The 72,089-nt window shown below is 33.1% G+C and overlaps 1 protein-coding gene and 1 non-coding gene across 2 annotated transcripts; both read right to left on the bottom strand.

Annotated features, from left to right (window-relative positions):
• Positions 1 to 33,983: 33,983 nt before the first annotated feature.
• Positions 33,984 to 41,382, bottom strand: LOC149486779 (putative cytochrome P450 9f2). The gene is made up of 10 exons (XM_089698435.1): positions 41,166 to 41,382; positions 40,498 to 40,661; positions 38,144 to 38,260; positions 37,765 to 37,970; positions 37,064 to 37,199; positions 36,425 to 36,508; positions 35,974 to 36,192; positions 35,392 to 35,489; positions 34,817 to 34,985; positions 33,984 to 34,224 (listed from the first exon to the last, which is right to left on the bottom strand). The coding sequence occupies exons 1-10, from the start codon at positions 41,372 to 41,374 to the stop codon at positions 34,058 to 34,060; spliced, it is 1,569 nt and encodes a 522-aa protein (XP_089554561.1). The 5' UTR covers positions 41,375 to 41,382; the 3' UTR covers positions 33,984 to 34,057.
• Positions 41,383 to 64,887: 23,505 nt separating this feature from the next.
• Positions 64,888 to 64,959, bottom strand: TRNAA-CGC (transfer RNA alanine (anticodon CGC)). Its single transcript has one exon. It is a non-coding gene; the product is annotated as a tRNA-Ala (tRNA).
• Positions 64,960 to 72,089: the final 7,130 nt, after the last annotated feature.

Here is a 72,089-nt window from a genome sequence, read left to right as displayed (position 1 = left end):
TTCGATCCAACTTGAGAGATAGGATAGTTTAAACATGTAGGTACCACGGGCGAAGCCGGGGCGGACCGCTAGTAGAAATATATAATGAACGTTGCCTACGCCATTCGTAGCTTGATGCTACGAGAAGGTTAATCTTATAAAGAGTAATATTTTTGGATCGAAATTGTAATTGTAGCATTTACTAATTTAATGGTTATTGCTTGGTATTTTATTTTCAAACACCTGTAAAATATTCGAAAAAATAGCTTATATGACACTATATTCTAAGAATAGTAGGGAATATAAATTCTATTCAACTCTCTAATTAAAACTGAAAACATTCAAAGCGAAGTCCATATACCAGGAACTTACATATTTTAGTCATGTTAACCACCCTTTACCAAGAACTGTCGAATTCAATGAAATTCCCGCTTAAGGGTGCTTTCCACCAGAGATGTGCTATGTTAGGTTGCTGCGACATAGCTCAACGCATTAGCATGCTGAAGTGGCAGTGGGCCGGTCATATGTGCCGCAGAATTTACCACTAGGGCACACATGTCCTAGAGTGGAGACCACGGCTCGGCAAACGTAACGTAGGACGCCCTGCTACAAGGGGGAGTGACGACATCCGCAGGGTTGCTGGTCAATACTGGCCTATGTCCAGCAGTGGACAAACATGGTATGATAATGATGATGATGATGATTTTATTTATTTATCAAAAAGGTGCTCACTATAGCTGACAATTTGTACACAATACACAATTTTACATTTATGAAAACAGATGTTTTGGTAAAATGCCAAACAAATTGTATACACACAACATAGTTAAGAAATTTTTTTATTAAAAATTACATTAAAATACGATCGGTGGATATCAAACCTATCCATAGCCACGTACCATAGCATATCTGATGGAAAAGCACCTTAATGTATAGTATGGCATATGCAAGCCCGCATGGCATGGTCAAATTGAGACAGTCATTGTGTAATCAAGGCAATTGTTACTGCAAGTATTGTCCACTCAAAGGGTTAGCTTTAATCCAATATGTATTGTTTCACTTCAGTTTAGTGGAAGGACATAATATATGAGGAGATGTTCGTTTTATTGTTTCGATTTAACGTGCATCTTCAATTTAATTGGTTTCTGATTCTGGTGGTTCAATTGTTTTTAATTATTTTTAGTTCTGCATAAATTTAAGCTAAAATTTGTATTGTAAGGAATACTGAAAATGAATGTTAAAATAAACATTAAAAACTTTTTATGTATCGAATACAAGCATTTGTTTATTTGTAAAACATTATTGCATGCTGAAACGAATGAATTCAATATAATTAGAGCTTTTTATATCAAATTTCTTGGTTCATTTGTTAGGGAGCTACGACGCTACACATACACATACATAAAGATACCCAAAGTTTAACTATTCTATGTTAGATTTGTATACCTAGGTATTAAGCGTCGAGTTAGCTAAATAATTTAACACATAATATATCATCATCACGGCATCATGTGTAGCCTAATCTTCGTAATTAGTAGTATAAGTAGTAGTATTTCTATACTACTACTTATCAGCTATTAGGAGCTACTTATCTGCTAATTAATAGGAGCCTACATACTACTACTTATCCCTCTAGATATGTAGTAGTAGGTAGGCTCCTATTTGTGTCCAAGAAAAAAGCTTTAAAATTGAAATGCATTATTCAATAATAGGCGACTTCTCAATACATAAAACCATATATCAAAATCAAATAAATCTATATATATAAAACTCAAAGGTGACTGGTATAGTGATCTATCAACGCACAGCCCAAACCACTGGACGGATCGGGCAGAAATTTGGCATGCAGGTAGATGTTAGGACTGAGGCGTCCCCTAAGAAAGGATTTTGATCAATTCTACCCCCAAGGGGATAAAATAGGGGATGGAAATTTGTATCATGTTTATTTATCTTTTCCACGCAGGCGAAGCTGCGGGCAACAGCTAGTATAGTTATAAACCCCCTATTAACCCCATCAATCTACAACGCCCTCCAAAAACGATTTAACCAAATAAGAAAATATATACCATCATTTATCATACATATTTCATGCTAACAATATCGAACAAAACATTCTGTCGGTTTCATAAATATATAATTCGGTTTATGTGACATTTAAGTGGGTTTTTATGATAATTTCAAGCTCTGTAAGATAATTTCTCATTCATGGTCCAAATCAAGATTTAGCGGGGCGTCGTAAATCATAGAATTATTTCTTTTCTGCGTTATATTTGATAGTATGTAAATGATGCTGTGATATGAGAGGATTGTCTTAGTTTGCCGAAATTAGTGTTATTTATTATGCTTGGGGGATTAATGTTGTGAAAACAAGCTAAAAATTACTTATTTCTAGTTTTTATTCACTTTTCCATCGAATTTTCCAGATCTAAAATTTTTTTTTTATAAGGTAGTGCTCACATTGATATATTATGTTTATTTTACAAACAAAGATTTATTGCATTTAGCCAAAGTGAGCTTTCTGTTGTTTATTTAAGAAGGTCATAAATAATTATGTTTATGAGATGTCGTGAATTGTGATTAATGTTTCTCTCAATAATACAAAGGACAATAGCAATTTAAGCTAGCTCTATCTACTGAGACAATGCTTACGATAGACATACATACATAATTAAAATCTGTACATATACGTGATATAGGTACATAATGTTTATGTATAGTGTCTTAGGTATGCAAAAAAATATATAATTTGATTAATATAAAAATAGAAGAAAAGCAAGTTATTAAATGCACGATATAGAACCCTAAAACGGCTGAAGAGATATTAATGATTTTTTCGGTTTGTAGAATTTGTCATTGATTGGATTACGATAATTACTATAAAATTTTAGAGCTTATAAAATAAAGCTATCTCGGTGCAATCGAGGCGAGCTTCTGTTACAAATCTATACTAATACCTATTATAAAGCTGAAGAGTTTGTTTGTTTGTTTGAACGCGCTAACGTCAGGAACTACTGACTACTACTATTACCATACTACTAATTGAAAAATTATTTCGGTGTTAGAAAGCCCATTTATCATCACGCTAAGACTAACAGCACCGGAGCACTGCTGGTAAAACCGCAGGGCACAGCTAGTAATGAAATAAACGCTAAGAACCACAGATCACAGAAACTAAAGGGAGATATGGTTAGGGGGTGGGGCCGGTGTCGCAGCAATATGTACAAAAAGAGAACAAACTGTAGCGGTGTTGTATACGTACGTCACTTACAATCTAGTGTGCGAACGAATAGTCGCTCTCATATTTTTGTGTGATGACACGCACACAACGCGAAGTATTGTTTTTATTTTGTTTACTACAGTTGTGTGCGTAAATTTTTTATGAGACACGGTTTCGTACTCAGCGCAAGCGATTGGCATCTCTCTAGATCTTTATGCTAAGAACTCACTCCTTTTTCACCATTCTATAGATTTATCAATCTTTAGAATGGTGAAAAAGTTTAAATAATCAATTCCCACAGCATTTTCTTATAATAAACTTAATCTCATATTCCACATATATCTGATAACATAGTGTTTGCGTAGTGGAGCGACACGTTAATTTCCTCTTGTCTGTTGATATTGCGTGTATCATTGCTTGGATAAATACGGGGTTTCATAATAATTAATGCTAACCGAGTTATAAGGTTGGAGAGGACTCTAGAAGGTTTGAGTAAGGAGTCGAAAGATTTAAAACGTGATTTACCAATAATTTGTAATTGTTTTGTGTTAAATTGGCTTTATAAGTATGCGTTATATTTTTACACTTTTTGATTCTAATAACTATCTGGTTTCTACCAATTCACATGGGCCTAATCTATACTAATATTATAAAGAGGAAAGGTTTGTATGTATGTATGGTTTTCACGCATAAACTACTGGACCGATTTTGATGAAATTTGGCACAGATAATCTTTAGACCCTGAGAAAGGACCTACCTTTAATTGCGAAATATGCACCACGGGCGAAGCCGGGGCGGACCACTAGTATAATTATATATTGGTATATTCGTTGAGTACTTAGGCACTAGGCAGTCTATTACGGTTACAGATTCTATTTTATATACTTACCATATATTATACATATTATAGGTATTATATTACATTTAGGTATATGACCTTTATTTTCGATGAAAATAAGGTGAACAGCATACCGCTTCACTAACACCAGTGAAGCGGTATGCTGTATAACTTCGAAACTACATTAATTTATATTCTTTCACGTCGAAACTATAGCACAAAGATGAATAAGGTTTTGGCGGGACACCCTTGTCACTGAGGGATAAAAAATAATTTACTTCCTATTCTCAGATCTAAGTATATTAACCATAAAATATTAATAAAATCGGTTTAGCTGTTCCGGAGATATTTGTATACAAGCGCTGTGACACAAGAATTTTATAAATTATACAGAAGCCTAAATCAGACCAAACTAGTTATCGACGATCAATAGTTATGTCCCAATAAAACTGGTACATATAGTTTGATTAAACAAGCCAATACATTGTTGGTTCAAAGTCCAAAAAATAACCAACCATACACGACAGGTGTACGAATCTCGCGGGGATCCGTTTATTCGCCTGTCAGTACCAGAATTGGAGAGTTTTTTAAATCACCGGAATATGCTCCAGTGGCCCGATTCTGCATGTCATCCGTTTCTTTACAGATGTCCGAAATCGATTTCGATTTACGGCACTTTCAACTTAGTGTGTTCGAATTTTACAAGCGTTTTACGTTTATTGTTGCGGGCAATAAGGATCAAAATTGCGTGAGCTAATTTTAAATTTGGTGTTTAGTTGACAACTGTATGGACGTAGAATTAGTTTTAGTACAAGTTCGTGGGTTTATACTTTATAGTGACCTTGATGCTTTGTTTATGTTTTTTGAAGTTAGTTAGACAGAGTATTATGTAAAAAAAAACAAATGTGTGCGTGTATTAGTACACACGTAAGAAGTGAAACTTCTTTATGGCCTTATTTTTCAAAAAAATAATTTACTATATCATGCAACTTTACAGAAATACGTCGAATCACGCGTGGTAAGAAAAAGATGGCGCGTAACGGAAAAATGTCACGCGTAACGAAAAAATGTTACACTAAATTTTTTTTCCAACCCCGATAAAGAAGTTTCACTTCAAAAACTTGAGCGATGTCAAGGGACATCCGGATGGAACGAAGTGTTAAGTTATAGAGAGATAGACAGAGAACCACGCGCACGCCGCACGGCTCACAACTCTAGCAAAAAGTGTCGTGACAACTTTTCGTAAGAATTTTTTTCCGTCTAGCCCCCTTTCACAACGCGCGATAAGGAACTTCGTTCCAATATAATACCCGGCTTACATTGTTCCAGACCAGTGATCAATTCTATAAAATGTATTTCTTCCAGTTACGGGCATTAATAACTCATTATAATAATAATCGTATTCATAGAATAATACAGGGTGTCCCACTGTTGGTATACTAAGCTCAATGGAGGTTATAGTTTTGCATACGCTGAGTACGTAAAAAATGCTTATAAAATTCCAGACGCATTTTTTTATCAAATAGATGAATTCTTAAAACTCTATGTGTACACCCATAACAAGCAACCCGCCCAACTTTGCCACCAGCACGTGAGCTATCGTTTAAGATTATGTTTTCATAGACAAAATGCTCACATTAGAGAAGCGGTATATACCGGCTGCATGAAGCTAGAGAAGAAAACATGGATTTTCAGGAAAAATTTAGCAAAAAATTTTTGACGTAATTTTGTTGTTTCAGTATTTTTTACGTGATCAGTGTATGCAAAACTACAAGGCCCTTCGCGCTTAGTATACCAATAGTGGGACACCCTGTAGAATAATTTGTATTCGCACTATTGTGATATTTACAAAACATCGGATTTAGTAAAACAGTGACTTTAGTGTTTATTTAAAACACAATTGAGTCATTGTAAATTTTAATTTGTTTACTTTTAATGAACACTCGCTATTTATTTTTAGTTTATTTGTAGCATGTATATTTTATTTGTATGCATTTACTTTACATCTGACCGCCTCCTTGGTACAGTGGTTGACGCATGAGCATAGAACCGAGGGGTCCTGGGTTCGATTCCCGGTGGAGACGAAGAAAAAAAAATGTCTCGGTCTGGCAGGACACAGAAGGCTGATCACCTACTTGTCCCTAAAGAAAATCGATCAGTGAAACAGATGTATGGATAATGCATCTGCCCCTTACCCCACTAGGGGATACGGGACTTCACTTATTTACTTTATACATTTCCTAATACTAGGAAAATTATACATTTCCCAGGATATCTATTCATTAAATAGTTTTTTTAAACAATATTTTATACATTTCCTAAATAGTATCGGAATTGTACACATTTCCTAGGATTTTTATACAATTCCTTGATTTCATACATTTCCGGTAACATATACATAAAATATCTTTAATGTTTTATAAATATTATAATTTGTAATTACAATAACGTTCACTAAGTGTGATAAATCAAAATTATGAGATAGAATTGCTCACGTTTTCCTCTTGAACCTCAAGTGCCTCTCAAGGGTCTGAAATCGTCTATAACGGCATAAAAATGACAAATGTAATCTTTACTTTCTCATCACCAAATGATTGTAAATCAAATAAAAAGCATAAAGATACGACTCTTATGATTTCACTAGCATATGCCCGCAGCTTCGTCGTATAATCATACATACTTTCATCCTCTATTTTATCCCCTCAGCGGTAAAATTTATCCAAATCCTTTCTTACCGGCTGCCTACATCATAGTGGCTATTTGCATGCTAAATTTCAACACGATCGGTCGATTAGTTTGGGCTGTGCGTTGAAAGATTAGTCAGATAGTCACCTTTGCATTTTATATAATATCATTAAGGTCAATTTTTAGGGAGTCGAATATGCTTCGGCATGAATTGAGCCACGTTCACACGTTCCAGGGAAGTAAGTACACTTGCACAAAAAATCTGCATGTAATATAGTAGCAGGTATGTTAATTCTACTATGGTTCGTACCTTTAATGAACGGAATAATTGTATTAGGTACTAGCTTTCCACCCGCGGCTTCGCATTTTAAAAGAAAAATCCGCATAGTTCCCGTTCCCGTGGGATTTCCGGGATAAAACCTATCCTATCTGTTAATCCAAGTTACCCATTATATTATGTGTGCTAAATTTCATTGTTATCGGTCGGGTAGTTTATGCGTGAAAACCATACATACACACATACATAATTTCAAACCTTTCCTCTTTATAATATAAGTATAGATAGTATAGATGAACGAACTAACTAAACACTGACGGATAGAAACTTTCATAATATTATTATGTATGAATTTAATAATATGAGAGATCGTCTATCCGTATAATTATGATTACACCTGGATACATCGCTAATTTCTCTAAAATTTGGATATACTTACTTTATAATAACTGATGATTGGCATGAAATCCTGTGCTTGGTAATTTAGATAATTATACCCGTGCAATTTATATTATTATCTACCTTATTAGTGAATACTCTTGCTGTGATGTATTGCATAGAGTTATAAGCTCTATGTGTACATATTTTTGGGCTTGAAATGCTATGCGTGAAGTGCTTGGAAATAATGTAACCGGAATGATAGGAACAGGTATTATTAGTGTTATATTTAGCTTAAACAAACACCTATAATGAGAGGTTATAAGTGCTTTCCTTGACGGGGTACTACAGTGTGAGCGCTGCAGGAGGTAATATGATACAGTTTAGATTTTCTAATTGAAATGAAATGAAATGAAATGAAATTAAATTAAATTAAATGAAATGAAATGAAATGAAATGAAATTGAGGAGTTGAGGAAACAATATAAATTATAGAAATATGGATGTATAATAATTAATTTCGTATATTTTATTTTCTTAACTGTATAAAATATTATCCTATATACAAATGCGATGTTAAATATATTTAGTAAAAGGTGAATAAGGCCTCTATGTAACCGATAAATGTTGAGACTTTTCCTTCGAGAAAATTTTCAATACCGAAGTCAGGAAGTTGGTGGTACTATATTGAGCCATATCTCTGAGAGTCGAGACGAAATTTTACCAGATTTGTTAGAGAATGTGTCTCTACATAGTAGAGTTTCTTTGTAGTTGGCTTCATTGGACTAAAAAGTACTATAAGTTGTCACTGCTTACTAAGATTTTTATTTTTAAAACGATTTTGTATTTTTTCTTGCATGATTCTTAAAATTATAAAAAAAAATGGTTGTCTGTAAAGTCGGTTTACTGACGATAGTTGAACGTGACACCGATTGTGCTTCTTTGTCGCTCGTTCCGCGCTCTCGCTTGCACTTCAAGCCTTACATGGAACGCCTCAGAGCGAGGTAACACCGCATGAGTCATGTTTTTTCGTGCGTGCAGCCGGCTCTATCGAATTATAAAGACGTTGTCACGTCAAAAATGTAGAAGATACTATCAATAAAAAAAATGTTACAACTAGCAACGTTTCTAAAGAGTAGTTATTTAGATGAACAATATTTATTATTAATGAAATTTTATTTGTCCATTTTATGTTTTACAATAATTAATGTACGACGCGGGCGTCCCAAACTTAGTGAAATACTTGTGTCTTGGGACCCTGAGTTGCGCTTCTTGATTATAAAGGTACATATGTTATGGACAGTAGGAAGTTAACAAGTAGGTAAAAAAAGAAATTTGATATTATATTTAAAAAAAAAGACGTGTGGCACTCGGGGACTGCCGCGGTAAAGCTCTTGCATAGCATGCCTTCAAGCCACACCTCCGAGCCCGTCGGAGTGGGGAGCGTGAGGTTTTTTCGTTACGGAATTTCTCGATTCGGTCCCCGCGCTCAGGGCCCGCGATAGAAGTTATGCAATAGCTTAAAATCATTGTTAGATCCTAAAAGTAAAATAATATAAAATGTTATAAATGTTAATAACTATCGATTTAATTGACGTTAAAATCTTTATCAAACAGTAAAATTGTCTCATTCCAACATCACACATCACACCTTTGAGGTTAAAACACAAACGTAAAACTTTTCCGAACAATTTTATCAAAAACAAGCGCATGTTACGTATTTGTGGACATAACAATCGTTATCCCAAACACGGGGTTTTGAAGTGGACGGACGAGTCTACATAGATTTTGTTTTATTGAGCGCACATTTGTTGAGGAAACGTTGGACATTTGACGGATTGAAATTGATTTTTAAGCTATTGCATAGCTTCTATCGCGGGCCTTGAGCGCGGGGACCGAATCGAGAAATTCCGTAACGAAAAAACCTCACGCTCCCCACTCCGACGGACACGGAGGTGTGGCTTGAAGGCATAGCATGCAATAGCTTTACCGCTGTGTTTACTGTGTAGAATTACAATGCAATATAATATTAACTAGCTGTGTCCCGCGGTTTTACCACATTGTTTCGTTCATTTTGGTCTTAGATGATACAGTCTATTTACGCATTTCTCAATACATATGGTATGTCGAAATTTAACCCACAGCTCAAGAACTGCGGGTTAAATTTTAAAATTACCGTGTTCAACCAAACCATCAAACTGTTCAGCTTTATAATATTAGTAGAGATTATTAACTAGCTTTTCGCCCGCGGCTTCGCCCGCTTTGTCTAAAACATAATAAATTATATACTAAAACCTTCCTCTTGAATCACTATATCTATTTAAAAAAACCGCATCAAAATCCGTTGCGTAGTTTTAAAGATTTAAGCATACAAAGGGACATAGGGACAGAGAAAGCGACTTTGTTTTATACTATGTAGTGATAAGTAAGTACAGGTACGTAATCCTGTGTAAGTATTCATTTAGTTAATTTGTATATCAATCATTTTATCAATCAAAATACATTTAAACTAGTTATAGCACTACTAACTAATTATAATAATTTATTACCCTCTAGGCTCTACCTACTAATTAGTTTATTTTTTGTACTTCTTGCAAAGAAAATTTGAAGCACCTTAGATACAAAAATCACCTCTACCCCATTGCAATACGAACTATAAATCAAGGAAATTAACAATGGCGGACGTTTCCGACAAAGGACTACGCGACCACGTGACGAGAACAGATGGACCAGAGTTGCCAGTCGATCAATCACACCGAATTAGCTAGTTTTATTGTTGGCAACACCTGGGGGGAACTTTTGATTCTTTTATGCGAAGGTTCTTGTTTGGAGGGTTTCTTCGGGATCAAGCTTCAAGTGGAAAATGTGTTATAGATGAACCGCATAGATTTACTTATGTATAGAATTTCCATAGTACTTAATATATAAAGCTGAAGACTGTTTGTAATGTTAAATCTCTAATTTCGGGAATCGTTCGAACTGTTAAATTATTTTTACGTTGAATAATCGATTTATTGATTTATATTAAAATTAAATAAAACGCAAAGCATCACTGTACAAAATTTCCTCTAAATCTGTCAAGTGGTTGATATTTCAAGAAGAGACAGACGGACAGACAGATTTACTATCACATTTATAATATTAGAATTTATATTTATTAAAATGAATGATATTCCTTCACATTTTAAGTTTAATTGGATGTTAACTTTGCAGAGCCAAAATTGCATGCGTAATTACTCTAAACGTTCGATTCATATCAGTTACGTCAATTAATATTTGACTCTGTGAACCATGATTAAAATCAGTAATTACAACAAATTAACGTAATTTAATTATAATTGTCTGTTAATCTATACTTAATATTATAAAGCTGAAGAGTTTGTTTGTTTGTTTGAACGCGCTAATCTCAGGAACTACTGGTCCGATTTGAAAAATTCTTCCGGTGTTGGATAGCCCATTTATCGAGGAAGGTTATAGGCTATATATCATCACGCTAAGACTAATAGAAGCGGAGCCACGCGGGCGAAACCGCGTTTTTAATTAGATGATTAACTTTGTAGCAACACAGTTTTTGAATCGCGAAAAAACTTTTAATTACTATAACTCACTCAGGTATGAAGCTTCAAACAAATTATCAGTGTTTTTAAGAAGGTATTATATTCAATATTCTTCGGTATTCATCCTTTAAAAGATGTAGTCTGGAAGAAATCGCTGATAAGCGATAAGGTCACCTTTCATGCTTTACGTCCAATCTTTATAACAACAAAATTTATGTATTTTAACGTTAAAAATGGTGTATTAAATACATAAATAAATAAATAGATAAATAAATAAAAGGTAACACCAAATACTATACAAAAGCGGTCTTATCACGAATGCCAGTTTATTCTTCACGCTTTCAATAGCAAAACATCGCAAATTCTAGTTCGAAGTAACACACGGACTTAGTCTAAATGTGTTGAGTCAGCTATATTTCCTAATTAACATAAAACAAATGGCCACTGTGCTGTTTCGAAATTCTGTTGCAACAGCGGTTCCAGTTAAATTATATTCAGGAACTAAATTTGTCCCGCGGCTTTGTTTGAGAGTAATCTTAATGTTGTGATATGAGTATACGTTATTGAGTGTGGTTAAATTTTAAATTCTATTTTTTTAAGTATGTAGTTATATAATTAGTTCCATTTAAGAATAATTCTGTATACTTCTAAATAACAAAATAATTAGTGTATATTTAAATCATCGCCACATACCTATCTTCTGTAAATAAAATAAAAACACCTAAATACTAGTAAGCATCATATTTATGACATTAAAATTGTACAAAGATGTAATTAGAGATTATGGATCTTCTGTTACAATCATCAGGGTCATCAAGATGACCACAAAATAAATCAGGTCGAAAATAAGTATAATTGGTTATTTAGTTGATAGACTATCGACCCTTGTAGTCTCCTTGAATGACCACGCTCACTATTTATAGCGTTAGAAACGTCTGAATAAATCGCGTTTGAAATCCGCCAAAAAATAAAACAAGTAAATATACTATCCATTCATACCCATCTTATCACTTATCAGTATTGATTTTTAACAGATTAGTCAGTATCAAATCGAAATATTTCCCTCATTCAACTTTTGACTACGTTAGGTACAAAATTGTTTCCCTTTTCAAAGACTGCATTTATGCTACCCTGATAACGAGCTTGCTATTGACACGGAATTATACAATGGGCCTGTCAGAATAATGATTATCGACACAAAGTGACAGCTTCGGATCGACTTCAAATTGCCATTGATTATCCGAAATATTGCGCCATTGTCAGGTATAACCCCATTGGAAAGGGACAAATACAATTGCCCCTTAAATGTGGTTTTACGGACCTTTATCAGTTACAATTAAAGTTTAGGTCGGAGTTATTGCTCTTGGTCGGGTTATAGGAAATGCCTTGGTTGGACAGAAATTTAGTAAGAATTTAATTTCGCTTTTTGACGTGTTCAAATTCGGTGAAATTTATGCCAATTGATCTGTATCTGAAATGTAAAGGAACTATTTTTCATGCTCATATAAATATGATAAATAATATTTATTACTATTTACTTTAAAAATAAAATTTTGAGCATAGAAACTGTTATATTATTATATGCCTAGAATCATATGCTTAGTGTCGTCGATACGCCTATTTCTTTGACAATGTGTTTCATATCGTGACAAGAGCTGATTCTATTTGAAACATCATTTTAAGGCTAAAATTGTACTATTATCAGCTCCCACTAAAACAAACATCCAAATATTTCATTCACACAAAGAACAATCGAGAACAATATGCCCCTACTCCCATAGCACTACGTCACAGAATTCATTTCCATTACAAAGTTGCGTTCAGTATCGAGCGACATCGTAACTGCGAATAATCCACTATTTCAATTGAAATGAAACAATCAGAACATTAAAGCAATAACTGTCACACACACTTGTTGTATTAATATGCGAGGAACGTATTGGTCCGGGTGGCTGGTTCCGACAATGTGTCGGGTTGGGCCATGTTGGGCCAGCGGCTTGGAAGCATCTTAGTTTAGTATTACAAATGCGAAAGTTTGGAAGATTGTATGTACATGTTGCTTTTTCAACGAAAACCACTGCCCAGATTTTGATCGGTTATTGAGGATACTTCGCTAGCTTACGTACCCAATAATATATTCCTATAGCTTATGTATCATTCTGGTTTACTTGCTTTTAGCTAGGACTTCGTGTTCCAGTTAACCCGCGGCACTTAGTTATATTAGTTGAATCTTAAATATTATTCTCATTTATTTATACATTAAAACACTAGTCTTTTGAACCATGTGATAAAAATATGTCAATGAAATGTGACCTGCTTTCCTTCAAGTTATGCATTGCTATCGTATTTTATAATTTACTAGCGGTCCGCCCCGGCTTCGCCCGTGGTACATGTTTACGTTTTCTCTACATAAGAACCATCCTCGTACTTCAAGGAATATAATAAAAAAAGAATTATCGAAATCGGTTCAGCCGTTCTCGAGTTATGCGCTTACCAACACATTTTGCGATTCATTTTTATATATAAGAGATATGCAAATGAAAGAATTCATGAATGATTCTTGTTATAAATAGTTGTACTGTTCGATTTTTCTAATCAAAATAATATGGAAAGCCCTTATGGTAGTAAAATACTTTAGTTTCATATCAATTTTTTTTCATTGATAACTGAAAAAATTCCACCTTGAAAACTGTTAACGTTTTATTTAATGAAATATACCTGATTACAATTTAGAAAATTGTATTTACGATAAAAAAATTATACTTTAAGAAATAAATTATAATTTTATAATTTTAGGTCCTGATTTCCCAAAGTCTGCCATCCTGAAAAATCTTGGGCCACTGATTGGGCCAGCATCCGCCAACAAAGGTAATTTCGTCTAATACATTGTCAGTTCCCGGAGATGAAGAAACCCCAATGGGAAATGAAAGCCGCTTAAACAAACCTTATGTTATTACATTTTATTGGAACTTTCAAAATAAAACATTACTAAGACCTTTGTATAAAATAATTCAAGCTAATGTTCAAATGAAATAAACTAGACAATGTTTATTGGAAATATTTATTTGTTGGTATAAACCACTTGGTACTTAAATCAAGTATTATGTTTTTGAATAGAAATAAAGAAAGATATTAAAGTTTAGGTTTCTTTTTAACTGTGTTCTTGTTTATATTTCTTGAACTATTCGATATTTAGTTAAAAGTTTTTGGAATCGAGTTTGTTTAGATACAGAAATTGTTTGAATAAAAATATATTGCCCAAAGTCACCCGTGACTTTCTTTTGCAACTTAATTCTAAGAAAAGGCGTCATAATATTATATTTTTTGAACATTAGGTATGATATAATAGATCTGTTACATGTCTTGTATAAAAATAACAAAAGAGAATTTATTTAAGAAATATCTCCATATATGTCTTGTAAAATAAAAAATAAAATTGAATCATCTCTCCCCATTTATTATTATATAGAAAATCGCACTTAACATAAAACACCTAAGACATTATTAAACCGCAGCATAAAGGTGTCATCAGACGGGCCATAAACCGTGGCGAAGTACAGCCACGATTACTGTAATGGACGCCTCATTCGTATGGAAATGCCTTAACGAGCGACGATTTCATTGGCATTGATTTATTGGTTTTTATGGGACTGTAAAACATGGTTTTGTTATGTTCTAGCTGTAGTATTGGTTAAAGAAAATGTTATTCTGTTTATTTTTTTGCTAATCTCCCCATAGTAATATATTTCGTGACTCGTGACGAGTATATCAATCAGCTATGGGAGAAGATTTAATCTTTTTTGGGAACCAAGCAATGAAAATATCTTAATCACCTTGCTTAGAATGAAAAATGTTGGTAGGTATATCTATGTATAGATATCTGACTGGTAGACAATTATGAAACTTTAATAATTTAAATAATTAACTACTACAATAAATTGATGTCAGTTCTATTTAGTTTTATTAAAAAGTGCGGTGCAGGATATTATCTATTTACCTGTACAGTTTGTTACAAATACTGTATAAATCTAAGGTTTTTTGGAAACTTGGAGAAGATTATATAGAGCAGACTATTATTTGTAGTGAAAAAAATATATATTCGACGTAATTTTTAGGGGAAATGGCTCTTGCATTGTAACGTAAAATACGCGTGTGAACCAACAGGGCAAAGGTTGTTAGCTTGAAAATCTAAATGATATAAGGATGCTTTTCCACCAATAATGTGCGAGGACGTGTAGCAAGAAATGTTTTTGTATGTAACCAATGACTATTATACTAGTAGACGCGGCATACGCCAACATCATTGCACTAAAAAACAGCGTAATTAATACATACCTACTTACCACCAGCGTAATTAATTAATACATACTAACGCATTATCATCAATACAGTTGTTCTTTCTTTCACTCTCATGCACGAGAGTGAAAGAAAGAACAACTGTATTGATACATGTCTCACTCATGTACTTCGTAATAACAACTGCCGATCAAAATATAAAAAGAACGTCCAGCCACGACGCTGAATGGTGCGTGACTAAGTGAAACTCGGGCACTTAGCTGAGTTTTTTCTTGCCAAAATAGAGAGCGGGTATCGTATCTAGCTTTTTTATATATCATAGTATATAACGAATAGTATCGCAGTAGTAGGAAAAATGACAGTTCAACATTTATTCAAACACGAAACACTAATAATAGAAGCTATGATCTGCAGAATACAATCAAAACTTTAGTTTCGTGTTCTGTTTTACATCGATGCTAAGCTATTACATTATTGTTCTATATGTTACGCAGTAAATAGGATTAAAGTATATTTTGTATACGAACAGAGTTGTAGCCAACGTCCAGCGAGTAACGACATAACTGGCAAAATGTAGCGAGCGATTTGCGCAGTTATTGCTGGAGATTAAGAATGATTTTCGCTTGTGGTGTGTTGGTGAATCGATCCAGGGTAAATGGTAAACGTGTCCCTTCACCACATTCGTTCGGCACGTAGAGCACAGTATCCCATTGCAACGCTTGCAGTTATAAAATTAAAGGTAAGGATACACTGGGGCTTTTGACCGCTTTCGTAATTGGTATTCGGTATGGTGTAGTAGTTAGGGGACGATATTTTTAAAATTGTGTATGATATACTCAATGACGCTGTAATTCTGCAAGCCTACGTGTTCCCCAATTTTAAATATTTTTTTTTTTCAGAAACGTAGTCTATATTCTATAATAAAGCAAATTTATGATAGAAGTACGCACTGTTTTCAAAGATCGTTTATAAATTAAATGGTATCTTAACTATTTTATTCACACGACTATAGATTTTTTATTTGTAAAATAGCTACGTGTTGTCGGTGTTGCTATTGCAAAGGAAACAGCTTTAATTATATCCAATATTTCTGAATACACATGAAGTATTGCCTCTTTGACTAGCTCAATAAGTCATCAATTAATAAATAAATAAAAAATAGGCCGATATATCAGTGTGCGACGAGCTTTACGCACTTACCGTTACGGTAATGTACTCCGCTGCCAGACATTCGCACGATTCCCGAATAGGTAGAAACAGAAACGTAAATATATTAAGAAAAAAATATTCATATGTAATGTTACTACTAGTAACATTACATATGAATATAACTTTCTTGTGCTTATTATATAGAGCATATATAAATAGGTTCGATTGAGCCTAATGTGTTCTGCCAGAACTTTATTTGTGTTCAGACGTAAATGGTGGGTTCTGACGCTTGCGTTCAAAGTGATATTCAACGAGCACAAGCACGGGCATAAGCATGTAAACACGTTGTTTGTGCATGCGCACGTGTTTGTTTGTTTGTACCGAAAGCGCACGGGATGCTTGCCGGGCTACTTGCCGGGCTGCTTACCGTACCATTACTATACAAAGGAGACTGTCAAAACGTTTATAAGGTACTAGCGGTCCGCCCCGGCTTCGCCCGTGATACATATTTCGCAATAAAAGGTAGCCTATGTTCTTTCTCAGGGTCTAAAGATTATCGGTGCCAAATTTCATCAAAATCGGTCCAGTAGTTTATGCGTGAAAACCATACATATATACATACACACAAACCTTTCCTCTTTATAATATTAGTATAGATAAGTAGGTTAGTGATTGAGCCTAATGTTTTCTGCCGAACTTTATTTGTGTTCAGACGTTTACTGTACAAGACTGTCAAAATTACTGGTTAGGGAGCCAGGTGCAAATTTGGTTAACTATTTCCTCTCAAGAGATAATTCGTCAGACGCATGAGAGTATAGTATTATAAAGCCTCGTGAACGTCAGCTGGCGCTCGGTTGGGGGGGTGAGCGGTTGTAGCCTCCCACGCACATAGGAAAAAAAATACATTCATTCATTCATTTCCTCTCAGCTAAAAATTTGTCAAATTGTAGCTAACCCAATATCTCAACGAAAAAAAATAGTCAGCTGGTTACAACATGGTGTATTATACGTCAGCTGGTGTCTCGAACATGAAAGTTAAATTTAAAGAAAAATTTATTTTCCGTTATTTCCTCTCAAACAAAAATTTACCTGATGATAGCTTATATGTAACTGTGGATAAATATATATGTCAGCTGGCTGTATCTTGGTGGAAAAACCGTCAGCTGATACGGGAGGCTACAACCGCTCTTCCCCCCAACCGAGCTCCAGCTGACGTTCACGAGGCTTCATAATACTATACTTTGATGCATTTTACTAATTACCGCTTGAGAGGAACTTGGTCATAAAATCTGCTGCTGGCTCCCGGACCATACCTTTTTATTCCTTACAACCAACTTACAACATTGTATAGCAATTTATCACACCGAATACCAAAAACATCTGCATTTTAAATTAAAAATTTCCATACAACATTAGTTGTTCACGTTTCATAGTTTGCATTCAATAATTACGTCGCACGTCGATATCAGATAATGAACGTACATGAATATTCCATTCCCTTCCACAAAGGAAATCTCGACTCGTGACAAATATTCGAGAAAGTACAATTTTAATGAAGTTCTACACGTCCCAACTTGTTATTAACTTGGGTTTTTGAAGTCATGAAATATGAGGGCAAGTTATAACCGTAGTTGCGAAGTGTAATGTGTTAAATTACGTAATGGCTTTCATGGCGGAGTTGCGAGATTTTTTAAAGTTTACTTTAGATTTTTGGTTTTGGTGGATATGAATATGGAAATGTTTGGTCGTTTATTGGGTAATTGTTGTTATAATTTTCTAGCTGTGCCTCGCGGTTTTACCCACATTGTTCCGCTTCTATTGGTCGTAGCGTGATGATATGTAGCCTTATAGCCTTCTATCTAATACCGAAAGAATTTTTCAAATCGGATCATTAGTTCTTGAGATTAGCGCGTTCAAACAAACAAACTCTTCAGCTTTATAATATTAGTATTAGTATAGATACATTCAAGTACGCGTGTGAAATGATTTTTGCCTAATTGAAATTTACTAAAATTATAAAAAATCACTTAAGCCGAGTTAAATATTTGGATTTGGCATGAAAATATCCCGTCTATTTTATTTGTCAACTAATATAACTAATGCACGAAGTCAATAAACCACAAAACCTGAAAAAACACCGGGCTCGCAGATCTGCATAGTAGTTTTTTCCCAATTGAAAAATCCTAAAAGTCACCAGTGTTTTATGAGCTATTCTGGGCAAAGGAATTGCCCCTCGCGATGAACTATTTAGATGAGGTTCGCGGGACGAGGCAGCTCAAGCATAACTGGCGTTTTCTATTGAAACGGGTGCCGCGTACAAACACCGTGCTTTCCGGTGTTACAAAACTTTCCGCTTTTCATGTTAGCCTGGTACTTCAAAGATAGGTTGGCAGGCGCGGAAACGAGATTTCGCTTGATCTTTTCAAAGGATTGTGTTAAGTACAAAATATGTTTCAAGTTCGGTTTTCTATGCTTACGCATTAACATGTACGTGTACATCAAATACAACTCAAATGATGTAGAATTTGTTTGCCGTAAAGTTACTTTGTTAGAGTTTCGTATCGGGTTTACTTACTGCGCAAAGCAGTACTTTTCCAACAATCAGTTATAGGGTCATTGCGCCTGTTCGCGTCCACATGCCTATTCGCGTCCATTTTGCGGATATCTTTTAGAAAATTCACGAAAATAAGTATACTTTAAGTAAAATTGTAATAAGAAAAAGTTCCGATAATACCTCAATGTATAAGAGACATGCACACATATCCAAAACATGCCTGCGCACCGCCTATCCTATTTAAAAAAAATATTTAATTAAAAAGGCTATTAAATGAGAAAGCTAAAACGCGCGGGATTTTGAGAAAAAAATAGTGCGTAGCGTCGCGTTTGACGGTAAGTATCGTATTGTTAAATGTGAATTTTTGAATATGTAACTGTTTCTTTACTTTGCTAACAAAACATGGAATAGTATGGATTATAAATCAGCTAATTTATTTTACAATTAATAGCTAAAATAAGGTGGACGCGAATTACTACACCGAATTTGTACAACTTCCATTTTGCGTCCATGGTGGGCGCAAACTATACCTATAGTGCATAACAATAGAACATATTGCGTCCACATTGTTTTTCATTACGTAGCAATGAATTGTTTGTTAAAATATGTAATTTAAAATAGACTGTAAATTTTTGACTAAGACTACAAGTTGATAATTAAAATTTTCATTCAAATTAGCTAATTTTTATGCTATTTTTTCATTTTAAAATGGGTATTCTAAGAATGAGACTAATATCTTTGAGAATGAGAGTCAATAAGTCTGTGGTTAAGAAAATAATATATACAAAAAAGAAATTTAATTCATAACAAACTAAAAAATAGGGTAGGTAGGTAATCTTAATAGAACTGATTATTATTTATTTACATAACGTAACTTTGTTTTTTGTTAATTTTTAGTTCTATTATTGATGAGAAGATAAATATAAAAATGTTTTTCCAGTTTCCTTACAGTGAATTATATTAATAATATGTTGATTTTAGGGTTCCGAACCTCAAAAGGAAAAACCGGAATCCTTGTAGATCACATATCATACATCAGTATCACTTTGATATCCTTCCGTCTGTATGTCCGTCTGCCGGTCTGTCTTTCTGTCAAGACCCTTTTTCTCAGTTACGCGTGGAGGTATAAAGCTGAAATTTATATTGAATACTCAAGTCTACGGTCCCTTGAAGCAGTGAAAAAATCAAACTTATAAGCCAAAGCAATCAAAAGATACAGCCGTTTATGCTGCAAATTTTCGCAAATTTCTACATTCGCAAGGTAATCAAAACCTACAGGGTACTTTACGTGAACACAGAAACTTGAAGTTTGATACGAAGCAACTTCTTATAGCACAAATAAGGGAAACATTGAAAAAATAATCATTTACAGTTAAAACATATGAAAAAAAAACCAGGTTAATACGGAACCCTCGGTGTGCGAGTCCCATTCGCATTTGGCCAGTTTTTATTAAATAACTATATTCGTAAATAAACAATTTATTAAAATCTAATTTTTATTTGCATTTATCTGATAAAATATCACCCAATACACTCTTAATTCCTTTTCTAAGCTGGTGGACGCGAACTGGTCCGCGGGTGGACGCAAACTGGAATTTTTGGACGCGAACTGGGTAAAACGCCTAATTCTGCTATTTGTCTAGATAAATAAAAACCACATGATATTTCCAACACAATTGAAAGTAAATCTTAAAATAGACTATGTAATGAACACGTTACATAAATTTTGAGTTGAAATTTGTTCTGGAACATTTTTATTTTCTCCTTCAATCTTTCCAACTGCACTAAGTGGACGCGAACAGGCGCAATTACCCTAATTCAAATTAATTAATGTCTAATAAAGGAGCAGAATAATGAAGTAATGTTTTTGCTTAATACGTTTTGGATTATTTTTTTTTTTTCACACATGCAGTGCTTACAACTCCAAAGTTGTTTTGGAGTGAGAATATATCAAAAGAAAAATGAAGTTATAACTTATAATTACTCATTACATTGACTCATTTGACATACTATTAAAGATGGATCAATGTAGAAATTGGTGCGTTAAATTCATGGATAATTCAGCACACATCTCTGCAGCAGATATTAATATAATTTGGAAAATCCAAAAGTGCACGCCTCATAATTTTTTTTAAATAATTATTTATTAATTATTATTTTTGTTTATTTAATAACAATTAAACCACATCGAATCAGACCCTGAAAAATGAAAGGGTTCTATTCCTGAGCATACTCAAGCGTAAGAGAAAAAAAAAGACTCGATTAGTAAAGTATTTCGGTCGCTATCGTGTTAACAAGAAAAAGGATCCGCACATACAGACACACGGACGTCCAAGACAGAACTTTTTTAAACTGTTTTTTAACTAGTTTAAATAACAAAAATGACATCAAAAATATCATGAACGTTAAAAATAGTGTTTTTTCTTAATATGTGTGTGTATGTATTATCTTACAAGTGCAATGTATGATACATAAAGACATTTTAAGTTTGAAAAATCAGATGTTTTGCGCGAAGTGACAGTAGTACCCACCTCAACGCTTCGCTTATGAGGCGTGCAATATTATTAATCCATGAGTTAGGACTTAGGTCACTTGGTATTACACCCTTTACGTTAAGATCAAGGCTTAGTAGGTAACAAAAGTAATTTTTCTTCAATAACTGTAATATTGACATTACAAATAGGTAGTTTAATCCTACTAATATTATAAATGCGAAAGTTTGTGAGGATGTGTATGTGTGTGTTTGTTACTCTTTCACGCGAATACTACAGAACCGATTACAATAAAATTTAGCACACAATAAACATATAGAAAGTAACTTGAATTAACACATAGCATAGGTTTAATCCCAGAAATCCAACGGGAACTGTGCAGGTTTTTCTTTGAAAACGCGGGCGAAGCCGCGGCCGGAAAGCTAGTTATATATTTATTTGTAAAGATGACGTACAATTAAAGCTCTTTTTACATTGTCTACAACATTACAAAAGAACGTAATGAAACTTTCTTCTAAAATTTTGTGTTTCATCTATACAAATATTATAAAGAGGAAAGGTTTGATTTTTTGTTTGTTTGTTTGTTTGTATGAATTGAATAGGCTCCGAAACTACTTGGCAGATTTGAAAAATTCTTTCACTGTTGGAAAGCTACATCATTTCTGAGTGACATAGGCTAGCTTTTATCCCGGAAATCCCACGGGAACGGGAACTATGCGGGTTTTTTTTTGAAAACGCGGGCGAAGCCGCAGGCGGAAAGCTAGTCATATTATAAATCTTATAGACGAAAAGATTAAAGATTTGAATAAACGGTAAACAAAATAAGGAACAATAGTCGTGAGAGTGACAAGTACAGGCAAAATATTACAATGAATTTTCACAACAATGGAAAGGCTCTTTTATGAAATGACGCTAATTTTAATAATGTCGACTTTCATAAACGCATTGAATGTGAAACATTTGTTTATGAAGCCGTGGATGTTAATAACGTATATTACAACTTAGTTTTGTGACGCGGCTTTGCGCGGGTTAAAATAGATATTCTGTAACATTTCCTAAAATTGTCACATTGTATGCTCAAACATTACGTGATCAGTTTGAAAGTGGCAGATAGTTAAACAGTTTTATTTATATAGCATGGATTAATTATAGTATAGAGGCGAACATTTTCATAAAGTTCGTTCCCCTCCATGGGATATTGGTTAAGGGTAGATATAGATATTCGAATCCAACGACAAGTAACTAAAAAAAATGGACTATGACCTACATCATTCACATCACATCATATAAAATAAAATGTTCATAACCTAATACTATTTAAATATCTCTATTGGAGCTCAAATTCTGTATATAACATTTAATCCGGCATTCAATTTATATTATATTTTTAAATGTATCTGACAGTTTCAAACGTTACATCACACAATACCACGAACTGTACAAACAGCCCTTTACAATTATTAAATCGTCGGTAATAGACAAAGTTATATTCCCTTTCAGAACAGCAGTTAAAATCCCTCGCTAAATTATTTATGCTCATTGCAACACCGGAATTTTAATTCCATAAACATTAAATTCCAATGACGCTTTTGTCAAAAGTCAAGTCGCCTGAACGAATTGTATAGCCTCAAGACTAACAAACAAGGAAGCGAGTTAAATAAATGAAATTCATGAACAATGCCGTCGAAATGAGTTCTGATTTATTTAATTGTATCTCGGAGGGCCGGGACGGGGATAAATTGATCGTAGGTACGGCCGTATTCTGTTAAGGCTTTTATTGAAAAATTAATATTCATGATACTTTGACGGTATTAAAGTTTCGAGTAGTTTAGGGTCTAATAAATTTGAATTTATGTTAACCTTTAAAATAATTTTCGTTGTTAAATAACGTTTGACTGCGATAAAATAAAATTTTGTAAGATAGCAACGATTTTTATTTTTAATCTGCACGGCTTGAAGATTTCTTATCTACGTGTTATTTAAAATTCGAACACAGTACTCTCAATAAATTTACCAGCCAGTCGTATTGCCATTCTAAATTCAAAACCCGGTTGGCGCTATATATTTTGACAAGACTTATTGCACAGATAAAAAAAAATTGCACGCAATAAAAATACAGAAGAAATATAATAAGGACGGGTCGCCTGTTGTCTCGTAATAGCAAGAAGCCGTTCAGATTCGAATCTGTGGACTTTAAGATATCCCATTTATTGTGAGATTGCGAGCGGCGATACAACTTTTATATTTTGCAGACTGTAAATTGCAACCGACGCTATTCGGCTTGCTTTGACGTGTTTTATTGTTCCGATTTCGCTTTGACAAATGTAAATCCTCTTTAGTGGAGACTAGGTATAAATGCGGATTTGCACGTATAAAACAATGATTGCTTACTATGCAATTCTTGGTGTAGTGCTACAGCAAAATGAGAAGAGCTAAGGAATGGTTCTTTTAAAGTTCTTATATAAATGAATGTTTTCACCAGGGTTGTGTTTCATCACTTTTTTCGGAACTTAATCTTAACGAGGGAAAAGTGTAAAATTTAAATTATCAACAATTGCTGTATTTTCTTTAATTCCGTTTCGTTGCATTTAATTTATTAAAGAAGGCGTGTTTTTTTTTTTTATTAAAGGCGCAATAATTTAAGAATTAAAGATTTATATGTCCTTATTCTCAACTGTACAATATACCTATTCATAGTTACAAATAAAACATTATTTTTATTAACGAATTTGTATCTAATAAATTTTATGTAGTATGTAACTAGCGGCCCGTCACGGCTTCGCTTGTGGTAGGTACATACGATTGAATATATAAAATATATACTTAGCCAATAGCCGCCTTCCTCCATAAATGGGCTAGACAGCCAACACTGAAAGAATTTTTCAAATCGGCCCAGTAGTTCCTCAGATTAGTGTGTTCAAACAAACAAACTCTTCAGCTTTATAATATTAGTATAGTTAGATATGTGGTTAAAAATAATTTGAGTAATATCGCAATAAAGCCTACCGCGTAATACTCTCCATAAAGTTTTGTTTAATGAACACTTAGCTAACGTATACCTTATAATATTTTACACATAAAATTATATACGAATTTTATTGGAGCGTAAAAATGATATTTTTATTGATTAAGGAATTCGTGGTAGCTTATTGTTGTATAATATGATTCAATGGTGCTTATAAGGTCTTATAAGGTCCTCGTAAAAACGAGGAATTTAAAATGGTTCTTAAGAGAAGTGTAGTTGAATAGATATTCGAGTTTTAAGTTTGAATATGAAAAGGGTGATGAACTTTATAAGTGGCAAGCTATTAAAATTAAAGCGCGCTCAAATTTTAATTTCAGTAGATGTTAATATGTATCTATCTTTTTTTTAATAATATAAATATATCATATAATAGCATTGGCTGTTTCGATTAATAGTGTTGTATTATGATAATATAGACTTAGACTATCCGGAAGTTTCCATCGTCATAAATTAAAAAAAATGTGTTGCTAAGCAACGTACTCTTCTAACTCGAATTCATAAAATATATCTTCCTTCATTTTCCAATTTAATTCAAGTCTTATAAAACATCCTTTTTCCTAATTTATTTCACCTAACCTTTTATAGCAAACTGTCGCCATATTTCGCTCACATCACAGCCACAGATTATTAAAGACGCAACAACGCGTCGACAGACTGAATTTATGACCTGTGGTCTTTGGTGTCTTCGTGTTGAGTTCTTACGTATTTCGGTTATTTACAGTTTAAATGTTTGTGTTTTGTTTTTAGTTGTTAAAGAGGCTTTATAGGAGGTTTTTTTTTATTTGTGGAGAATATAATATTACTAGCTTACCGCCCGCGGCTTCGCCCGCTTTCTCTAAAACGATTTGAGATTTAAACTATCCTATCTCTCAAGTTGGATCGAACTGCACATAGTGTGCGAATTTTATTATAATCGGTTAAGTGGTTTAGGAGTCCATTGAGGAGAAACATTGTGACACGAGATTTAAGAGATTTTTGTCAATTATTGATATTAAGATGTTTGTCATTATCTCAAGTTTAAAATTAATTCAACGTCGTAATTTTTCGATAAAATTCATGATACAGCTCGTTATTACAGTTTGGATAATCAATAAAGATCATGTAATATAATAATATTTATTTTCCTTTTTCAACACGAAATCAATTATTATTTTTGTACAAAAATATCTAACATAAGAAACGAAAACCTTCCGAGAAATATAACTAACTGTATATTTTACTCTCTAATAAAAACAAATGTAGTCAATTACTCCAAATATTCCATTAAACATTATTAAATAGAAAACATGATGCAGTATTTACCTGTTTAGCAGAATATAGTGAACAATAGATAAAACGTCAAATACAAAGACGACGTGAACTAAGCGGCTTTTCAGAGGCGGTTAAATTTTGCTTTTTCTCAAAATAGGATGAAAGGTTGCCAAATGTAGGTAATTTAATGCTGTTACATAGAGATATGAAGAGTGGGAATAAACGCTACGTTTGGAAAGGAAAGTTATCACTTTTATTCTAGTTTTATTGACTTTGTTTGTAGGAAATGTGATAATCAATTTTAAAGTTTAAATATGAAAGAGGATAATTATTATTCACATTATTTCTTCACGTAATACAAAATACATGTACTTTGTAAAAAGTCATTATTCAGAAAGTTACTTTAAAATTGACAAAATACATATTATGTTGTTTTCAATCGTAAAACTTAAGCTTCAACATATTTTTTTATTAACATTATATATTTTAAATCTCCGTTTATTCATTTTTATCAGGAAGAATTACGGCGAATGTCTTGAAAAGCTTCTATGCACATACTATGATAATAGTGATTTCCTACTATAAATATGATATAAATATTATTTTATTTAACCATTGTAACATGCATTGTTTTATTTTTTTCCTTATTTCCATTGCAACCAATACTGAACATCATAAGGTTTAAGAAATTTTAGGTAAGGTAAGAAAAATAATAACTGGCGTTTTCCCGTCGAATAAGAGAACGTATGTTTCCACTTCATGGTTGATGAATGGGCTATTTATTTTGCGGTAGTGTTAGTTCTTGAGCTGTTTACAATTCAATGCCGAAAATGTTGCCATACCGAATTACATTTTCCTTAATCATATTTTCTTAAATCGTGCAGCATGGCAATGATTTACAGTTCATTGCTCGGTGAAATTTATATTGCCAGTATGAAAAATTGCGGCTACGTCCGTATTTTAGTGGGTTAATTGGAGTTTTATTGCCAGTTTTGTATGAAATTTTTGCAATAAAATTAGCATTTTAGGTGTGCGATGTATCTGTTGATTAGTTGTTGTTTTGTTGCTTTTTGATGGAATTAATGTCAAATAGGTTTTTGGGTCATATTTTAATGTGGGTAATATAACTTTCAAACGTGATTTTTTTATTTGCATTTGCATGAATCTACGCGTATTCCATACGGTATAGAAATAGATAATAACTATAAATAATAACTAGCGGTCCGCCCCGGCTTCGCCCGTGGTACATGTTTACGTTTTCTCTACATAAGAACCATCCTCGTACTTCAAGGAATATAATAAAAAAAGAATTATCGAAATCGGTTCAGCCGTTCTCGAGTTATGCGCTTACCAACACATTTTGCGATTCATTTATATATATATATACTAGCGGTCCGCCCCGGCTTCGCCCGTGGTTACGTATTTACGTTTTCTCTACATAAAAACCATCCTCGTACTTCAAGGAATATAATAAAAAAAGAATTATCGAAATCGGTTCAGCCGTTCTCGAGTTATGCGCTTACCAACACATTTTGCGATTCATTTTTATATTATAGACTAGCGGTCCGCCCCGGCTTCGCCCGTGGTACATGTTTAGGTTTTCTCTACATAAGAACCATCCTCGTACTTCAAGGAATATAATGAAAAAAGAATTATCGAAATCGGTTCAGCCGTTCTCGAGTTATGCGCTTACCAACACATTTTGCGATTCATTTTTATATATAAGAGATATATAAATATACATATATATATATATATATATTTATATATAAGATATATAAATATACATATATATATATATATATATATATATATATATATATATTTCTGATTGTAATTACAATAGAATAAGCATTAGAACAAGCAAAATTTCGCAACCTTTATGGTATAAAGCAGTTTGTACAAAAAGAATACAATTATTTGTAAATAGCAGGAAAAATAAAAGGCGAAGTAAATTGTTTATTTCGCTAATACCTCCCGTGGGAGTTGGGACTCATTCTTAAATGTTACTTTCTCCAATCGGGAACCATTCGAGACGTTTGCCGGTTTGTTTATCTGTACCTCTGGACTGAAATTGACGACCTCGGTATGGTGAGACGGGGGTTGTAAGTTCGATGACCGCTTTGGAAGATTGTGTTATAAGTTAATGTGGAAATTTTAAATTCTAATCTTACCTACCTGTATATGACTTACAATTCTTGTAATATATTTGTGTATAATTAGTGTTATTTTAACATTAATCCATCAGTCCCCGGAATCGGCATTGTTGGATATTATTCGAAAATGCTTTATATTCCGTAGAAATAATGTATTGGAAACTTAACGGATAATGACGTCATCGACATTATCATAATATTAACTTACTACTTTAATAACTCAGGCCCCGGAATCACAGACACAATAGAATATCTATTGTGTCGTGGACTGATCGGGCTGTTCGGGGCTCAATGGGTTAATACAAGTACTTTTAACATCAAATAAATGAGTACCTACTAAATTGTTTATCAATTTCGTATTAAATAATTTCAATCATAAAATTTTCGTATATTAGCGCCAATAGTCCTATTTAATACCTCGAAAACTTAATATTACACTCACGCCCATAAAGCTATACTGAAACTCGTGGAGTATTTCAGTTTAATTAAATTTTAACATTCATGGCATGTAAATTTATTATAAAATAGTTTATAGTCCTGTCTACTTTTGTAATATTTATGAGAAGCAAGCTTACAGTTGGGTCGTCCATCTTGAATTTGCAATGACGTTTCGTGTTTTCGCACCATATGACTTTTTAAGCTATTGCATAGCTTCTATCGCGGGCCTTGAGCGCGGGGACCGAATCCAGAAATTCCGTAACGAAAAAACCTCACGCTCCCCACTGCGACGGGCACGGAGGTGTGGCTTGAAGGCATAGCATGTAATAGCTTTACCGCGGCAGTCCCCGAGTGCCACACGTATTTTCTAGAAGTTATAAGATTCCTGTTTTCCTTGAAATGCGTTTACATCGACTTTACTGAGCCATTTTCTTCAAGTAAGTTCAAAGTCCAAACTTTTTTATTCGTGTAAAGTTTTACAATTCCTTATGAATAATATATTATTTTAATTATCGCTGGTGAGGAAAATTGCGAATGTTTAAACTTTAAGCCCATGATTCATGAAATAAGCTATTCCTAAAATATAATTTTAATAACGTCATTATTATAAAGTATGAAAAAGAAAACAATATCATATTATTCAATCAATATGAAGTAAAGGAGCTGGATGGTCAAATGATGGTAATCACCGCCTCTAGGAATAAGCATAATTTTCATGATTTGAAATATATTAAAGCCTAGCGCGTCACACACGGTGAAGATACTATAATATTTTATCTTAAGATACTGTTATATTTTATATCACAGTATCTTAACGCATCCGGTATCAGCGTTCGGACCATCATTTTTCTTTTTGTCATTGCGTACTAAGACCCCTGTAGAACCGCCATCCTACAAATGACGCGAAATTTTGTGGGTCATTTGTAACAGGATGGCGGTTCTACAGGGGTCTTAGTACACAATGACAAAAAGAAAAATGATGGTCCGAACGCTGATACCGGATGCGTTAAGATACTGTGATATAAAATATAACAGTATCTTAAGATAAAATATTATAGTATCTTCACCGTGTGTGACGCGCTAGTACATTGATAATATTGTATCTAAATTCACTAATGGTAATAATTGTCTCTACTTTATTGAATCTCTATCTGAACACAAAAATCTATATATAAAACTATATTCCGCCCGCGGCTTCACCCGCGTGGTGTTTTTTCGCAATAAAGGTAGCCTATGTTCTTTCTCAGGGTCTAAAGATTGTCTGTGCCAAATTTCTTCAAAATCGGTTGAGAGGTGAGCAGGAAAGCGTAACAGACAGACAGACAGACAGACAAACAGAGTTACTTCCGCATTTATAATATTATATATAGTAGGGATTTTTATCAATATAATAAAACTTTGCTAGTAATCTATTAGGCTATTTAAAAAATAATTGAATAACGAAAGTTAATACACTTCATACTTTGAAATACCTTCAAAATTATAATGGATCTTCCTTAATGTATACAGAATGAATGACCTCGACACTCTTTATTAATTAATGGATAATTTTAAACTTTCCCTTTGAATATTTCACATTAAAAGTAGAAGACTTTATTAATTATCCAATGTCGAATAATGATGTAGAGTTTCACAGAATTACTCCGAAAATGTTCACTTTCAAATAATTTTAAATATTTAATAACGGCCAGTTTAAACAATTGCACGCCTCATAAGCGAAGCGTTGAGGTGGGTACTACTGTCACTTCGCGCAAAACATCTGATTTTTCAAACTTAAAATGTCTTTATGTATCATACATTGCACTTGTAAGATAATACATACACACACATATTAAGAAAAAACACTATTTTTAACGTTCATGATATTTTTGATGTCATTTTTGTTATTTAAACTAGTTAAAAAACAGTTTAAAAAAGTTCTGTCTTGGACGTCCGTGTGTCTGTATGTGCGGATCCTTTTTCTTGTTAACACGATAGCGACCGAAATACTTTACTAATCGAGTCTTTTTTTTTCTCTTACGCTTGAGTATGCTCAGGAATAGAACCCTTTCATTTTTCAGGGTCTGATTCGATGTGGTTTAATTGTTATTAAATAAACAAAAATAATAATTAATAAATATTTATTAAAAAAAAATTATGAGGCGTGCACTTTTGGATTTTCCAAATTTTTAACATTGCCATGGTTTATAATATGATAGGCTAATTTGAGATGAAAATATTAACCGACTTCGAATAGGAATATGCCTTTCTTTTATGATTATTAGATTTTTAATGAAGTCAGTATATTTTGTCATATTTTCTATACAAAAAGATGAATGTTTCAAATGCGATAGAAATTTAGTTATAATCTATTCAGTAACTTTGTTTAAAATGAAAATGTTGCCATTTTGACTTACATAAATTGGATGACATCCAAGTAAATTACATAGATTATTTTTCCGACCCAAATATCGACCAATAGAATTGCACCATTCAACGTCACGTGGTACAACCTACATGGTATTATACTGATAATTTTTTGAAAATTTTCTCTGGTCGTTGAAACGTCAAACTGACAGGTTCAATTCAATTGTGAAATTATTGGCCGACATTTGGGACGGAAAAATAATCTCCCGAATACCACATGAGCTTCAAAATTATCTGGCATTTCCCTCAAGGTTCCCTGCAAACAAATAAAGTCGTCAAGTTTTTCAGGAAAAATCACTCGCGCTTCGCGCTCGTGATTTTTTAACCTTGACTCCTTCATTTGTTTGCAACGAACCTATCGGAAAATACCCGACAATTTTGAAGCTCTTGTGGTATTATAAGTGAGCATTTGTTATTAGCCTACATTTTCTTCAAATCTAAAAATAAAACAGCTTTCAAAATCTGTTTAAATTACCTACTCTTAAGGAAATGCTAAGAGTTTGTTCATAATAATATTTACGTGTTTTTTACGACTTATTATTATAACTTACTAGTGGTCCGCCCCGGCTTCGCCCGTGGTACATATTTCGCAATAAAATGTAGCCTATGTCCTTTCTCGGGTATCAAAATATCTCCATACCAAATTTCATGCAAATTGGTTCAGTAGTTTAGGCGTGATTGAGTAACAGACAGACAGACAGAGTTACTTTCGCATTTATAATATTAATATAGTATGGATTATATAGTCACTAGTGGTCCCGGCTTTGTCCGTGGTAAATGTGGAACATCCGTGGTGCACAGTCTATTCAGCACTCAGGCATCACATACAAAGCCTACGTCGAAATCTATACTACTTATAAAGCTTAAGAGTTAGTTTGTTTGTTTGTTTGAACGCGCTTATCTGAGGAGCTACTGGTCCGATTTGAAAAATTCTCTCGGTGCTAGATAGCCCATTTATCATGGAAGGTTAAAGGCTATCATCACCCCAAGACCAACAGGAACGGAGCAATGCGGGTGAAACCGCGGGGCACAGCTAGTAATTAATAAATAGGTCCACTAGAGCCTGCTTGTTTGAACCAGCAAACAACATACTCTACATTACATCATTAAAAATTACCTACATAGCAAGTTCAAATATCGATAAGTATACCCACCCACACACGAAAAGAAATTAACACATAATTATATTTTCTTCATGCACATACCTACATTAGTTTTAATCGCCTTAAAACCCAATTAAACTTGCTTATGAGTCGCGTCACGCGTGACTTCAGTCACTAGAAACATAATTGAGCAAACAGCGTTTTGCTCTCAGATTACTTCGGTAGATAATGAAGCGTGGCAGAGGTAATGTAAGGGCTTGTGTACACTATCTTCTTGTTACAAAACATGTTTTTATGTTATGTATAGGAAGGCTAACGAGCAAACATAGGAAATTGCGTCTCCGATAAGGGTGCTTTTCCACCAATGTGCGAGGAATGTGTTTGTTAAGAACCAATAGTATTGCTTCAAACACTAAACGCCTCAAACTTCAAACTAAATGAAGCGATATGATTGGTTCTTTGCAAACACATTCCTCGCTACACATCCTCGTACATTATTGGTGGTAAAGCAACCTAACAGAGGGTAAGGCCTGATGGAAAATGTAAAATCCTTTAAACCCTACGAATATTATACAAATAATGTTTAAGTTGTAAGGATGGATCTGTATGAGATGATGTTGGTATGTATGTTTGTGTTGATGTTAACTCTTTCAGGTGGAAACTAAAATGATTGGTAGTTATATAGCTTATGTACCAGAATAAAACATAAGCTACAGAAACACCTACTTCTAATGCTTTTAATGAGGCCTTTTATAGCAACAATAGTGTGTGATCTAATCGTATAAATGGTAGTGCGTTCGTGTAATTGTGAAAATTGAACTATGTAACTAACCTAACTTCATAATAAAAATATACACACACTACACTACTTGATTTCTTTTCTTTAAATTTACATATCTCTTAGAAATTAAGCTTTTTAAAATATGTCTACAATGCCTTCACTAGGGATTGTGTATAAATCACGTGACTGTGAGGCTCCAAAGGGAGGTTTGAACACAAAATATCACGGGAAGTGAGATAACTCGAGTACTTATTTTGTCATTGAACCAGATTCCTTATCCGAATAGCGGTGCGATCATGTTTGAGCTATATAAATAGCTGATACACGCAATGTGTGAGGAAGTGAGTTTTTAAGCTATTGCATAGCTTCTATTGCGGGCCTTGAGCGCGGGGACCGAATCCAGAAATTTAGTAACGAAAAACCTCACGCTCCCCACTCCGACGTGCGCGTAGGTGTGGCTTGAAGGCATACCATGCAATAGCTTTACCGCGGCAGTCCCCGAGTGCCTCACGTCTTTTTTTTTTAGTGGAAGAAACTATGACACATGATTTAAAGTTTTAACTCAACTGTGCTCCGATTTACAGTTCATAATCGCGGAATAAAAACATCAATCGATTGATTAATTTACCCTTTGGAGTAAAAAAAAAGACGTGTGGCACTCGGGGACTGCCGCGGTAAAGCTATTGCATATCATAGCATCGCTGTGCCGGGGGTGTTAGATTTTTTCGTTACGGAATATCTGGATTCGGTCCCCGCGCTCAAGGCCCGCGATAGAAGCTATGCAATAGCTTAACAAATAAAATAAAATTGTATTGTTTTTATCCATTTCACTACAAAGATTCATTCATTTTATACTAAATGATGATATGCACAAGCCTTTATAATTAGGTAAAGTGTATTTCACAGTAACTGTTAATTTTATTAATATGTCAGCTTATATTTGGCTCTGTCTTATTATAATTAGGAGTCTATAGCAAGGAAATTAACCTAATAATAATTTCTAGAGTAATACTAAATATAGAAAATTAACCATTGATATTGATGTTTAATGTATAAAACGGGAGAAAACTTCATTTTATCTATATATAAAAATGATACCCGTTTCGCGTTGTCAGGGCATCACGCGTGAACGGCTGAACCGATTTCGATAATTCTTTTTTATTATATTCCTTAAAGTACGAGGATGGTTCTTATGTAGAGAAAAATATTTACCACGGACGAAGCCAGGGCGGACCGCTAGTTAGATATAATCACGGAGTAGAGCATCATTCTTGTCATATCAGACCAAATATAACTTTCTTTTTGTATTAAAGGCAAAAACACAATAATAAAAAAATGTGAATACCTACACCAACTATATGAGGTTTTTATGTGATAAACACATAAATTGAATAAAAATGCATTCAAATAATACACATTTTAATATAACACATACAGAAATACAACACATAGGAAATGAAGTAAAAAATAATAGATTTATTTTCTTGCTTCAAATTTCACCCAGCTCTGACCTTTGGCCATAATTTTAACATCCTCTGTAGCAAGTTCTATGGGGTCCGCTGTTTTTGGGCATTTATTTATTTCGAAGTTTAACACCAAGTAATATAGAAGCACCTTCAATTCCATCATGGCAAATCGAAAACCTGTGAATATAATATAAGATATCCCATACTGTATACTACACACATTAAAACTCTCAAAAGGGCCTCTGCGTGTCGGATCCGTATCCCCACGTAAGCCTTCCAAAAGACCGGGTACCGTCCTTCTAGTGGTACCCGAGTATTATGGTGATAAGTAATATTAATAACATATTTATTTGGTCAAAATATCAGATTCTAGATATACATACGGAATAACACAGGTAGTAGCAAAGTACACAGTCTTTTGGCAAGATTACGACAAGACAAGTATTACACAAAGTTCCAAAATGTGTTGAAAAAATATGCTCCCAACTATTTAAATTTAATTAAAATAAGTAAGTGAAGTCCCGTGTCCCCAAGTGGCTAAGGGGCAGATGCATTATCCATATCTGTTTCACTGATCGATTTTCTTTAGGGTTGTGTAGGTGATCAGCCTTCTGTGTCTGGGCAGACCAAGACATTTTTTTTTCTTCGTCTCCACCGGGAATCAAACCCAGGACCCCTCGGTTCCACGCTCACGCGTCAACCACTATACCAAGGAGGCGGTCAAACAAATAAATAATTAAATCTAATTAAAATTAGGGTATTTATTTACCAATACAGACTCTCGGTCCAATTCCAAAAGGCAGGTAAGTGAAAGGTTTTATATTCTGTTTGTTTTCATCTGAGAATCTCTCTGGATCGAAAACTTCTGGATTTGGGAAGAATTTGGGATCCATGTGGAGTGAATTCACTGGACAATACAGGATATCTCCGGGTTTTACCTATCAAACAATAAAAATATCATTATTCTTAGTTTTATTACAAAAACGTTTGGTTCTAAAGATTAGTCTACATGGTCATAAATATATCTTTATACATTAATTCAATCTAAAAAGATTGATACATCTATACTTATAAAGCTGAAGAGTTTGTTTGTTTGTTTGAACGCGCTAATCCCAAGAACTACTGGTCCGATTTTAAAATTCCTTCGGTGTTGGATAGCCCATTTATCGAAAAGGCTATAGGCACATCATCATGCTAAGACCAATAGAAGCGGAGCCACGCGGGTGAAACCGCGGGGCGCAGCTAGTTACATATAATTCAATAATTTAAAAGTAACGGTTAATCAGTAATTTACGTGACTTTTTGAAATTAAAATGATTTTAAACTTTGTAAAATAAAACGTACCTCACAAGGCTTTCCTCCCTCTCTCGGTGGAGGTAATTCATAAGCTTTTGTACAAACACGATCCAATGCTATTGCAACTGCCCACTTCCTTAAAGATTCTATAAGCAACAAAGTTAATTTTGTTAGGTAATTATAAGGAATACGAATATTTTAAAAATGAATGACCAAATATATTCTCCTGCTATGTGAGTTGAACCAATTTTACCAACGATACTATTTGTAGTATCGTTGTATCGTAATATTTTGAAGTGAAGAATGCATCATAAATGTACATGACAATTATTTTCTGAAGTCATCAGTGTCCATTAAACATTTTTGAACCTAGGCAAATTTGTTTCTAATAAAGCGTACAGAGGTGCAGAATTCTATAACGGAATAAATAAATCTATATAGGTAAATATAGTTGGTAAATTCTATCCAGTTTAATAATACCATAAGCTTTAATCGCAACCCACATCATTAAATTGAAATGTAAACAGAAAGAATAGTGTAAATAGCATTACTGGAACCCGTCACAAATAAAAGGGAATTCAAACAATTTTAAAGCTTAAATTCCATTTTTACATTCCATATTTTCATTACCATTCAACACGCAGTCCAAATACTTGAGCTGGCTAATTTTCTCGTAGACCAAACTTCCATTTTTCTCTTGGTAAGTTCTGATCTCCTGGTACAATTTCTCTTGAATTTCTTTGTTTAATGCCAATTCGTGTACGAGCAAAGAAAGAGTGGATGCTGAGCTTTCAAAGGCAGCGATGAAGAAAATAAATACTTGGCTCACTAATTCGTTCTGTGACCAGACTGAAAAATAAAAACAACTTGTATGTATTAAGGGAAGGGACTGGCACTCTTAGCTCAGGCTATGCCTAGCAAGAGAGCCTCCATATTCAATATTGTACAATCAAAAAAATAAATGAAATAAATTTTTATTATTTTTTTTTAACTTGGTTAGAATTCAGGTAATCATAATTTGCATATCTACATCGAAGGTCATTTTCATCAATCAATCATTCAAAGCATATTAATTACTTACCTCTTGTACTTGCTTTAGGTTTAAAGTCATACTCTGGTACTTCAGCAACGTCTTGATTCGGTTCATCTTCCAATTTGAGCTTACCTGTCAAGGTTGTATGATTATTATTACTATTCACTTCTATATTAACAAATGGATAATATGATTTTTTGTCGGTCTATTTTAAGGTAGTAGTAATTTTAAATTTTAAATTAATAATTTTATAATTTTAAATTTTAAGTTAAAGTTGAATACGGTAAAATTACCAGTGGCGTTCTAACTACGTAATATATTGTATAGAAACTTGATGACACCGAATTTCTTCAGATATAATATGGAAGAGGAGACGAAATTCGATCGCTGTGATTTAATAAATAAATAAATATCGTTACAAAAATTGAAACTCTTGATGCAACACCTAAAAATTAAATCATTATCGTCATTGTCTTTCCACCGGGAAAGATGCGGTTTTATGCCAACAATTTATCAGAATGAAATATAAGTTTCTGAAAAACATTAAACGAAGCGAAACCATTCTCTAAAGATCCTTCGTTAGTATTGAATAGCATGTGCTAAAAAACTTTCAAACTTAAAAGTAACAATGATCTTACAGCAATGCAGAAGACGTAACTCCAAAAGAAATATATTTATATTTCATACCTTTGGAAGCTTCCATCAATAGTTGTATCATATCGGGTCGCTCTATATTATTTTTTTCTCTGTGCTCCATAGTGCTGAATACAATGTTCTTGAAAAACGATGTTGTTTCACGAGGGAATATCGCCAATTTTAATTTCTAAAAACAAATCATATATTTTACTTAAAGTTGCGTTACTTGATCGTTTGAATTTGAATTTAAAACTTAAAAGTAAATATTTAGATGAAGATAAGGATTAGGGTGAAAATGTAAGCGAACCTAAAAATGATATCACTGACCAAGTAACAACGTATCAGTCATTGAGTTACTATGTACTACGTACTAGAGAGGCCATCGCTACTACACTTTTTCTAACACGAGTTAGAGTCAATCGTCTCAAACAATTTTTTTTGTTACATTGATTGGTTTTAATTGATAAGTTTATTCATAATTTTTAATAAGATAAACAATATTTATTTGTTACATTGATTGGGTTTAATTTATAAGTAATAATAGGCAAAATATTTGCAAATTGTATGACTCACTAGCCGCCCCGCGCCGCCGCGCTTGTTGCACAGATTTTGTTCGTGGTGTCCTCTCTATAATAATACCTCAATGGTATCAGTTGGAATTTTTTTGTAAAGATGGGCCACTTAACGGTAATATGAACCTTTATTATCTTCTCATACCTAACTGAATGTGAACCTTTATTATCTTCTCATACCTTCGCATAATGTGGGAAAGTGATAGTGAAGATGAAGAGGATACGGCTGATGAAAGTAAAGCTGAACATCTGCTGGCCCAAAGTGTAGAACTTATTGGTCTTATCCTTGAGTGAGTTCACTTGCAGACCAAATGCTGTTGAAGCGATGACGTCATTCGTGTATCTTCTTATCAGATCATCAATGTTTATGTCTTCGTCGATATGATCTGTATAAATGAGACATAGAGCGTTAATTTAACTGTGTCGTTTAAAGAGGCTAAGCTGTTAATCGGATGATGTAGCGAGTTGGTTTGCATCTTTATCAAAACTTTGCACTAATTCTTAATGAAAACTTTTAGTCATTAGTTTCACAGAGCACAGCATGTAAGAACTTTCTTACCTTTAATATACTCCACGATATTAGAACTTATTTCTGTCATGAATGGCATCATCAAACGCATCTTGGAACTGGTGAAAGCTGGACTCAACGTGGTACGCATGTCTCGCCACCTATCCCCTGTTTAGAATCATCAATTTTTGAGTCATAATCCATACTAATATTATAAATGCGAAAGTAACTCTGTCTGTCTGTCTGTTACTCAATCACGCCTAAACTACTGAACCAATTTGCATGAAATTTGGTATGGAGATATTTTGATACCCGAGAAAGGACATAGGCTACCTTTTATTGCGAAATAATATGTACCACGGGCAAAGCCGGGGCGGACCTCTAGTTATCAACATTTGAGTTTATAATCAATGTTGTATTTATGTGTAAGATTTCTCCCTCTTACTTGACCTATTTTTTCGAATTGAAATCGAGCAGACTAATAGTCCAGTCTGTGGGGAAATGTAAAAGCCTCTGCTCTACAAAAGGTGGCGTAGAAAATGTTTTGAAGCGATATTGTTTAGGTATGAAAGGTTAATAAAAATCCAAGTTTTCGACCTTGACGGACCCAGGCGCTAGCCGCCATCTTGAATTAAAGGTGCTAAAATTAGGTATATTTTAAATAACTTCTCAATTGTTTACTAAATCACAAAAGTGTCTATGAGGGGTTCAAAGAAGACAAAATTACCTACATTTTTTTCATACATGATTATTCTGTAAGTCTTAAAGGTAAAAAGTTACAAGCGACGGAAATAATAATATTTACAGAAATCATATAATTTTAATTTTGTTTAAAAATTGTGCAGCTATCATTTTTAATTCTTTTTGATGGCCCGGGCTGGTTAATGGTGGCTTCTTCATTAACGTCGCTGAAATTTTCTGTTTCATTGTCTGTATTTTTAGTTTCCAACCATGAAATTTCGTAGTCATCACAGTCTTCGTTATCTATCTGAATCTCTACTGCATTTTCACACAGCTGACCACTACAGAATCCACAAACATTAGAGCATTTTAATCCAGCTTTTCTGCAACTACATACTTTGCTGCATCTTTTTTTACAGTGGCAAGAAATTACACTTAAAAGCATCTGAGGTGCTGCTTTCTCTGTCGTTGTTATTGGAGTGAACCTATTGGTGTCATATCTCCAGCCCCAGTCTTCTGGATTTTTTTCAATTCCATACCATTTTTGGACTTGGTGGTATGTCCTAAACGCATGATACCATGCAGCGTCCTTTGTTGGCGGCAAAGAAGCAAGTTTAAATTTACTTTTTATTGATAACTTAGGATTCCTTATCCATGTCCCCTCTGTACAAAGTTATTAGAAAGCGTGCTCCAGCGTATTCGATTTCTTCTGGTCATGACGACGAAATTTCATGGTTGGAAACTAAAAATACAGACAATGAAACAGAAAATTTCAGCGACGATAATGAAGAAGCCACCATTATAACCAGCCCGGGCCATCAAAAAGAATAAAAAATGATAGCTGCACAATTTTTAAACAAAATTAAAATTATATGATTTCTGTAAATATTATTATTTCCGTCGCTTATAACTTTTTACCTTTAAGACTTACAAAATAATCATGTATGCAAAAAATGTAGGTAATTTTGTCTTCTTTGAACCCCTCATAGACACTTTTGTGATTCAGTAAACAATTGAGAAGTTATTTAAAATGTACCTAATTTTAGCACCTTTAATTCAAGATGGCGGCTAACGCCTGGGTCCGTCAAGGTCGAAAACTTGGATTTTTATTAACCTTTCATACCTAAACAATATCGCTTCAAAACATTTTCTACGCCACCTTTTGTAGAGCATAAATACCTACAGACTGGATTATAAATAAAAAGCATCAACGGCCTTGAACTAACATTAACAGCATTGAGCCAATTTATTTAATTTGAGACCCGTAGGTATACAAAGAGAAGTGCGTCTAATTTAAAATGTATATTCTTTTGATAGATCAGAGATTTCTACTGTTTAAATGTTTATTAATTAAAAGGTAAATGATAAACATTCAAGGAAACACGTGATTGGTTTTGCTAATGTTAATCTTAAGCAGACATGTTAAGCATAGCCAACTAAGTGCTAATACGTTTTAAAATAGTACCTACCTATATGCCTGAGTCTTCGTACGCGTATAATTATTAAAGTTACAAATAAATTCTTCTAATATGCTCTGTTGTTTTTCATTTTCCAGCTACAATTTTTCAATTTTTCAATGTTTGAAATGTATTACAAATATAGCTATTTGTAATCATATCAAAACAGATATGCCTTTTCGGCATTCCAATTTAACTGTCATAAATTATTAAACCTTATTTATATAAATACTTTATGTACTCTCAATTTTGTAAAGTTCATCTTACCTTTCATACTAAACATGCTATCCCCAAACAAAGGTTCAACCTCGACCGGCACGATATCCTTATGATCCACAAAATGGTCGAAATCTTTGACTGTGACCGCTTTGATGATCTCCGGGTCTCGGAGCATTATAATCGGCTTCGTACCTTCCATGTACCCCACATATCTGATAATGATTGAACAGATTTAACATAATAAACAAAAATAATTCGGTCTGTCGCATTTTAAGATTATCTGACGCTTAGGAAGCATTTATAACTTTAGTCAGGTAAAATAGTAAATATTGGTAAGTCAAAGTCTCGTTATTTTAACATAAACAGAAGAATCTGCCACACCTTGTTACACTACATCTACTGTAATCAATCACCGGCAAAATAAATTTAACAAATAAATCACGCTAGTGACTCTTGGTACAAAATTGTCTTCTACCAAACTTCGATAATTCATGCGTATGAAAAAGTACTTTATATAATACTAGAGGTCCGCCCCGGCTTTGCCCGTGGTACATATTTCGCAATAAAAGGTAGCCTATGTCCTTTCTCGGGTATCAAAATATCTCCATACCAAATTTCATGCAAATTGGTTCAGTAGTTTAGGCGTGATTGTGTAACAGACAGACAGACAGAGTTACTTTCGCATTTATAATATTAGTATGGATTATCTTACTTACTTTTCATCCGGGAACGCTTTATACACAGCATCTATATCTTCGACCATGTGCCTTTTCTTCCACATGCTATTGAAGGCATTACCGAAAACCGGTACTCCCGGGACATATTTGATGCCCCGGTCATGGAAGTAATCTTTTAACTTTTTATTGTTGTAAAACGCATAAGTTACTAGCGCGGTTATAAAAAACACAACTAGTTCAATCAGCATCTTTGAGAGGAGTCAATTACATGATTGGAGTGCTGTGCGTAGTGTGGTGCGGATATATGTCTCAAGGTGTGAGCGGAAGCGGTAATTATAAGTGTAACTATTAATTAATAGCCTAATTTAATGAAATGCTATCTTTAGAAGACTCATCAGTCATTTACTAGCCATTCTATAGCTAGCAATTTAGCTTGTTGCTCAATTAAGCTTTTGTTTTGCTTTCGAACGACTACCTAATTTGATATTTTGAAGTTTTATATAATTTACTCTGAAAAATTTAGTTATATTTTGAGTCATTAAACAAATTTAGTGCAGAATTTTATTATGAAAAATGATGTATATTATCATATTGATAAAAAAACACTCGTTTCGAATGAAAAAAACTATGTCATTTTTGAGAGTCGTTGAAAAACACAATTGCAACTACCAAGGGCGGTATTTTAATCGCTTAAGCTTATAAAATAAACTTAAACTAAAATAACAAGTGACGTTACTCAATCATAAATATCAATATTACGCGATATTCATTTATTTATTATTTATATACGCTGTTGATTTGTTATCTATTCCAGAGCATATTTTTATAACAAATCTGAATAAATATAGTAGAAACAATAATAATATGATGAATGGGATTTGGGAACTGACCTTGAGGTATATTGTTTGTGATAGCTGTAGATAATGCATGATAGTCGCGTTGCTATTTTTCATATTTCAATAATATAATGATGTTAATATAATTAATAACTAGCTTCCCGCTCGCGACTTCGCCCGCTTTGTCTAAAGTCTAAACCTAAAAAATTATATACTAAAACCTTCCTCTTGAATCACTCTATCCATTAAAAAACTTTGACAGACAGAGAAAGCTACTTTGTTTTATACTATGTAGTGATGAATAAAATTTTTGCCAACAAGAGTAATTTTTTATCTCTATTATTATATGTATTTGTAACTTCACTCTTATTAATACATACTATTATTTTTCGAATTATAGATTTGCAGAAAATGCAATTCGTGATTATTTCATCGAGTAAAATTTTTGCCAGGCAAGTAGGTGATCAGCCTTTTAGGCCGAATCAGATCAAAGATTTTCTTAAAGTTTCATCAGAGATCGATTTCACCTTATATCACTACATAGTATAAAACAAAGTCGCTTTCCCTGTCCCTATGTCCCTATGTCCCTTTGTACGCTTAAATCTTTGAAACTACGCAACGGATTTTGATGCGGTTTTTTTTAATAGATAGAGTGATTCAAGAGGAAGGTTTATATGTATAATAAGATCCATTAAGTAGTGGAGAAGTACTTTTATTTTTGAGGTTTCTAATGTGATGTCGTAAAAAATTACATTTATTCCGCTTACATTGCAAACGCAGGCTGAACCCTACGAGTTTTATCAAAATAATGTACTAAGTATTATACACATTGAAAAGGTCTACAGAAAAGTCCGCGATGGTATATGTCTATCTCTTATGGATAACCCACAATAACTTTTTTTTGTCATTTACTTTTTACGACAAATAATGGCTAATTTTCGAAGCGATTTTAACCAATACAGCATTAATCCTTAACCAATTAAATACCATGGATACATTGTTCATTTAATATAGATCTATATGGCCCTTTACACCGTATGATTTAAGTGAATATTTTCGAAGATATTACAGATTTAAAAATTGCAGGACGTAGCGTTTGCGGCCGCCCGGCTATGTATTTTATACCCGTGCGATGCCGGAGGCCGGAGCGGGCCGCTATATTTTTATACCTATACAACGTTCACAATTTTTCTGTAGTGTATTTAGTATCAGCATTGCACCCGTGCGAAGCCGGGGCGGGTCGCTAGTGTATAATAAAGTAGTTGAAGATTTTATTACATAGCACCGGAGATTGAACATGACTTTATCAAGATATCAACTAAAAGTAAAAAAAAACTGTTTATTTTTGAAGGGAAACATCTCTAGCGTTGAGAGTAAAATTTCAAGGTCGCGTCATGGCAATACCGTCACGTCATGTAGTAAGGCGACGATTTTGGTATCTTTTAATCTTGTCAAAGAAGTTCCACTTCTAACACGTGTGCTCGGCACACGCTCTTTTTTGTTATCTGTACCTCTCACTTCTCAGTTCTAAGCTTATGTGTTAAGTACTATTCAAAGGAAGTACTTACCTACGTTCCCCCTTTCTCATACAATAAATATTTCAATAACAAAATACAAAGGGGAGCCTAAAATCCGTCAAACTCATCATTCAATTGAAACATTTGAGTACATACAGTTAAATCATTTATAACCCCTTGACTATTCGACCACAAAGTAACGTTCATTCTAATCGTTAGAATATTGCGAGTACATTGCGCAGTAAGTATGAAAGATAAACATAGCGTTAGGACAAAAGCAGCAATGTACGCTGAATCTTTCATTATGAACACATTTTATCGTGTTACAGGCAACAAAGAACTTATCTACAGTACACACAGCTCTGGGTCCTCCAGGGACAGAGTCACTTATTAAAAGCAATCATATTTTTTGCGTGTTTTCTCTGAAAGCCATTTTTGCACAATTTAAAATAAGATTGTGCTTTTGCACGAATCTTCCTTTGTCTAAATGAAATATGTACTACAATAAAAAATAAGTCGAAGCAACAACAAAAAACAAGCTTTGTAGTATATTTTTAACTCTTTACTCGCTCACTACATAATAACTAGTCTTGACAACATTCATTATTAGGTTCCTTAACCAATTAAATACCTTGAATACATTGTTCATTTAATATAGATCTATATGGCCCTTTACACCGTATGATTTAAGTGAATATTTTCGAAGATATTACAGATTTTAAAATTGCGGGACGTAGCGTTTGCGGCCGCGAGGCTATCTATTTTATACCCGTGCGAAGCCGGAGCGGGCCGCTATGTTTTTATATACAGTAAAAGTTCCTTATTCGCGGGTAATAGGTTCCGTAAATGTGCCGCGAATAGAGAAACCGTGAATAAGGAATGGTAATTTGTATGGGGTTATAGGGGATACGTTCTTAGGTGACGAAATAAAAAAGCAATTACATAAAGAAAACAGTTTAATTTAACCAAACATATTTATTAATTACCATTTAATTAGGTATTATCTTCAGGTTTAGGCAATTGCTTGTCACTTTTTACTCGTTTTTCATTTTTTTTAGTCGACATTATAAATTCGTAGTTGTAGTTCAAGCGTTTACTAAGGATAACGAATGGTTTTTATTTAGGTAAATACATATATGTATGTACCGATGTACCGATTCGATCCGCGAATAAAGAATTTTAGGCCGCGAATACAGGATTTAGGTCGCATTTTTTCCATCCGCGAATAGTGAAACCGCGAATGAAGGAAGCGCGAATAAGGAACTTTTACTGTACAACGTTCACAGTTTTTCTGTAGTGTATTTAGTATCAGCATTGCACCCGTGCGAAGCCGGGGCGGGTCGCTAGTCATATTATAAAGCTGAAGAGTTTTTTGTTTGAACGCGCTAATCTCAGGAACTACACTGCTCACTAAATTGTCTGAATTGAAAAATTCTTTCAGTGTTAGATAGCCCATTTATCGAGGATGGCTATTGGCTATATATCATCACGCTAAGACCAACACAAACGGAGCTAAGCGGGTGAAACTGCGGGGCACAGCTAGTTGATTTAAATTTTTCACATTAAAAATCCATCTTTCGAATGTTTACATCGAATTTGGAACATGAATAAAAGCATTAATTAACAATGCTATTAAATCAAATAAATTTTATCAATACTTGATAAAATATATCCGGGAAAAGCAATAATATAAACTTTCTCACTTAGTGTTCGTATTAAATATTAAATTCCTTGTAAAAAGGCTTCATATTATTGTGCATCTATAGGAATTATTTTATCACTAAAATAATTGTGTCAATATCAAATGAATATTATATTTACCATGCAATTATTATCCAATTTTATTAAATAAAAAGATAAAGTACACAATGTTTCAACTGTTTAATGTTTTTTCATAGTATCTATTAATTATTGATATATTATATTTGGTGATGAATATTTCCCGTTATAAATTAATTGAAAAAATATATGGTCTCAGTCCAGTCTATCCTATTTATAGGAATTGGCAATCAAAACAATTATATTCCGGGAACAGATTTATTACATAGATTACGTAATTGCCTTCGCAAATTTGTTTATCAATAACAACATAAAATAACTTACAGGAAAGCAAAGAAATACTTTTAAAAACGAATTAGTCTTAAAATATTTTCCTTAAGACTTTATTACATTATTTCCAGAAAATTAGTAAGTTCTTAGAATCCGAAGTTCTAATCACAATAAAATTCCAAATACTTCGTAAAACCATGATTTTATACTCGTACATATACAATCTATGAAGCTATGAAGAAAATCTCTCAAAAAAAATTACAAAAGCTATGTAAAAAATCTTTCAGCAAAATGAAAAAAAGCTCTCAACCAAATTATAAAAGCTGAGATAAAGCTCTCAACAAAATTACAAAAGCTGAGAAAAAGTTCTCAACAAAATTATAAGAGCTATGAAAAAAAAGCTCTCAACAAAATTATTAAAGCTTTGAAAAAAATTTCTCAGCAAAATTATAAGTTATGAAGAAAAAGCTCTCAAAATTATAAAAGCTATGAAGAAAAGCTCTCGACAAAAATTACAAAAGCTATGAAAAAAAGCTTTCAGCAAAATTACAAAAGCTATGAAAAAAGCTCTCAACAAAATTATAAAAGCTGAGAAAAAGCTTTCAACAAAATTATAAAAGCTGAGAAAAAGCTCTTAACAAAATTATAAAAGCTATGAAAAAAAGCTCTCAACAAAATTATTAAAGCTTTGAAAAAAAGCTCTCTGCAAAATTATAAAAGTATGAAATGAAATGAAGAAAAAGCTCACAACCAAATTATAAAAGCTGAAAAAAAGCTCTCAACAAAATTATAAAAGCTGAGAAAAAGCTCTCAACAAAATTGTAAAAGCTATGAAAAAAAGCTCTCAACAAAATTTTAAAAGCTGGAAAAAAAGCTCTCAACGAAATTATTAGATACCTATATATCAAAAATGTTGAATTTGTAATAGTAGTAGAAGGTTTTATCAATGGACTTCAAAATAGGAGAAGAGGTTTATTTTTGGTTTAAAACCTCAGAACTTAACAAATTGTTTTCTTCTTTTTGCACTACCCCATTAACTTTATGCATTTGGTTTCCCATCAGGTTGCCTGGTAGAGATTGCTGCTTAGCAATAAGGCCGCCTCTTGTACAAACGCATTTTTGTATTAATGTTATTTTTGTCACAATTATTTATATAGTTTGCGAAATAAAGTGTTATGAATAAATAAATATTAAATAGTTATCATATTATATTTACCACGAAACGTTTTATTAAATACTCACTACAAATTTATTTAATGCCTCATCACATAATATTCTAACATTCCGCTTCGTGTGAAATCTAGAAGGCTATTATCAGCTCTAAATACCTATCGCATTGTTTGATGCTGAAATACATTGCATTTGATACTGCCCTCATGAATTTATTCATGACCGGTCCACAATAGTTACGTTTTAAAACATACATGCAGTTGTCGTATGCTATGTAATGGACGTGTGTGTACTAAGTGCGTATGTTGAATAAGAAATATAGCAAATAATCTACTTTTAAAGGGCCGATTTTTCAATCCATGGTTAAAACTTATCCGCCCAATAAAGTATTATACGATAATATTAAAATGTCACCCGTAAACTGTCAAAAACGGGCAAAGAATACATTTTTAAAATGGTAGTTTAATACGTTATTCGACGGATAAGTATGAACCAAGGATTGAAAAATCAGCCCTAATTCTAGTAGGAAAAATAATCTTTGTCAGATAAAATCCTACAATAATTATAAATGCGGAAGATTGTAATTTTGTTCGTTTGTTACTCCTGCACGCAAAAACTGCTGAACCGATTTTCATGAAATTTGGCACACACATAGAGGGTAACATGGAACACATTTACACCGGGTTTTTCTTTGACTACGCAGGAGAAGCTGTGGGCGAAAAATTAGGCGGTAAAAACTCGATCTGTTGATACGCAGTTTTGTACTTTAATAAAAAAGTCTTGAGTTCGAGTTTGAATTTAAGTAATCATTATTTTATAAGCAAGCAGTAGCTGATACTACACGAAATTACATATTTAAGTAGAAAAATAAACCACATCCCTAAAATACGTAAATCATATATTATATCATATAACTAACTGGAGATGTATAAAACGATATCATTTTTTGTTCTTAACGCGTTAAAATCTATCAAGTTAATACTATAATCTATACTCATATTATAAAGCTGAAGAGTTTGTTTGTTTGAACGCGCTAATCTCAGGAACTACTGGTCCGATTTAAAAATAATTTCGGTGTTAGATAGCCCATTTATTGAGGTATGCTATAGGCTATAATTATGAGTACCACGAGCGAAGCCGGGGCGGACCGCTAGTGGTTTATTTACCTAATTTATAATGTATATACCTATCTCCGAATTTCTTACATAACTTATAATATAAACATTGTATACTATAGATTAACATCCCTCGGAATATAACGTGACTACGTAAATACATTTTATTTCTCTTCGTTGGCTGCGTCACAATATTTTTTCTATCGTAAAACTATCTCTGTCTATTTCGGAAGACAGATTTCATCGGAATAGGGTTACCAATTATATCGGGTAGGGTTGGTGGAAACTGTATAATTATTTTCAGCTAGTAGTATCTAGTAGTTAGTTTCACAGCTTTTTTTCTTAAAGGATTATCGCCAAACTCTTCTGAATAATAAATAAATAAATAAAATAAAAAAACACTTTATTTGCACACACAAAACATAACAAAATCAAACAACAATAATATACACTGGAGCGGTACAAATAGGCGGCCTTATCGCTAAAAAGCGATATCTTCCAGGCAACCTTAGGATATAGGAAAAGTTAGAAGAAAATGAATCTAAAAGTATTGAATAAAAGTATTTTTGTCTTAATAATACACAACGAACAACATTAATAACAAAAGTTAGTAGATTTTAAATATTACCTAGGAATATTGTAAATTTGTGTTTGTGTGTGTAAAGTGTGTGAACCTATTTTCTTCATTTTCTTATAAATATGTTCCACAACCTTTCAACGCGCTCACATTTCCATCCCTTACATATTTCCTCAATTATTAAATAGATAAATAAAACAATCATGTGCCAGCCCTACAGCGGATGACTTCATCAGATGATCGATGTCGTGAGCTCGACATGAGACATGTTTATCTAAGCCTATACAATTATCCATACATGTTCGGTTAGGGTTGTCAAAAGTAATGAAGCGGGAAGAGCTTATTATATAACGATTAACGACGGAAGGGTCAACATTTGATACATTTGTATTTACTAACCCTTTGTGTGTTTTGTTCTTGGTGCTTAAGATTTATTTGCAAGTTCAACATCGATTGCATAGAACGTTGTTTTGTTAATTGTATAACCCTTTAAATTTATTTCGCTAGTTGTATGTACCCTCATAAGAAAATTATACTTACATATCAACCCTGTACAGTAAAGCTGCTTTTATATAACTACAAATTAGTTAATGTTATTGCCAGCTTAAGAAACTAAATAAAAAAATGTGTGCGGGTACTAGTGTACACACGTAAGAAGTGAAACTTCTTTGACCTTATTTTCCAAAAAATAATTTACTATAATATGCAACTTTACAGAAATACTCACGCGTGGTAGTTGTAAAATGTTACTTACACTAAATTTTTTTCCAACCCCGATAAAGAAGTTTCACTTCAAAAATACTTCTCTTCGTATGTAACTTTAATACGTCATAATTTATCAATTTTAAATAACACTCACCTCATTGCTAAATCTATTTCCATAAAACATACTTGCAAAAAACAAATAATTTGGAAAATCCAAAAGTGCACGCCTCATAATTTTATTTTAATAAATATTTATTAATTATTATTTTTGTTTATTTAATAACAATTAAACCACATCGAATCAGACCCTGAAAAATGAAAGGGTTCTATTCCTGAGCATACTCAAGCGTAAGAGAAAAAAAAAGACTCGATTAGTAAAGTATTTCGGTCGCTATCGTGTTAACAAGAAAAAGGATCCGCACATACAGACACACGGACGTCCAAGACAGAACTTTTTTAAACTGTTTTTTAACTAGTTTAAATAACAAAAATGACATCAAAAATATCATGAACGTTAAAAATAGTGTTTTTTCTTAATATGTGTGTGTATGTATTATCTTACAAGTGCAATGTATGATACATAAAGACATTTTAAGTTTGAAAAATCAGATGTTTTGCGCGAAGTGACAGTAGTACCCACCTCAACGCTTCGCTTATGAGGCGTGCAATAACAAAAGATATTCCCAAGCCTGTATGAAAGCAATATAAATTTTAAGGATGAGTGACAGCGAGATATTTTTATTTATATTTACTTACAAAATATACATAACTGCGTCCCATAACACGTTTAATAATGGGAAAATATCACATCACTGTTTTGAAGGTAAATATTGTAGAAAGAACGACTTATATAATGTTTTTTTTATTGTTCAATAAACACATATTATCATACAGAGGGGTTGGAATCAGCTTTGAGGCTGTAAAGGGGCGATTCATCACAACCCCTTGTAGTTTTTCCCCTTTAAAAACAATATACATAACACAAAAAACAGAGTGAAGGAAAATCTCGTCCAAGAAAAAGGAAAAGGAAAAAGTATAATTTTCAGTTTAAAATTTGAAAAAATTTTTTGATCTACGGTCATCCGAATGAAAGGTAAATAGGATCAGGCTAGGAATTTCAAATGTATTGGTAACTGTAAAAAAATTGGTAAGGACAAAGACATACTTTTGCAATCTACTAAAATGTGTGAATTTGCAACAAAACATACCTTACAAAAGATTAAAGATCATATAAAATACACAAACAATGTATGCTGAACAATGGTTTCCACAAAATGTTTTCATTATTTAAATTCTCTAGTATAACTATCACAGATATCTATCTATAATCTCATATATCTATAATCTACCTATAATTAAATGCATGTACCAAAAACTCTAGAAAACATTTTATTTTCTATTCATTTTGGCATCAATATTCGAAACTTCTATCAGTAGAATTGTTATCATATCAAATCATCATCATCACTACCTAAGATCACTACATAGTATAAAACAAAGTCGCTTTCTCTGTCCCTATTTCCCTATGTCCCTTTGTATGCTTAAATCTTTAAAACGGAGTTTGATGCGGTTTTTTTTTAATAGATAGAGTGATTCAAGAGGAAGGTTTTAGTATATAATTTATTAGGTTTTAGACAAAGCGGGCGAAGCCGCGGGCGGTAAGCTAGTAATATCTAATAATGACTCAATACCAAGAAACATATGGATAATCCGCCTTCAAAAGTGCTTCTAACACAAAATTTCATTTCTACAACTTAAGATTTCCCTCAATGAATATACCTATTTTGAATAATATGATTGAATTTCTCCGAAAATAACTAGCACCTGTTTATTCGTTAAGGAAAGAAGTGTCAACGACACGTCACAGTTTTCCTTAAATATGTTTCCGTAAGAGCGAGCGCCCACGAGCAACTTAGTTGCCCGGCAACTATTTTGTCTCTGTCGCTGTCTCCTCGCAAAGTTTTGAACGATGCACTCACGAAAGCGACAGCAACGCAACTTTTTCTTTAAAATTTTCTGCATTTATCAACATGGTTTTCGAAGAGACGGTTGTGGTCTGTGCTCTTGTCCCGCATAGTTCCCATTCCCGTGGGATTTCCGGGATAAAACCTATCCTATGTGTTAATCCAAGTTATCCTCTATATGTGTGCTAAATTTCATTGTAATCGGTTCAGTAGTTTATGCGTGAAAACTGAAAAACCTTTTTATAATATTAGTATAGATATGTAATTGTAATTGAAAAAAGTTCAGTAAATGTGCAGTTCCAACAAAACGAAATAACATATTTTTTATGGCGTCGTTACTAGATTACGTTGCTGAATTTTGTTGAACTGTCAATGTTGCCTATTAAAATGGCTCTACTATAGACAGAAAAACTACTAATAATAACAATAACTTCATTAAAAACAATATAATTAATTATTATTAATTTATTACATAGGTTTGAAGTCGGTGCCAAGCACTAAGCACTTAGTAAAGCCCGTGCACCGACATCAAACCTTTGTAGTAAATAACACATCTAGGTAAATAATATGTAGTAATTAATAATATCAAATCTTTTTTATTTTTTACTTTTCCGTCTTTGAGGTCGGTTGTTTTTAACGAAGTTATTTTTATTTAATATTTTTTAGTGTATTTTTCAACACGAATCAAACGAGCCCAAACTCGATAAAGTTGAGTCAATATATTACTAAGTTCCTATGGCCACCTTCCGATTCCATCATCAAATCAGCTCTATGTCATAATAATGTTTCATCGCTATCCAATTTACATACGTATACAAAATTTCAGCTCAATCGGTTACTTGGAAATGAATCAAAGTTACTTGGTACATTTCAATTAAGTCATCGAGATCAGACAAAAATGCTCACAAAATAAAAACTACTGGGCTTATCCGAATAAAATTTATGGGACCAATTCCACACCATTCCGCATCAAACTAAAAAAGAATCACGTAAACCGGTTCAAAAACCTCCGAGTAATCGGTGTACATACATAAAAAAATATACCGGCAGAATTGATAACCTCCTCCTTTTTTTTGAAGTCGGTTAAAAACTACCGAGTACGAGAATAAATACGATGACACAAATACGTACTATCGCTACGCCGGTTACGCGGCAACTGGCCGGCGGCCGCCGACAGGCAACATTTTTGTCGCCGTGCGCGCACTTGCATTGAAACCAATAGATAGGGCGACAGTTGCGTCGCGGGCTTGTCTCCGAACCCGCGGACAAAAAAGTCTCCCGGGAGTTGCGTCGCTACGTACGCGCACTTTCATACTAGCCCATGGCTGGAGAGACAAAATAGTTGCGGAGACAAAATAGTTGCGGAGACAAAGTTGCTCGTGGGCGCTCGCTCTAAGTTGAAGGCCCTTTTCGAATCCATTCTGTTTATTGAACAAAAGAAAATCTGACATTGTTCACATTCTTAAATAATGTTGTTTTGATTGTATTATAATGTAATGCGAAACAAAATACCAAATTATATACTATAACTAGCGGCCCGCCCCGGCTTCGCCCGTGGTACATATGAAAAATAGATGTTGGCCGATTCTCAGACTTACCCGATATGCACAGAAAATTTCATGAGAATCGGTCCACCCGTTTCGGAGGAGTATGCAGACTAACATTGTGACACGAGAATTTTATATATAAGACTAGCGGTCCGCCCCGGCTTCGCCCGTGGTACATATGAAAAATAGATGTTGGCCGATTCTCAGACTTACCCGATATGCACAGAAAATTTCATGAGAATCGGTCCACCCGTTTCGGAGGAGTATGCAGACTAACATTGTGACACGAGAATTTTATATATATACATACTATAATACTTACTATAATTTAGAAAGAATTGACTGAAGTAAACATAAAGACACATAGTTTATTACGATCAACTCATATATAGAATAATGCTAATAATGGGCTGGACAATTTCGTTTACAATTAATATTACGAAAATTAATTTCACGTGCTTTAATTTGTATTAATGCATAATTTAGCACTATTTTTCCTTTCACAATCAGCCTTTACCATAATTGATTTTGATTTATAATTTCTTGATATATAATAAGTACCTACATGTCATAGAATATATTATATTCAACTAGCAAACCGGGCGAACTCCGTTTTGCCACCAGAGACACCTTTTCTTTGCTATAAACCTAACGGAGCCCGAGACCTTTCCAACGAATGCAAAATCGTGGAAAACGGTTCGTGAGTTCTGGAGTTATAGCGTCAGGAAGGAAAACCCGACTTATTTTTATATAGTAGAAGATATACTGTACAAAACATAAGAATATTATAGAAAACAAAACACAACAAAAATAATACATAACGATCTACCGATCGTATATACATATGAGAAAAACAGTTACTCCACTGGCCTCCCACGTAATTGGCGAACTTTGACCCGTCATCAAAAACTCAACACCTCTGAATCTTCAATTTATTGCAGATGACTTAACAATCGTCAAAGCGTCAGTAACCTTGGCACGGTTGGCGTTTTGTTTCACTCACGCTAGTCTTGAATAAGAGAAGACGGTGTTGTCTTTATTTTGCGACACAAGCACGTGGATAATGTAAGGGTGGTTGCAGACGAAGAGTTTTAGTGTTGGGTGTTAATTAATTGACAAGCGTTTTATAATTGGGCTTTATGCAGCTAATTTTATAGCTCATAAGTGCTACTAGTAAGACATATTATATATAAAGGAAGATGAAGAAATTTAATTGACGTAATGTAATACATCGATTTAGACGTGATTATTACTGAAAAAATGCTGTGTATACTAAAAGTATTTCTGGGATTTTTTGATATAGTATTGAACATATATTTTTATATACCAATCATTTAGTGTGTGTAACTACCGTAAAAGCAAATAAAACGGACCTCGGCATTAAAAAAATACAATCACATCTTACTACGTTACAAAAAGCAGAAATAATACCATAAATATGTAAGAAAAATATTTATATGTAACAAATACACAGCTAATCAACCAATGAGTAATAATTTCTTCTTTTTCTTTTCTCTATAAATCAGATTGTACCGTAAACATTTCTCTTAGATTTTCGTGGAAGCCTTTTGAACACGACTTCACGTGAACAACTTTGAAGGTATTAATCGCAATTCCCGGAAGTCATGAAGAATGAAAGCGATACGCAAGAACCAAGAAATCGACGTCATGTGACAAGTGGTCGATTATAGCTCTCACTCTCATGAGCCCTGTGTACTTGCAAATGTATCGAATGGGATTTATTTTTGATGTGAAACATCTATAGGCTCACTTGTAAACCGAATTGTTGACGTGGCGACGCTTGCCATGGCGACGGGTCGCCACGCTATACACATCTATAGGCTCACTTGTAAACCGAACGATGTTTCACATCTGCCAGGCGTCCCATGACGGCTCACATTTTTTTTATGAGCCAAACCGTTATGTAAAAATATAAATCTAGATATATGTATTGTATTTGAATGTTTAATGATGGCTCTACTAATTACAGGTGAGAATAATTATTTTTATATCTTAATTGATATGAACGCTAGAAGCTTAGTAGGTAATTATTAACACGTTTTATGTTAAATGTAAAAAAAATGTGTGCGTGTACTAGTGTATACACGTAAGAAGTGAAACTTCTGACCTTATTTTTAAAAAAATAATTTACTATATGCAACTTTACAGAAATACGTCAATCACGCGTGGTAGGGATAAGAAAAAGAGGGCTCGTAACGGAAAAATGTCACGCGTAACGAAAAAAAGTTACACTAAATTTTTTTCCAACCCCGATAAAGAAGTTTCACTTCATAAATATTAGAATTTTTCTGTGTAATATTATGAGATGATGATTATAACATATAAATTTGGGTTTCTCATAGCGTTTAAAAAATATAACCTTTTCTAACACAACGTTCGTTTGCAATAAGCCTAAAGTCACATGACAATAGCTGACAAACTAGGCTATTCAAACCCTAACAATGTATTCCGAAACAACAAAATTCTTTCTTTTTTAATAACGTCTGCTTACAAATTCGTTACGAATATAGATGAACGTTTTTTTGTAAAATTTGAACTATTTATTACATTCTCGTTCTATATTCTTCTTTTAATTAAAGAAGAAGATAAGATATATTATGATAAGCTCCTTAAAAGAAGCTGATATCTCATTTTATGCTTGTTAGACAGAACGCATGAATGATTTGTATGCAGAAATGTTCGAGCTAAAAGTTAAAACCACAGTTAAAACCATCTCTTCTTATGTCTACATAGTTAGTACTTCTTCTTCATCTTTGTTTATGGCTCCACCCAATAAATTGACAACGTAGTACATTGAGTCTTTTCCTGAATTCTGTCAATATTTTCGAGAAAAAAAACATACGAAGATTAATTATAAAACGAATTAAAATTTAAACGAATACATCCCATTTATTCATATGAGTACATAATACAAATTGCTAATGATACTTGCTTTAAATCATACACACTATACAGTGTGTCCCACTATTGGTATATTAAGCTCAAAGGAGGTTATAGTTTTGCATACGCTGAGTTCGTAAAAAATACTTTTAAAATTCCAGACGCATTTTTTTTTCAAATAGATGAATTCTTAAAACTCTATGTGTACACCCATAACAAGCAACCCGCCCAACTTCGCCACCAGCACGTGAGCTATCGTTTAAGATTATGTTTTCAAAGACAAAATGCTCATATTAGCGAAGCGGTATATATGTCGATTGCGCGAAGCTAGAGAAGAAAACATAGATTTTCAGGAAAAATTTAGCAAAAAATTTTTGACGTAATTTTGTTGTCTTATATACAAGCGACTATACACGACCGCCTGTTGTGCTCAAGTATTTTTTTCGTGATCAGTGTATGCAAAACTACAAGTTCTTTCGCGCTTAGTATACCAATAGTGGGTCAGCCTGTATATACCTAACATAATATCTATTCTCACAACCACAAAAATAGATGAACAACACATAATTGCCAGCTCTATAGTCTATAACGACCATCAAGTCCCATTTAAATCTATCGGTCTAATAATATGTGTGGTATTGTAAATCACAGCGTTAGACTAGTCCATTAGTCAGAGTAGGAATATATTGAAGCAACGATGCAATGCACAGAGCAATTACAAACAGAGATAATTTGTCTTCAAAGGACGGAATCGCACGTTAATTGATACGCAAACAACGTCAAAACTCGTAGGAAATGCGGATTATAGTGTTTGGTTTGATATTTACTTATAAATTAGGCAAAAGCAAAGTTTAGGTATGCTTTCAAGCGCATTTAAGAGATAAATTGAACGCGGTAGTAGCTCAATTTTAAGGAATAAGCCGGGCTTATATCAAATGAGTACACAATAAAAATGTATAAAATATTTATTTTTTTACACTGTGAGTCCGCACTACAAATAATATTATATTTTATAATAGACTTCTATTCCTTAATTGCAAAAATCATCATCATTTTATCATCTACAGTATCTCATAGAAAACTAAAATGTGTGTGTTTCTACTTTTAATTACTCTGACCTGAATTATCTTGCTATAATGAAACGATTATCGCTTCTTCAACATGTTGAACAACATTGTATACAATAAGAATTATTATTCTAATCATTTAATTTTAATGATTTGCGAATTGACGAATGATAAATTATGAATAAATTTAACGGAAATTAATGACTATAAGCAAAAAAAAAAAACAATTTTCAAAAGAAAATATTTTGAGGGAAGCATATGTCCATTTTTTTATCGAGTACTTATTAATTTTGAGAGTATGAAACAAGCGAACATAATATCAATACGAAGGTATTCTACATATTACTTGTATAATACATATTACTTAATGAAAAGAAATCTAAAGAAACTGGAAGGTGCAGATCACAATATTAAATATGTCAAAAACAACAAATTAATATATAGATGACCATTATAATTAAATCTCTCTATCTAATTACTCTATGCATCTAAGTTTCAAAATACAGTTCCAAGCGTCAGTATATTAAGTTATGACACTTGACTTTACTTGATAGTTACTGTTTAGTTAAGCCAATATATTATATAGTGGTTGCTGGTTTATACGAAGTGAACCGAATTTAATCATTAGTTTGACAGTTGAACCCGTATATTGGTCAAATGTTGGATGAAATTCTGTATATCTTAAGTATTTTACAATTTAATATTCTTTTCATTTCTCATTATAGAGGTATCAGGCTATGAAACTGTATGTACCTACACATTAATTAATTTTAGATAATTAAATATTTATACCAAAATTGAGTAACTAAGGTAGGTTCATCAAAAAAATTAAAACTAAAACACGTCTCTTATATCCGTGCTCATATATTTTTTATTTTATTCGGTGTATATTTAATTCAGAATTCATTAATAAATTAAACTTTATTTAGGTATACTAATTTAATATTGGCACACCAAGATGCCCAGATCTTAATAAAAATAAGTGCAGAAATTCGTAGCCTATTTTTTTATCCAAAAAAACAGCAAGTAAATCCGCGGACTGTAAAATAAATATACGCAAATTCATAAATTATTTCAATTTCGTATTGGAAAAAATAATTGCCAGAGCTATGTGAACATTTTTAACGAGGAGTTTTCTAATAATCTTCAAGATTTAACGTCATTTAAGTTAGAAGCTTGACTGGTTTATTCGATTTCATAGGTGATTATCAGACACAGAGTAGTTAGTAACAGAGGCTTTACTTTTTTATTATTTTATCGTTTGTTTATTCATTTTGTATAAAATAAATAATTATTATGCTTTGGCATAAATGACATGGATGAGGAACAAACTAAAAGGTTTCATATAAAATATACTGCACTCTATATTTTAATTTAAAACTATAAAACAATTATATAAGCATTAAATGACATTTATATACTTTTAAAAACGCATATCATAATTCAATATACCAACCAGACCAAAAATATAATAAAAAGTTATATAAAATAATCAACATATCTCGCTCTGTGTTTCATTACTCTGTAACCACCTTGTAATGAGCGTAGAGGGCTCAGTCAAACACTTATCAATTAAAGCTATAGGCCTAACGATTTACAAACATTCATTTATAATTAATTAACATCTCTAAATAGGGGTTTGCACATTCACACATAGTACAGATAGTTTTAACGTTTTTGTAACACCAATTAGGAATAAGGTAGAGAATTTGGATACGCGTAGCGAATAATAAATTATTTTGATGTCCAAAATATCTACCTTTGTTGTAATAGAAAATGTAAAGCTGAGGAGTTTGTTGGTATGAACTCGCTTATCTCAAGAACTTTCTCAGGACAAATTTTACAAACCTTCTTGTTAATTAGGTATTCGCCTTTTTTTTCTGAGGATTCATTTTGAAAATTCTTTCACCATTGTAACTAATTAAAGTGTGAATAAACAGATCTCATCTTACTTATACTTACACCGTTTTTCCTTGACCACCAGGTTGTCTGGAAGTGATCGCTGTCTTAGCGATAAGACCGCCTGTTGTGCTCAACTGTGTCTATTTCTTTTATATATTTACTTTAGTAATTTTTATTTCTTGGTGCACAATAAAGTATTTTTGTTTGTTTGTTTGATCTCAGAATCATATTATTTTCAAATTAATTAAGACACATCTACCAAACTGCAATTAGCCACCACGCTGACACGTTATTTTTCTTATGTTTTTAGAAACTTGTCTCTATAACTATAAAAAAGGCAAAAGAAGAAAGAAATGAAATTATCCTTCCTAAACAATAATAGCATAATAACGTGATATGATAAAAGAAGCAATACATTATTATATTTCCGAGAAACGCGGGAAAACTGACAATGATGATTGACATCTGTCAAATATTGTGAGAATTTCTGCCATCATAAAGCGCGTCACACTCGGTGAAGATACTATAATATAAAAGATCTCTAATATAAAATATTACAGTATCTTAAGGTAACCGGTATCAGCGTTCTGACCATCATTTTTCTTTTTGTCATTGCGTACTAAGACCCCTGTAGAACCGCCATCTTGTTACAAACGACCCGAAACACTGACACAAAATTTCGGGTCATTTGTAACAGGATGGCGATTTTGTGTGCTTTTACTACGTTTATAATATAAACGGTTTTGGTGTGTTTTAGACCGCCTTCTTGGTACAGTGGTTGACGCATGAGCGTAGACCGAGGGGTTCTAGGTTCGATTCCCGGTGGAGACGAAGAAAAAAAAATGACTCAGTCTGGCAGGACACAGAAGGCTGATCACCTACTTGTCCCTTAAGAAAATCGATCAGTGCAGAAACTGATGTATAATGCATTTACCCCTTACCCCAATAGGGGACACGGGACATCACTTTTTTTGGGTGTTTTAAATTATGGAATAGTTAATATATTATTGTACCTACATAGGTTTATAGAACTGAATATAGAGATTAGGTTTAGATATATCTTTTCTTATACCGATACGTAATAAGGAATCCTTCTGTGCCTTGATCTGAAATATTATTATAATTTCGAATTATTAATATCTATTCATTATACATAAATGAAATAAAAAGATGTACTATGTAACCTTTTGTAAATAGTTTCGAAAGTGAATTTTACAATAATTTTGCCATTTTCCAAATCGCTTACACTCGTATCAAAGACACACCTTTAATTTCGGCAGCATTGTTCAGACCCCTTTTTATAATTATTATAAACAAGCTACTATTAAGTAACAATTCATTAATGTCCCTGCATCATTCCAGTAACGATGGGTAAAGAGAATTTGAAAAAAACAATGGCATACTAATTAGTACACTCTTTTTAACGACTTTTAAGAATTATTGTAAGTGAAGAGTGTTTTTGCGTACTCTTCTAAATGTGTATTACTAGATTTCCGCCCGCGGCTTCGCCCGCGTTTTCAAAGGAAAACCCGCATAGTTCCCATTCCCGTGGGATTTCCGGGATAAAAGTTTTTGTTAATCCAAGTTACCCTCTATATGTGTGCTAAATTTCATTGTAATCGGTTCAGTAGTATTTGCGTGAAAGAGTAACAAACGCACACACACACACATCCTCAAATTTCGAATTTATAATATTAGTAGGATTTATTAGATTCCATTTTTATAGATGTGCGCTATAATATTATATCAAATGATTTTCTTGTCTTCGCGCCGCAGCGTATTTCCAAACTATACATAGCCAGAACGCAACCATAGGAAACTGCTCGTGTATACTTTGTAATGCTGTTTTTAAGTTTGTTATTACAATATATACACGAATTTTGCGTACTGATCGTGTATACTTTGTAAAGCGGATGCTTGCTTCTTCTTTCCAAACTATACACGATCAGTACGCAAAATATGTATACCTAACTAAATATAGCTAACACCACTTACGCTTGAGCGAAATAATAAATATATAGGCAATCAAAGACTTGTACAGCTATATCTATCTACTTTTATTCTTCTTGATTGATTCAGTAAAATATGGAATAAAAATATTATTAGGTAAGCTTAGAAAAATAAATAGGTAACAGATATAAGGGTTACCTATGGGTTAGGACTTAGGTTAGGTTCGTGTTTTTTTTAACTACACAAAAATAGGAGCCCCGTGAAGCGGGACTCCGTCGCCTCGCAAGTCGCAACCGTCTTCTTCTGGACTTATTAGATTCTTACATTTTAGCACTATTGTCAATTGTAAGTCGTGCAGTATAGTCGGGAACGAAGACACAAGCATCCTCGATACAAAAAATATACGATCAGTACGCAACATTATATACACAATACACATGCATTTTAATAATAGATTTCAAAACAGCAATACAATAATATAAACGCGAGCAATGGAGAGACGCCGCGCTTACTCCGAAACATACACGATTAGTCCGCATGCGTACTGGCGCTGTATGTTTTGGAGCGCTATTCTTACTTACTTCACTACAAAGTATACGCGAGTATTTGCAAGTATTTGCGTACTGCTGTTGTATAGATTGGAAGAACTTTGTAAAAAAGTTATTTCCAAACTATACGTGATTAGTTTCACACCGTTGCGTACTGGCCTTTTATAGTTTGGAAAGACGCCGCGCCGCATTCTAAAATAATTTAATTTTAGTTACTAAGCGAAATATCAACATTTCATTAAAATCTGGTCAGCCATTTTAGAGTCACCCTTTTTTATAAGTAATCTAATTAATAGGTATTGTTTGTTATTTTTAAATTGTTCAATGACCAATAAAATCTTTTTGCGATATTTTCGAAAATGTGTTTTATTTGTATCTATAAAATATCAATTTATTATAGATTTCTTAATAAAAAAAAATAATATTGCAACTAAAAATATTCTATTTCACACATAAAAAGAGAAACATAGAAACCGACATTCCGTTTTAATCCAGCATATTGGGAACGGGGATGAAATTTTTCAAATGTCACGTTGAGTTAGACAAATATCAGCAAAGCTCTATTATCGTATAGGAGCTACCAACGTTGACAAGTGAGCATTTTAGTATAGTTGGTTCTTTGATATACTGTTCCTCTTGCTATTTCGGTTAGAGTCCGGGCTGTCTGGTTGGTCGCAGTGGTTGCGTTTTTTAGTGCGCATCTCATCTGCACAGGATAATTTCCTTAATTTAAAGTCATTTTTTAACGCGTAATTTTTAATATTTTACCTTTAGATAGATCCATTAGACATAATTTTTTTATTGCAAGACGTTTTTTTCGTTGTTAAATAGGTGCCAGACGCAATTTTTTATTTCGTTTTTATAAAAAATTCAAATTATTTTAGAATGTCTGTAAATTTCATATTATGTTCTTCAAACATAATATAATCTAAAATTAATTAGCCAGACGCTAATTCGATTGTTAAGTATTAAATAATGTGTATAAATAAAAAAAAGTAATGAAGCATGCAGCTCATCAGCTAGTGTATTTTAACTATGCGACAGGAAATAATTGCAAGAATACAATATTATTTACACTTGTTCTTATAAATAAAAGCTAAAATGAAAAAAAATAAACATAAAAGTGAAAAATAAATTAAAGTTACCATACATTGAAAAGAATGGAATAAAAACTTTATCAATGAAGGTTAAACAATTACATTGTTAAATTTAAAAAGCCATCTTCATAATCATCATCATCATCATCTTTCCTCACACTGTCAGAATTATTTATGTTATCGTCTAAGGAATTGTTATTGTTTTCCAATATTCCATCATCTGTAAACAACTAGAAAGTTTGTTTCAATTGTGGTTTCAATATTGATGTACACACATACACACACACAACACACACACACCACACCACACACGACACACACACGTGAACACACACACACTCGCATGTTTAAGTTTGTATTGAATTTAACTAAAGTAGTTAGCATGAATTTATATAGGTATACTAGCGGTCCACCCCGGCTTCGCCCGTATGGTACCTACATGTAAACTATCCTATCTCTCAAGTTGGATCGAACTGCACATGGTGTGCGAATTTTATTAGAATCGGTTAAGTGGTTTAGGAGTCCATTGAGGACAAACATTATGACACGAGATTTATGTATATATATTGTATATGTTAAGAATTAAGATTAATGAATTAATATTGTTATCATCATCACTACATAGTATAAAACAAAGTCGCTTTCTCTGTCCCTATGTCTCTTTAAATCTTTGAAACTACGCAACGGATTTTAATGTGTTTTTTTTAAATAGATAGAGTGATTCAAGTGGGGGGTTTATATGTATAATGTATAATAACAATGTATAATAACATCCATTAAATAGTGGAGAAGTACTGTTATTTTTGAGGTTTCTAATGTGATTTCGTAAATAATTATATTTTTTCCACTTACAGTGCAAACGCAGGCACCCTACGAGTTTTATCAAAATAATGTACTAACTATAGTACACATTGAAAAGGTCTACAGAAAAGTCCGTGATGGTATATGTCTATCTCTTATGGATAACCCACAATAACTTTTTTTGTCATTTACTTTTTACGACAAATAATGGCTAATTTTCGACGCGATTTTAACCAATTTATGCTGTATTAATCCTTAACCAATTAAAGACCTTGAATACATTGTTCATTTAATATAGATCTATATGGCCCTTTACACCGTATGATTTAAGTGAATATTTTCGAAGATATTTCAGATTTAAAAATTGCGGGACGTAGCGTTTGCGGCGGTACCAGCCGGCCGCCCGGCTATATATTTTATACCCGTGCGAAGCCGGAGCGGGCCGCTATGTTTTTATATTCAACGTTCACAGTTTTTCTGTAGTGTATTTAGTATGAGCATTGCACCTGTGCGAAGCCAGGGCCGGGCGGGTCGCTAGTTAATATTAGATATTATATATTAGAAAATTTAACTTGTATTGGCAACACTGTATTTTGTCTGTGGTTCTTTTTCTTCTTGTACGCGGTGTGTAATGTGTGGTATTAGGCAATGTGCTATTGGAAACAATATAAATAAGTTTATGTAATCGCTGTTTTCATTTAAACCCATAACTTAATAGTTAAGTAATAAAAAAATTGTTTTGTATAGAAGATTGTTGATGTATACCCTAATAGTTTATTTTTTAGCCTAAGGAATAAAATGTACCAATGGAAGGTACTTGTTCCCACAACACAGGGAATCCTAGAGTAGGGACAATTCAATTTCTATGTATCTTATATTTTCGAAAAAAAAAGTTATTTTTTATTGTTATTTAATTTTCGCGGCCGACCCTTTCTATCTCTCTTGCACTTTAAACTATCTCTCCATCACATCACACAATCATCAAATTGTTATACTTACTTACTTTCACTACGTTTTTATTTGTACATATTTAATACTTAACAATCGAATTAGCGTCTGGCTAATTAATTTTAGATTATATTATGTTTGAAGAACATAATATGAAATTTACAGACATTCTAAAATAATTTGAATTTTTTATAAAAACGAAATAAAAAATTGCGTCTGGCACCTATTTAACAACGAAAAAAACGTCTTGCAATAAAAAAATTATGTCTAATGGATCTATCTAAAGGCAAAATATTAAAAATTACGCGTTAAAAAATGACTTTAAATTAAGGAAATTATCCTGTGCAGATGAGATGCGCACTAAAAAACGCAACCACTGCGACCAGCCAGACAGCCCGGACTCTAACCGAAATAGCAAGAGGAACAGTATATCAAAAAACCAACTATACTAAAATGACTTTTTTTTTAACGTTAATAGCTCCCGTACCACGGTGTTTTCCATCGAGATATATGTACTAGTACATAATTATATCTCGATGGTGTTTTCACTTTTGAATTATTCTAGTATTAGTCCAGGATCGTCGCCCATTTTTGCACGTGATTACTGATTACTATCAAGCTAATTTTCCGTGAGTAGCTTTATTTTGATGAGATTTCAGTTAGTAAATTTAGTTAGTAATAAATATTTGAGAACCATCAAATCAACACATTTTATCCTTGTTACCTCTCAAATTATTGGGCGTCTCATCAAAATAAAGCTATACTCACGGAAAATTAGCTTGATAGTAATCAAGTGCAAAAATGGGCGATGGATCCTGAACTATATTGTGTAAAATATTGTTATTTATTACTTAACAGGGAACATTTATATTTAGTGTATCTCTTATGAAAGTTTTTAGGATAATCAATTAATGGTTGAAAGTAATAATAACTGTTATGTATAATCAAAAGATATTATTAGCATTATCATTTATTTAAAAACTGTTTGATAAGAAAAATAGTTGTTGGATTTCCTTGTATTTTCATCTAACATTTAAGTAAGAAAATAAAACAAAAAACATTATTATTGGAGGTGCTGGGATTTGAACCCAGGACTTTCAGCATGCGAAGCAGACACTCTACCACTGAGTTACACCCCCGATATTAAGACATGTGAAATTATCCTTATATTGTTGACATCCTAAAGCACCACCTATAAAAGACATTGAACTTTCGGAAAATCGTAGGAGGTATCGAGCGAGTACGATAAGATGGTTGGTGCAAAGTTTAAATTAGGTGTGTTTTTTATATTTATATTAAAAATAAAAACATTGTATTATATAGGTAATAGTTTATGTATGTAGAAATACTTTGTTTTTTGAAGACAATTTTTCGTCATGATCTTTAGATCATAATTGAATGCCATAAAACCAAAAATATCAAATTTTAAGCTATTGCATCGCGGGCCTTGAGCACATGAGTACGTCTTTCTACTCATGTGCCTTGAGCGCGGGGACCGAATCCAGAAATTTAGTCACAAAAACCACACGCTCCCCACTCCGACGGGCGCGGAGGTGTGGCTTGAAGTCATAGCATGCAATAGCTTTACCGCGGCAGTCCCCGAGTGCCACACGTCTTTTTTTTGTTTTATGCCATTCAAATGCTTTATAAATACATTTATAAAGAATGATTGTTGTTTACTGAATTATAATTGTTTACTGTTATAAAAATGACATTAACTACTTAATAATTTTTCAAACCATTTCAAATATCGTTTCTACCATTTTTTGGTAGAAAATTCTAGTGAATATTATCAGTTGAATTTACTATCAATCCGTCGAACCCCATCTGTTCCTACATACAAACACTAAACATTCAAAACTAATTTGAGATCGGAAAGAGGAACTTTATTCCCTCCGTTTTACGATGTTCCTTATAGAGACAATCAAATTCTAAGAATACCGACGTCAAGGAATGTTGAACTGTTGTCGTAAAGAGAGGAAAAACTTCGGCCGAGCGTTGTGCCGAGGTTCGAGGTGCGAGGGAGGTACGGAGGCGATTCTAGTATCAGAAATGATTAGCGATGGTTAATAAGTGAGTGATTAGTCTATGACATATACTTTGAATTAATAATTTAATAAATAAGGTAAGTATATTTGACCGTAAGGAAAGAAAAGAAGTAAGAATTATTATACAAAAATTACATCATAAAATTGTGTACACAGTTACGAATGTTCATGTTATCTGAGTACCTATTTGCTTATCGGTACTTCTTATCATCATAATATTTTCATTTGAATCAAGTTTCAGAACAAATCCTTAATCTCATAACTTGCACGGGCCTCATTAGAAGAATCTCATGGACTCGAACTATGGGACTCGACGTTTGTAAAACACTTCTCTTTCAGAAGGGACGAGTTTTTTAATGCTGAGCGAAATGGGGAAATTACGCGTGAATCGTACAGATGAACCGACCGTGAACTTGCGATTGAAATGTTCTGTTTTTATTTGTATTCTATTATTGGATCTGTATTTTTGTGCTTTGAGTGTTTTGTTGTGGTACTCAAAAAGTATTAGACGAACTTCGGTAAGTTTTCACAAGTGTAAAGCTACATTATTCCTTATTATTACCTATAAAACATTTTAAATGAGTCTTTATTTATTAAATAATCTCTTAAGGGTTGAAACAAGCAATTAAGGTTTTTCACCTATGCTTTTAGCGAATAAAACCGGTAGGCAGATGGGAGCTTTAAAGTTATTTATATGTTGTGTTAATAATAGTATCAAATGTATATAAAAACACAATATACTTATTGATCATACATTATTCAAATTCTAATCTTCAGAAAATCAGTTTAGTTAAATTAAAACATTCTAAATTCACACTACCACTTTAAAGCATTCTCGATAAAAATAAAATTTATCGCTTTCAATGTTTTGCAGTAATTTAATAAAATGAGTCCAGTTATCAGCAGAATCTAAGTCAGTAAAGTTGTTACCGAGTCTGTTATCTTGAACTCGTTCGACTAATCGCTGAAAGCTACCGTTAAAGGTGGAAATTCTGGATATTGAGGCCATTAAATGCTAGGTTAAAATTTATAGGAAAAGTTTTGTGGATAGTTTTAATGTTGTTTGGAATTAAATAAGCATTTTATTAAAGTGAAACTTTTATTACATCGTCTCAAACTTTTTGGTCTGTGTAGCGCATGTCGCGTGTATCGCGGCTGCCGAGTAGGTATACCTACTCGGCAGCCGACCGTCACGCGACATGCGCTACACAAAGCAGTGTTCGGAACCGTTCGAACAGTTTCACGAAACCACACAACATTTTTTTTTATGAAACTAATAAAATTAAAAAAAAAAGACGTGTGGCACTCGGGGACTGCCGCGGTAAAGCTATTGCATAGCGTGGCTAAACTGCCTTCAAGCCACACCTCCGCGCCTGTCGGAGTGGGGAGCGTGAGGTTTTTCGTTACGGAATTTCTGGATTCGGTCCCCGCGCTCAAGGCAGGCGATAGAAGCTATGCAATAGCTTAAAAATAAATGAAAAATATCAATTACATTTAACAATGCTTATCTACATTGTATCACATGATAACTAATGATTTTATTTCATCAGTAATGTATGACGAAGGATTTAATGTTCCTTTATTGAAGCATCATTTTCATCTTTGACGTGAAAAATGTTAAGAAGACGCGACTGAAGAAGAAGAAGATACCACTTTCACACTGAAAAAGTTATCAAATCTCCTGTAGAGCCAAGCTCTACGCCTCTTAACTCTATCACCCATTACAAACTCTACGTCTTAGTAAAATACGTGTATTATTTATAAATCCACTGTTTTCGTGGCCCCAAATCAAACTGAAACCAGAAACTTGGGGCCAATTAAAAGTTTTTAACAATTAACTGGTGGCAATGACGTTTTGTTCGCAGCAACTCCGCGCTCGCTTCCGCGAAGCTTTTTATAAGTTTAAACGATTCCAGGCGTTTCATTAACGGTTTGTGCATACGTTATGTAAAAATGTGTGTGTGTTAACTGAATTATAATAATATGTTTAGACGAAATACCTACTTCTATGGTTATGTTTATTCATTATTGTGTATGCTTATGTCCCTGAAAAGAAAAGTGTTATATCGTAAGGAGGATATGGTTTTTGATATTCTTTTTAGTATATTTATTTACGAAATATTTTGGAAAATATATTAGCACCGTTGTTGTATACTGTAGAATAATGAATCTGTTGACTTTATTTTTAAGCTATTTATTGTATACTAGCTGTTCTCCCCGGAAAACCGCGGAAGAACGCGCTAATCTCAGGAACTACTGGTCCGATTTGAAAAATACTTTCGGTATTAGATAGCCCATAGAAATCTAAATAACAAGACACATAGAAGTGCTCTAATGTCATAATTCGTATGAAAACCGCTGTCGCCAAAATCAACACATTCAAACCGAAAGCTAAACAGTACACACAAGTAAACTATGCCTTTTATTGGACAGCTTGATTTTAGTGAAAACTAACTTATCTATTAAATTAAGCTTTTGAATATGTATCCTAACGCACGAATTTACGGTTTATTTTAGAATAACATCCCTAAGTATATGAGACTTTTTGCTCCAATACGAACAAACGTGATAATAAGAATGGTCGATTGTGTCATTCATTGTTATTTCGATTACTATGGTGACACTCGTAATACTTGTAAATATTCTATAATTTTAAGGAAAAACGGCATTATTTCTAAAAAAATATATTTTCCGATGAAATATTATTCCTTTATAAGTATAATTACAACTTGTGGAAGAATTTTCGCAATGGGAATTGCTGAAACACACCATGTATACACTCATACGTCTCCAGAGCAACTGAACAGTGACGAATGCACTGGTGATGTGCAAATCACCTGAGTGGCGACAAGGTCACGCACGCTTACGACTTCTAGTGTCTTGTTATTTAGATTTCTATGAGATAGCCCATTTATCGAGGAAGGCTATAGGCTATATCATCACGCTAAGACTAACAGGAGCGGAGAAATGCAGGTAAAACTGCAGGGCACAGCTAGTAAGTTATAATGGTAGGTTTTAAAAATGTAAATTGTGGTAAGTATATTAAACTAACGAGGACTCACTATCCACAATGTAATGCATGTCAAACACTCTCAATTTAGCAAAATTAGATATTCAGAACAGGACACACGTACAAAATAAATTACCCACCTAGTAGCGTTTGATCCCGTTTAAATTCACCACTAGTCGGGACAGCCGGGATTGGCCCGGATTATCCCAAATCCCGGGATGTCACCGCTCGGTGGCTTATCCGGGAAAATATTTTTCCGTCGAAAATATTGTTACATTTTTGCGTGGACCAAATTAAAGTGTAGTTTTGAGTGTTAGAAATTAGAATCGGACTGTGGGAGTGTGACGTCATTTTATTGCACGCCTCATAAGCGAAGCGTTGAGGTGGGTACTACTGTCACTTCGCGCAAAACATCTGATTTTTCAAACTTAAAATGTCTTTATGTATCATACATTGCACTTGTAAGATAATACATACACACACATATTAAGAAAAAACACTATTTTTAACGTTCATGATATTTTTGATGTCATTTTTGTTATTTAAACTAGTTAAAAAACAGTTTAAAAAAGTTCTGTCTTGGACGTCCGTGTGTCTGTATGTGCGGATCCTTTTTCTTGTGAACACGATAGCGACCGAAATACTTTACTAATCGAGTCTTTTTTGAAGTAAAACTTCTTTAGGCGCGACTAGGCAGTAACTCAGATTTATTTTCTGACGGAAGTAACGCTTACTATAGTCTGCGTAGTTTCCGCCATTTAAAAATAATAATTCTGATTGGTTGTAAGTATATGTCATATACTACACGCTTCTTGACTTATACGCCAGCTAGTGGCAAATATCATAATCAATTAGGATTATTTATTTTCAAATTTTCAAACGGATCAATTGTGAATAGCAAAGTGAATGAAAAATTCAACAGTTTTAAAAACATTATTTTAAATTGCAAAATTTTTTGAAAATCTCTAAATATACTTGTTTATTTATTACTTTTAAAATAAGTAAATTAAAAATAAAAATAAACATGTTGCGGATTATAATCAATCTATTTTAAATATTGCTGAAGACAAAGTAGTATCCATAGCAACAGATATGTATATAGGTTGTCATTCAGTTGAACAAGAAGCATATGTACGCCAACAATTTCATAAAATGTCAGTTATTGATACAGGAGGATCGCCTTATGAAATCATATTAGTTCTTAACAAATTTTACATTATTACAACCAATATTGATGTATCTGATGGCTTAGCCAACGGTTGTGTTGGAAAGTTAGTGTATATTGAACGTGATGACAGTGATAACATCATACGCTTATGGCTTGAGTTTCCTGGTAAGATAGGAGAGAAAATTAGGAAAAAAGCTGCCCATCATATTCAAACTCTAAACATTAGTAGAACAGCAGTCCCAATTTTACGAAGATCGTCATCTGTACCAATGAATAGAAATAAGACAATATTTGCAAAGAGAAATCACTTTCCATTAGTATCTGCTTGTGCGCTTACAATACATAAGTCTCAAGGGTCTCTCTACAATACTTTTGATCAAATCGTTTATGAATACAATAAAAGTCACAGTCAGCAGCTGTTATATGTAGCATTATCACGAGTAACTGATATAAATGGATTGTACATTGTCTCAAACACCGATGACAACAAATTTTATCATGGAAGAAAGCGTCCAGGGGGAATAGTTGATTTACAGTGTGAATTTGAAAGACTTTCAAATTCTCGCCTAATAACACAACAGGAAGAATTATATAACCTTGTAAATGAGAGTAACATTACACTATTTTCCTTCAACTGCCAAAGTTTACGTGTTCATGTTTCTGATCTGAATGATAAAGTATTAAAAAGGTCCACATTGCTGTTATTTTCCGAAACTTGGATGAAAAATGACGAACAAATTCTTATTGAAAATTTTTATTGCGTTACCCAATACAAACGACCCAACTCAACTGCTGGTGGAGTAGCTGTATATCATTCATCTACAGATACACTGAACAATGTAACACCAATTCAAAATATTTCACCAACTATATTATCACAAATTTCCGATGAGGTTTCACAAATTGGTGACATCGCCTTGGTTCGATGTGTTAATACGAATGACCAACCTGTGATTATCGTTGTTATTTATATTTCTACAAATACTAGCCTGACAAATATCATAAAATTTATTCATCAGCAATTACTTCACTTCACAATTGAAGGTTCTCGACTTTTAAATAGTAATTATCATGAATTACCGATGATTCTAACTGGAGATTTTAATGTTAATTTTCGCTCTCAGGAATCTCAGCCGTTAATTGATTTTTTAGAAGAAAAATTTGATTTATCTATGAATACTTCTCGACTTCATTCAACAACGCGTTTCGGTACAACGATAGATGCTGTATTTTCAAGAAAAGTAGCAAATTTAGAGAGTAAAATTTATGTTTCACATTATAGTTACCACAAACCTATAATTTCGTACGTAAGAAATTATGATGACATTCAATTACCTGTTTCGAATGAATAATATTAATATAACATTTAAATAATCTTTGTAAAGCACATGAATAATAAATATAATTAAATTATAATATAATATTTATTTATTTAAGTTAATATTTAATCATTTCAGTGATATATGTCGTCAACGCCAAAGAAGTTTTACTTCAATCGCGCGTAAAGGTTACACGCACACACTTTTTTTTTCTCTTACGCTTGAGTATGCTCAGGAATAGAACCCTTTCATTTTTCAGGGTCTGATTCGATGTGGTTTAATTGTTATTAAATAAACAAAAATAATAATTAATAAATATTTATTAAAAAAAAATTATGAGGCGTGCACTTTTGGATTTTCCAAATTATTTATGTTGTGTGAAGACTGTATGTTGTTGGCTTTTCAGTTGTAGATACTATTAGGAATAGGACTGAAGTACTTTTAAGGTTATGAATAGTTATTTTTATTCTAGTTCTGATTCATTACTGTGAATCCTTACATTATTTTTAACTAAAGAAAAGAAACATATTGACTCAAAATTCTTCTTTCATAATCTTAATACTTAGGTAGTAATCAAATTGTGATAACTGATAATTAGAAGCAATCGCTCACAATAAATATAAATTATTAGAATAATCCGTACTAATATTATAAATGCGAAAGTAACTCTGTCTGTCTGTCTGTTACTCAATCACGCCTAAACTACTGAACCAATTTGCATGAA

The sequence above is a fragment of the Colias philodice genome, chromosome 8 (assembly GCF_061535455.1).
Source record: "Colias philodice isolate Cphi_HAF_F1 chromosome 8, ilColPhil1 Martin Lab GWU primary, whole genome shotgun sequence".
NCBI lineage: Eukaryota > Metazoa > Arthropoda > Insecta > Lepidoptera > Pieridae > Colias > Colias philodice.
Note: the sequence above shows the minus strand (reverse complement) of the source record. Positions and strands in the feature narration are given on the sequence as shown.

Bases quoted from the DNA above. Each gene is read 5' to 3' on its own strand.
- LOC149486779 (XM_089698435.1), bottom strand. From the start codon at position 41,374: ATGCTGATTGAACTAGTTGTGTTTTTTATAACCGCGCTAGTAACTTAT. The intron at 35,490-35,973 runs GTAATGAAAATA...TGTTGCTTATAG, and splicing joins TTTGGACTGCGTGTTGAATG to AATCTTTAAGGAAGTGGGCA. The intron at 34,986-35,391 runs GTACGTTTTATT...ATTGTTTGATAG, and splicing joins AGGGAGGAAAGCCTTGTGAG to GTAAAACCCGGAGATATCCT.